We start from the raw sequence: 60,948 nt of genomic DNA, 5'->3' as shown, positions 1-60,948 counted from the left end.
CTCAGATTTGTGTAACAGATAAATATTTTGACCACATGATGGCGCCAAAGGAAACGACATGATTGGATTTAACTTTCATTCAAGGACAGTAAGAAAAGACCATCAGGCAACAAGAAGAAACAACTAATAAAAACACCTCAATAGTGTCAAGAGAGATTCTTATTAAATAAGAATTTAGATAAAAATGTGCAATTTGGGAGTCATTCATATATAATGGATTTTAACACAACCAGCTACAGCTTGAAAATAACCTTTAATTTCAACATCTCTCATATTGAATAAGCAAAATATCACATTTGGTTTGAATACCACGTTACTGTTGTAAATACAGTTTAATGGGACATTTTTCCTCAGTCTGCTGATTCTTTCTGGTAGTTCCATGATTTTCTTTGTACTCATGTATGGATGTAATCTACACATCCACCTCTTCCAACTCTGCAAACATCTATCATGTTTTCTTTAAAGTGAATGACTAACAATATATTACAGAACAAATTATACTACAGTTTTACCAGCTTTACACATTCTGGTTACTTCAGATTTTATAAGATCACATAACAAGTTGACTTTAGTCAGTGCTGCAGTAAAAAGGCAAAAACAGGCGTCACCACATAAAAATCCTGTTGCACTCATTGCACTTTACCCATGCAGTCACTAAATACAGCTTTGATCATGTCTTCTGCAAGTAAAATGATGATGCAAATCCTTTACTGAACATGGGGCGTGCCGCTGAACAGCTTGGCAACGTTCTGTACTGCTGGCAGTTTTAGCTGGTGAAGGTCAGTGAAGGCAACGTCGATGTCCTCAACCTTCTGTGCGTAAAAAGCCTGTTTGTGGCAAAACCAGGAAGCATCTTGCAGAATCAAATAATGTCTTTCCCTTTTCTCAACATCCTTTGGATTCCATCTAAGGTGCCATCTGTTGAGAAAGTAAACATAGAAAATTATTTACTACATATGCAATCACATGTTTATGTAAGACCTAAATGAAACTGGCAACACATTCCTACCTCAAAACGACTGTAAACTTTCCTCTCCTTCCTCATACTCTGAATCCTCTCCAATAGCTTCTCCTTCTCCTGAGTGGTTTTAGTTTGCCCCCGGTTGTATGACTTGTAGCCCAACTCCTTTTCGTTTTTAGTCTTTTTGTCAGCCTTGTCTTCTTTCTCGTCGTCTGTGACGGGGGACTCTTTTGTTGCTTCGTTCCTGCTTTGGGATTGGGCAGAAATCTGCTCCAGGAGCAGCTTAGTGTCATCTCGGAGATTGCTGCTTGTGATCACATTCACTGTTGAAGAGTGGTAGCGAGACTGACTCGATTTGGGCTGTTTGGATGTCACCTCTGTTGTTTCGGAGCAGTTACTCTGCTTTGATTGGTCTTTTGTTTTCTCCCTGCTTGCAGGATCCTCAGTGGATAGTTTCTGGCTCTTATCTTTGTCCTCTAGATTGTTGGACTTTTTCTCATCTGTCTCCCCAAACTCAGCCTCTTTATTACTTCTCTCCTGAGGTGCAGCTGGTTCTGGTGTTTGGCTTGGAGGAGTCAATACTTCAGATAATTTACATGGCAAATTAGCTGGGGCTGCTTTGGTAGATTCAGTTGGCTGAACAAGAGATTCCTCTGATTTTGGTTGAGTATCATTGGATATTGAGTTTGAATCTGAGAAGTTTTCCTCTGTACTGGTTACTGATACCTTAGCTTCAGGGTCCAAGCCTGACTGGACTGATTCAGACGTTGAGGAAGAAGATAATGTTTCAGGAGCTGAAGGTGCGATCAAGTCTATTAGCTTGAGTTTGGAGGACAGAGGAGTTTGTATTGCCACTTCTGGAGCAAGTTCACTTTTTTCCAACAGTGAGGCTTTAGGAGACTCTGTGTTTTCAAGTGATCCTGTTTCCTTAGGTACATCTTCAGGTTGGGTGTCAACTGGATGTGTGACAGATGAAATTGTCTTTTCCAAATCTGGTTCAGAGACTGACCCTTCAGGACCAGATTCACTAGGCAAAGTGGAATCAGGTGTAGATGGACAAACAGCAGGAGATGTGCTTTGAGCTTCACCATCTTCAGGTGATTTAAGGGTCTTACACTCTTTTGTAACTGACTCCTCTTGCCCAAATTCAGTAACATTTTCCTCTAAACCTTCAACTAAAGGTGCAGCAGCAAAAGATTCTTTCCTGTTTGTCTCTGTGGAGGCATTTAAATTGCCTGGCTCCAGATCAGCAGTCGTTTTGTCTGGAGAAACAACAGGCTCTGTATTTGAGGCATCAGATACTGAGGTGTTCTCAGATGAAGCGGATTGGGAAACAGCATTTAGATGAGTTTGATCAGAGGTTTGTAAATTTTCATCGGAGGGCTCTTGCTGTGAGGAGCCACCAGGTTCCTGAGCTTTAATTCCATCAATATTTGATGATGTTGTGCGACTAACATTCGTAGAGCTGTACTCTTTTAGGGCAGAATCAGAAAATGAGGTCTCTTCTGTCGTGGCAGGGTGGTGATGCAAACCTGAGTCAAGTGGAGGAGAATCAGAGGTAGAGATTTGCACTGAGCCTATTTCTGATGTAGTTTCTGCTTCCGAGGGTAGAGGGAGAGAGTGAATACTGGTTTCTAACTGAACTGATTCAGTGTTTTGGGGAGTAGAAGATGATGAATCTTTCCCTAAACTAGAAACTATTGAAATATATTCTAAAGTAGGAGGTTCTCCTTTGTCAGCGCCTTCACCAGTGGATGAAACGGCAGTGTGAGAAACAGTTGCTTGCTTGGGTGAGTTCTTTTGGACAGAAAGTTCTGATGCAGTTGGGTTTTCTGATGACTTGCTCTGACTTGCTTTAGTTTCTTCAGCAGAATGCCTTTCTGAGTCTGTTTTTACCGATTCAGCAGAAACTTCTTGTACTTGTTCTGCAGACGTACGGAGGGTACTGGGGTCATTTTTGACAAGACTATCCTGCTTCCTGGTATTTTCATCGTGCTTCAAAGAGGGTGACGTCTCTGTGGACAATGTAGTGCTATTTTCTGATGAGCCCTTTGGTACAGAAGGTTCCATGCTTTCTGGTGTTCCTTTAGGAGGATCCTCCTCCTTCTGGGATGCTGACGTATTCTGGAGATCTGCCTGTGGTTTTACTGGAGCCTCCTCTTCTCCCTTTTTAGCTTGTGAAGCTTTTCGTTTTGCTGCCAGCTCTTTAAAGTACATGAGCCTATTATCAGGATCGCTCATGTCTATGTATGAAGATGTGGATAAAAGATCAGGCAGTTTTACCGGTTGATCGGTTTCAGGCAATTCAACTGATGTTGGCTTAGATTGAGGAATCAGTGCTGACAAACTGTCTTTAACAAAAGGATTTGGCAGAGTTGGGTCTGTTTCTGTAGAAACAGAAAGGCCAGCGATTGACTGGCTGTCCAACTCAGTTTTCTTAGGCTGGACCTGTAGTTCAGTGGAAGGTTTTGGGACTATAGAGTCTTTGCTGCTGATATTTTCACTAGGTTTTTCTATTGAATCTTTAGCAACTGAAGTTTCATGAGTTCTTTTTGGAAGAGACTCTTCCTTTTGGCAAATTAACATGTTTTTGAGCTCTGATTGCGGTTTTAACTCTGCCTTTTCTTTTTCCTTTTGAGCTTCTGCAGCTTTACGTTTTGCTGCCAGTTCTTTAAAAAACATGAGCCTCTTATCTGGATCGTTCATATCTACATCAGTGAGCAGAGGTTCAGTCGGTTGTACCGGTCGGTCAGTTTCGGGTGCCTTTAGTTCAGGGAGCTTGACTTGAGGCATCGATAGTGAAATATTATCTTGCTCTACATTTGTCGTTTTTATGGCCTCCTTTGCCTCCAGGGCATCCGTGAGGTCTTGAGAATTTTTCCCCCTTGATGCGTCTTTATCCTCCTCCTTTTTGCTTACATTATCTGGTTTCAGTGTTTCCAAAGAGGATTTTATGTAACGACTCCACTCAAAAGGTTCTCTTGCTGTAGATCTCCTTTGTCCCAAAACCTGTGAAACAAGGGGGAGTTTGGCCGGTTCGGTTTTCATTTTGTCACCTCCCTCATCGTTTTGGTCTGCAATAGCAGTTTCTTGAGAGGTCTGTTGCTCCAGGGAGCTGAAAATCAGGGAAGACCTTAATCTGGAGGTTCTTAGCCCCCCTGGATTGTATTTCCTCTTGAAAGAGTCATCCCTTTGAAGCCCTGTGCGTTTTGGTTGTTTTTGGTCCTCCTCAGTTTTTCTCTCTTCGGCTGTGTAGGTTTCAGAGGATGCTGGTGTGGTTTTGGTTTCTATCACCACTGGAGCAGGGTCATCCAGAACTTTCTTCGATTTCTCTTGTGTGATTGCTTTGACAAACCCCGGCATTTGGCTGACTCGAGGTACAGTGGTAACCTTAAACTCTTTGACATTTGGTATTTTAGAAGCGGGTAGATCTGGTAGCTGGGCCATTTGTTGGATGGGATTCAGAGGTTCCTGAAAAGTGTCTGTCAACTGAGTTGACACCATTGGAAGGCCTTCTTCCTCTGGATTATCATATGTACTAAGGTATGAGTCAATCCTCCAATTTCTCAGCTTCTGTTTCACAGTGGGATCCTTGCGGTTCAAGGCAAGATCGTGGAAAAAAGGCTTCTGATCGGCAGAGTTGGAAGGCGTTGGGGAGGTTTGACAGGCATATGGCTGCCCTACCCCCAGTCTTTTGGGTTGAGGGGAAGTAAATGAAAAATCCACTGGTGGTTGAAGTTTATCTGTGCCTTGATCAACATCTAGATTTCTGGTGGATGATAAATAGTTAAGAACAGGATCAAATTCTGGTGGTATTTCTTGTTGTAAAGCTGGAACAGAGTATTGTTCAGGCAGATAGCCTTGGTTCCAGAACTTATCATAGCTGCTGTAGTCTTCTTCTGGTCCTGGTCCAGGAAAAGGCTGCTGGCCCCTATGAAAAGGTTTTCCCCTTGGTTCAGAGTCTGGCATTCCCGGTTGTGGCATTAATGGGAATGAGTATCTGCCAGGAACATCTTCAGAATAAGAGTGACGCTTTAAGACAGGATTATCTGTCATCAAATGCCGTGAAGAACCCTGATCAAAACCGGGGTCCAAACGCTGTTGTGAACCAAACCTATTATACATATCTGCAGGGCCGCGGAGGGACCCCTGCCTCTTTAGAGCCATAATCCTCAAATTCCCGTCGAGTTGATCATCATATGGATGTCCTCCCCAGTCATCAGAAGGAATGTCCAGGAATCTTTTAGGCTTTCTGTACAGTGAAGTGCTTTCATCTGGAAATTGTCTCTTTTGTAAATCTTTTAAATCCTCCATCTGAGCAAGCACATTGTCAACATTTAGCGGCTGCGACTGAGCGAAGAGAATCCGGAACTCCTCGTCGAAGGTGGTGACCAGCTGTCCAAGGAAGAGGTGAGCCATGCAGCGGTGCAGCTTCTCAAAAGACCACATGAAGCTGGAGGAAGACAACAACCAGATGGGGTTATCGTCTCAGAGACAAACTTAAAAACAAGAGCACATCAATCTTTTGTTGTTGAAGCTTAACCTTCCAACATACAATTTGAGGACATAAATTCAGAGGAGAAAATCCCACATTAAGGGGTTATTTTTAAGAAAATTGTGAAAACCTCTAATAATTGCTAATTAACAAATAATAATTTAGTCCTTTTTGTTGTTTTCTGCTCAATTTATTCTTGTTTACTGCTTGTACTCAGCTAGTTTTTCTTGCTCTTCCTCAGTGTTTTCCTCTTTGTTATTGTTTATTTCCTGTTTACTTCTGCCTTTCTCTCCCTCAGCCTGCTGGCCTGGACTCCTCTCACAGCTGAACCCTGTTTCTAATCAGACGCCTGCTTTTATTGGACTCATATACAAACTTACGTAGAAACTGAATATTTGGTTTTTCCATTTCCTGTAAGAAATAATAATAAAACCTTCCAGAAATGAAAGCTTGAAATGAATCACCCTGTACAATCTATCAAAAGTTGGTTTCACTTTTTAAATTCAATAATATTCCTTATTTTGATGCATTCATTTGTTTTTGAAGTCATGTTACCTACAACTTCATAGTGAATAACAGATTGCTTTTAGTTTTAATTTGAAACTCAGTAACAAACAAAGCTTTTGTTTGCAAGTCTCCATAGGAACCATTAGATACTAAATAAAACCCACGGACAGGAAGCTATTTGAGATTTTAATAAACAACCTATGAAAAAGAACCACAGATGGGACCCCACTGTGGGAGGTGGAGTGATGCTGAGGGCCTGGCATCATTACATTGAAGCGTTTAACTGCTAGAGCAGAGAAACAAATATAGAAACTTTCAAGACACAAGAAACTTTCTGTGCATGACAAGACTTTATGCTGCTGCAACAAAAGATTCATTTTAAGGCTTTTTTACACATCTGTACTGGGATCTTTATCAATAACATGCTGGATTTAAAGGAGCCCACCTGTAATTCCCACTCAGCACAGCTCTGCAGTCGGTGAGCAGGAAGCGATCCATCATCTGGCCTTTGAAGGATTTCCCTGAGCGGCACTGATATGTTATTCCAGATACTGTCCTCATGCGTATGAACTGCAGAACACATCAGATCCAGTCATATCATTAATAACCAGCAGGTCATGCATGTGATAATGTTTTGAGCTGCTAGCTAAGTTAGGAGGCAGAGCTGTGTTAGCACTGTTCCCTCTAACAATGCTAACATATGCTGTTAACCTGATTTAAATCAGTTACATAAGAAAAAGGAAAAATACTGACAAACCAGTTTATTTCTACAGTTAATTCAGCTGAAAGTTAATGGATTATAGTGCAAAGACAAGCTTGATAAGGTTCCTTTATTTGGATTGTGAAACTGACAACAGCTATGCTAACCACAATACTTCTGTTTTCCACGCCATTATTTTGGAAACGGCACTAGGCAACAGAGCCGGTGGTATGATAAATACATGATTGTAAGAGAAATTTCCACAAAAAAGACCAAAAAGCAATGTGCTTGTGTGTGTGTCAGTGTGTGTGGAGCTCCACTCCCTGTGTGCAGCAGGCACAGCAAAGGACGTCTTTTAAAAAGCTGAATCATAACCTTCTGAGCTGTTTTAAGTCATGCATCATTGCTTTTATTTGCAACAAAATGTTTCAGTAAAATGCATAAGAAGCTGTACTCACTGGGAATGCCTGCAGATTGACTCTGCAGTTGGACACCATGTTAACAAAGAGATCAGCGTTCTGCTCATCCAGCAGGATGTAGACAGCAACTCTCCTCCCAGCAGCGTTGAGAATATCCGCAAATATGTCAACATCAGTAAACATGTCCATCACTATCGCGATGACCTGAGCAGAGAGAAGCCGAGAATGAGATAATAGTTCAAAATCCAGCACAGGTGGGACGCATTGAAAGGAAGGGGAAGAAGGTTTGAGAGAGGCCAACCTGCTGTGCGTTCTTGATCAGCCGCCGGGCCTGCTCCTTGATGCTCGGCATGTCCGGCTCTGGGGGGTTAACCAGGGTCGTGACCTCTGTGGGCTCAATGAAGTGATGCACCTGAGGCCAGCCGAGGTCCAGACCCGGGACGTCCAGGTCGGAGTGAATGGGCCAGTAGGTGTCCGAGGAGCCTTCTCCCTCGCTGTCCAGGAACTGCTGCTCAGAGAGGATGCTCTGCTTCGGAGGCTGAACGATGCTCTGGATGTACTGAATCTCAGTTGGGGACAGGAAGTCCACCACATCCACCTTTTGGAGGCACTGATAGTATCCTTCCAAGCTTTCCTCCACCAGGGAGTCGACAGCCAGGCGGTATTCCTCCCGGTAGTGGGGAGGGAGGTAATTGGGGTCCAGGGGGTTATCCCCAGCAGAGGAACACTGAGAGCGGCGCGCCATGCTGCACTTCCAGGAATACAAATTAAAATAAATAACTCATTCACTGCAGTTTGGCTGATTTACATCACATACTGTCTTATATTTAAAAATGTCTAATATGGGCCAAAAATAATAAGATAGGCTTTGATTTGTCATTTAGTTCATTAAAAACATATGAAAAACCACCACATGATGATTGTAACAGAAAAAAAATGAACCATTGTTGTTACTCTAAATAGTCCGATAATAGTAACAATAAAATGGAAATACAAATGAGGTTATAAGTTACTATCAACATAAAGAAATTATTAGCAGCACCAAATAATACAAATAACTAATGATTATGTATTAAATAGTAATTACTTATTTAAATAAGTATACAATTACAACATCATGATTATCATGATAATAAGCAAATATAAAGGTAAAAAGTAATTATTTAACATTTAACAACAATAGTGAAATATGATTACATAATTATATGTCATAGTATTAGGAAATAATATCTTGTTACAATAATATCTACATTAATATTGCTTCTCTAAATAATTGTAATCATAACGATAATAATAATGGTAGTGCTACTGCCAATACTAATAATAATCATCATAATACATTATAATAACAATAAGATAAAAATGGCATCTTACTAATACATTAATAATGAAAAACAAAATCAATCAATAGGGAAAATAGTAATAACATTTTCAGCTCCATCTTAAACTGATCAAATCTGAAGGTTAAGAAGTAAATGGTTAAAAATGAGTCTAAATAAGTAAATAAATGAGTGTAAATAAATGAGTGTAGATAAATGAGAGTAAATAAGTGTTGTGTGGAATGTGAGTGGAAAGCACACAGCCTGGTTCAGGGTGCGGCTCCTCCCTCCGGACTAAAGTCTCCATTTCTGAGTGAAACACTTTCCACTCGACATCAAGAAGAAAATCACTAACTAATAGAGTAAAGGGCTGATTTTGGAGAAAAGTGACTCTTTCTTCTAAAAGTGGTTTTTGAAGCTAAATAAATAAAGAATTGAAACAGGAACAGAACCGCCATATTTACACATTAATAACGATGCATAGCGGTTTTATGCAACAGTATCCAGTACCATAAACTCACCTCTGCTTTATTTCCTCGTCAGGCTTTGCGGAGGTTAAACTTTCCTCCTCCCCGTTCAGCGAGTTTTTCTCCACGGCTGCGTGGCGCTTTGCTCCATGTTTCCAGCTGAGACTTTGAAAGGAAGGAAACTTTTCTCTTACATGGCTCTTCTGCTCTCTGCTCTGCTCTCTGCTCTGCTGTCTGCTCTGCTCTCTGCTCTGCTCCTCACCAGCTCAACCAGTTTGCCGTCATGCTCCAGGCATGTTGGGCTGAATCTCTGAGACGCGCAGGGGAAACTTGCAGTAGACAGAAGCAGAAGCCCCGCCCCTTCAGGGCTTCATGTGTTTTTGGTTTTCAGACGCCTGGACTCTGATCATCTCTTATCTGACCCCTGAAGTGCTGCCATAACCTCCTCCGTATCTGTGTTTGGGTAAATCTATTCTCTGAAATGCTCATCTGTTCCCATCTTCAACAAAAACTCTCAAAACTTCCCTACAGCTGAGTAATAATAATAAATCTCATATATTGGCTTTGTTGGCCTCAGTGGTTGTTTAATTACTAGAGCTATGAGTTATTAAGCATTGAATAAGTGGGTTGGGTTCATGGTTGTTGACTTAATTGCTCATTTGTTTGATGCGGTTTCAACTTTACTCAGACATTCAGCTTTGGAAATGAAATCAACTCATTTAACTCAGACAAAAAGAAGGAAACAATAAGCGATGGGATGCGATACAGTCACACTCTGCAGGCATTATAAGAGCTGAATGGTGGCTTGAATCAGATCTGAATCATAACAGGACTTGTTCTTCAGCTGTATGGGGTTCCAAATATGTCAAAAATCTTGTTTTTGCCATGGTGTGTTTGGAATACACAGCTACAACACCTCTGACTTGTGGAGTTCCTCAAGGGTTTATTCTGGGACCACTTTGTTTTCACTGCTTTGCAAATATAATAGCTGCTTTGTTGATGATATTCAGTTTTGTGTGTTTATGTGATGCAGTCGAAGATTGTTTAGTTATTACACACTCAGACCTTTAGACATACCTGACATGTTTCAACGTTGTACTTCCATCTTTGTTAGGTGTCAAATATATTCACATTCCAGTAAAAGTAAGAACAAGTGATTCATTAGAACCTCTATAGTCCTCTGCATATGTGCAGATTCAGCAAATTTATGTCATTTTGTGTAGAATGAAACTCCAAGTTATTTGCTGCTCTTTATTGTTGTGACTATCTAAAGTATTTAAAACAAAATGCAACCTGAGAAGCTGAAAAGTCCAAGCCACAAACATCACTTGACAATGAGATTTGTGGATGTTTGCAAAGCAGTCATTAATTTTCCTGGTCGCTGATTGGCTGAACCCCCAACAGCAGAGCGATGAGGAAGACCATTGACGTTAGAGCCACCATGGTTACCGCTCTGTTATATATTATATGATATTTTTCTCTTTAATGATAGACAATCAAATTAATATTTTATGCTCTAACGAAATCAGGCCTCTGAAGTCAGAGTGCTGACACTGAACAAATCATAAACCCATAAATTCAACTAAAACCACAAACCCCAATCTCTAAATCCAATATGACTGCTGGATAAAACATAGTGAGTAGAGTCTCTTCGTGACGATACATTCAGAAGTTGAAACAACGAACTTGACAGGCTGAAAATGTTCACACAAACAGAGAAGATCATTTTTCTTCTTCTCCTCTGCCTGCATTTTCTCCGTGTATCGACCTGCAAGCTGCAGTTGCCTCAGGGAGTTGCAAGGAATAATGACAAATACAGTGAGTGGAAGTATTCGTCTTTATGTAAAATATTTTGTAAGACAGGCATCAATCAGCCTCTCTGCACAGGGTGGTGCAGCGCAGTGGTGCAGCGCGGAGGAACATCCGGTGGGACCAGATGACGACTGTAAAGTTGGACCCGTGAAATGCAGAAGTCGTTTTGGTCAGTTTCCCATTGGTTCATCATGTGAAACACTGATTGCAAAATGAATCAGTCTGAGGCAGTGAGAAACCAATTAAACAGAGCTCATTTGAACGGCTATATTGTGTTTTTTCAGTTTGTGTTTCATTTTTAGAGGCTGTAACAAACCAAATCATCATCCGATTAAACAAAACAGCATTTGAATGGAGTTAACAATGAAACCTGCTTCTTTTTTTTTTATCTCAGTCCATTAGCAGTAGCTTCACAGCTATTATCTGTGTTTCATCAAGACAGCTGTCTCCTGCAGATTAGATATTAACAGGTTATAACCTCTCAGCAGATTTCCAAATATGCGGACTACCTCTTTAAGGCTTCCTGCTACCTGAAGCTCATAAATCAAAGTTCAGTTCTCTTCCTGGTAATACCCCAGCATATTTTTCATGTATATTATGGAGCAAAGTTGAATAGCACCATAATTAGCTTTGCTGTGTCACTTTAAATTTTAATGCCAGCTTTCATGAATCTGAAAACATGAAGTTGGCTAAAAAGGTTCATAAGATTCAGTCTAGAAAGCGATCAGAGCCTTTTGTGAAGCTTCGAGATCCGTTATCCATAAATGGAGAAAACATGGAATAGTGGAGAACCTTTCCAGGAGCCAAAATTACTTCAACGTCTCATTCAGCAGGTCTGTGTTGCCTCAGATAAGGTCAGAGTTCATGAAAACAATAGCGAAGAGAAACTGGAGAGAGACCCACATTTACCAAAACAGATCCTGATGAAACCAAAGATGAGAATTAAGCAGAAGTTTTTGGAAGGTGCCATATTTGGCATAAAACAAACATCATACCCAGTCAAACATGGTGGTGGCAGCATGGTGGCCTGGGCTGCTGTGCTGCTTCAGGACTTTATTTCAAAGGCCATTTGTTACATAAAGTAACAAACTGGTTACCTGGTTACTGGTCACTCCAAGACCAGTCAGCTCATCCAGATCACCGTTTGATTCAATGGCAGCTGGAAAGTTTACAGGATTAAATAAAGTAAAGATTTTTATGCAACATTGCAAATTGTTTTTGCAATTTTCCTGCCCAAACGAGTAATATAATTACTTTTAATCGAGCTCAGACGGACAGCTTTCAAGAGAAGAATCTCTTATAGTTTATTTTAGAGTTTTAAAAGAGTTTGAGACTTGAGCTGCACAGTTGTGCAAGTCCTGCAGAGTAGGATCTGCTACACAATAAGCAATGAAAGCTGTTTATTAAAACCACTGGGGTAACAAAGGAAGATCCTTGTCGGTTAACCTCAAACTGCTTCACTGGCTGTCATGAGGTTGTCAACAAACAATGGGAGCTGTTATAAAGGATCAGGACTGCAGTGATCTGACCCTGCAGCTGAGCAACAGAACCAGGCAAACTTCACCTGTCAGCGATGATTCAAATCCTCTCTCCTCCATATCCTTTACCAGACTGCCTCTGCTGCTTCACTTTCTGTTTTGGTGATTACATATCTGAGAAACTGGATTCAGATTTTTATTTCAAACAGTAGCGCTCGCTCTTCTCTTAGTCCTAAAATAGCTGTGTCAGAAAAATGCTGGGCCGGAGCCAAAGGAAGTGAGGCAATGTAGCAACTCAAGTGAAGACTCGAAGACAATTCCTCATTGTTTCCCTTAAGGCGCCACCCAAGGCACACAGATCAGGAGTGAGAATATAAACACCTGAATTCACATTCAGCCGACTCATGAAGAGTTGCTGCTCTGCATACCAGAAGGTAGCATTCACCTCTGCGGTTTCGTAACCCGTGGAGCTCAGTGAAACATTTGAGGACTGACTCTGAGTGACAAAACTGATTGGGAAACACTATCAACCCTCCACACTGCAGCTGATATGATTTAGGACACAAAGAAAGGAGTCAAAATGAGCTGAACCCTGTGAGTTCAGCTCTAAAAACACTGAACTCACTTGATCAAGTGCTTAGTTTTCATTCCCAGCTTATGCTGGAACAAAGTGGACTAACCGCATGATTAACTCTTGACGTCTTAAACAGTGGGGCAGATGTCAGGGCTGTGAACCTGAAAGGCTTTGGCTTTAATGTTATCCAGTTTTGCGTGTGTCAAGCATCATGAACAAAGATGTTTCCACTGAAAAATGGACTAAAGCCAGTTGAAAGAACACGGCTGATGACTGATGCAACATGAAACGTTCTGGATGGTGCTGGAAAGAAATACTGCAACGTACCTGAAAACGCGACCTGGAAGGCTAAACTTCATAGTTAGTGGGTTGGGTCTGACTTGCAATAACATGTATTATTTAATAGAGCAGCTTACTGGGCATGCTCAGACCTAATACGGTTTGTCTGGCATGTTAGTAGCTTAAATTATGGCAAACTGGTCCAGACTCAACAACTATGTAATGGATTACTGTCAGGTTCTGTCCAGGACATTCAATGGTTACCCTGCAGTCTCAACATGATTCTGTTCCATGTTGCAATGTCATTTTGAGCTCACAGTGTTGTGTAAAAGTTTTAAACCAGCAGTAATTTCTTTATCCTTTGCAGCCATGCAAGCAGACTGCAATCTTCTAAAGCAGCAGCAGAACAAGACTCTGGGCATTGTTAGTTTGCTCAGCTCTTCCATGCCACATGTAGGATGATGCCTGGACTGGTTGTCCCTTCCCAGGAGTGTTAGCCAGTCACCAAGCATCACATTGCCCAGCCTGCCTTGGAAAGCTCCTGCCAAGTTGTTGGACTGATCATCAAACCTTTAATTCAGTTGGGGGATCAGTGGGACTTTGGTTTTGACCTTTGACCACTGGTCATGGGATTCTTTCTGATGTCCTTTTCTGGGGAATTTGCAAGAGTATTAAGGGATTGTTTAGAGTTTTCTAGTCGTTTAAAACCCCAAATCAAGAGTGGTTAAACTTCCCCATAACTTTCTGCCTTTCCGTCTTCATTTCTTCGCTAATGTTCTCCAGCCAAACTCAAAGGCCTAAAGAAAACATCTGCATTCCTACTGAGATTATATTCACAGGTATAACAATAACATGGGGTGAATACAAATGCATGCTACACCTTTCAGACTAAAAGGTGGTGGTACTTATGTAACAGAATTGGAAAAAGTTCAGTGGGGTCCAACCTTTGGTATGTGCTTTTGAACGAAGTTGGGTAAAAAAATTAAAATGTGCATAAAGCCGTCAAAGTCAGTCGTTAGTAATTGACTTCTGAACAGAACTGATTTCAAATCTTCATCAGAATAAACGATTATTGCCGTTAAGTCCTCAAATTGTAAATTTTGCGTTGATTTAATGTGTTAACAAGTAAAAACAAATTTAACCTTGAAAAATTGGAGAGGAATATGAATTTTGCTAAATATGAGCCACATTGTGAGCTGACTCGTTTAATTCTGAATCTTTCCTGTTTGATAGTGGACCAACTCACCACTTCCTTGCTGCTTTTTTAAATCCTGGAAACTTAGTGTGTATCTGTTGTTTATAGCACTGTTGTCATGTTGATAAGGAGAAGGAAGACAGACACAGGATGAGGAAGAGGATGGGAAACAAAGAGAAGGATAATAGAGGCAGGATGAGATCATGAATGTCTGGAGAAAAGCTTGATCAATGAATTTAGCAGAATGAATGAACAAATGACCAAACATGAATTCAATGTTAAAGAAAACCTCATTAGAAACAGTCTGGAGACTCTGTTGTGTTTGTTGTTTGAAGAGGCCTTGATAGATTCCACAGACGGCTGAATTTTCACAACATGTTGAGTCTCAGAGATGATCCCAACGATTCCTCAGCAGCCAGAAGAGACGGACGGCGTCCAGCAGGGACCATCAGTCTTCTGGTGGTGACAGGACATAAACACTCAGGTGAGACAGAAACCTGAGCAGAATAAACGGTGTGGTGTTAAAGCTCTGTCTGCACGTCAGACTTCAATCCAGCTAAAGATGAGCAAAGAGCAAAAACTCAGCTTAAAGTTCAGTAAAACACCTTCAGCGGGAAAAAATAGTGTCACAAAAATTATCATGGAAATTACTGCATCTGCACTGATAATACTTTTGCTAACTTAGTCGTAGAAGCAGTAGCAACCTGTTTCATTTTTACTTTTAAGTGTTTAAATGAAGGCGCTCCAAACAGATTGGCTATAAACTTTGATTTATTGTTGTTTCCTCTAAATTTTATTAAAAGTTGGATTTTTCTCATTTTCCAGTGTGAGGTTCTGCTAATGCAACAAAACATATTTTGCCAGGGTTGCCAATGAAGTTGCACAATTTAGCAGAAGTTGTGCATCCAATTTGTCTGTCAGGGCCTGCAGCGACAGGGTGGACGGCTTTGTTTTCATGCACAGAGCGAATCTTTGTGTGTGTCATCAAACTCACATTAACTTGTGCTTCTCTGTGCCGGTGTTCGTACGTGGCAGCTCAGCTGCAGGAGTGGCAGCTGCGATTTGTCAAAGACTCCAAACTACTCCAAAAGTACAAGAAGATGTGAAGCAGTTGAAGGAAAACAAAGTCAGACAGACGAGCCGTTCTGGCCCTACCCTGATACGTGTTTGTTGAAGCATTCCTTACAACCAGCTTTCAGCTCTTCTCCAAGAATGAACTGAAACAGATTTGATAGACACTGGCTGACCACAGTTATGCCATAATCACAACCCTGAAGTCAAAAAGCTGTAAATCAGAGAGCAGCAACTCTGCTTTACATTTCTGTTTCCTGGTGACTTGTGGCTCCTTTGTGCTGCATCCTGTGGTCCATCCTGCAGCTGAGCGGCATGTGGGAATATCCTGAGACATGCATCACAGAGCGGACATCATATCCTGCCAGAGTATCCCAGAAGCAAAGATAATAAAGCAAACTTCTTCAAGTTAAAGGTAAAAGTGTTACAATTAAATTAAAGGGGCTATATTATGTCTTTTCCAGTCATTTTATAGCACAATAAAGTAACTGAGTTAATGTCAGCTGTTAAAATAATAGAATATACATTAAATATAACTTAAACTTTAATTTGTAGTTTATTGCCTTAAAATTGGGCATCTGTCTCTTTAAAACTCCTTGTGTTTCTGAAACTCTGCCTTCAGGAACTCATGACTCTATTAACCCTTTAAAATGTTTCACCATGTTGCTCTGAGAAGTTTCTCCTATGATGAGCTCAGCAGATGTGCAGTTCTATCAGGTGTTTGCTAAATGTTGCTGGATTGTCTGAAGGAGGAGATTGGGGGAGGAACTGAGCCTCGAAGGCGGAGCTAAGTCCAGCCAGCTGTTTTTCACAGCTGAATAGCTGCCATGGAGATCAAAGGATGTCACTCCAGGTCTGTTTTTGATGACAGGATGTCGTCACAGCATGACGTAAAGCTAAAAAAAGTTGATTTAACATAAGACGGCCCCTTTAAAGAGAGCAGAAATGATTAGAATCGGTTCTGGATCGAAGAGAAATGTTGAGCAGAGGTGAAGCTGTGCAGCCAACCTGATCGCTGATTGTGACAGTTTCATGTCTGCCTTTGTTCCTGGGTGGTAAGCCAGCTTCCTCTCATACCTTTAGTAACATTTCAGGTTGAGCCTCTTTCTCTTATGGCCGCTGTCTGTGGTTGGCTGCTGCACAGACCTGCTGGCAAAGCTTCACACGGCAGGTGCTGGATGAGGGATCAGTGGCAGGTCTGGGCTCAGGGTCCAATGCTTCTGGTCAAACTGTGGCGTTTACATAAAAACACTCCACAGAGAGCAGAGAGGTTTCCTTTGCTCCTCTTTGCTGTGGAGCAAAGGAAACACTCACTGTGGCTGTGAAATATATCTGGACATGGTCACATGGGAAAAGCATAATCATGTGTTTTAAACGTGATTTAATCTAAAATCACAGTTAAAAAATGTATTGCAAAATATGTTTCAAATGTACTTAGTTGATATGGAAAGTCATATTCAGTAAATTAAAATGTATGTCCTCATGAGTCTTGTTTGTCACTACCTTTTGAAAATAACAACCTTTCACCAAGTATTTAGCATTTTTTAATATAACTCACATTTCTGTTTGTACTTTTTCTGTTTATTAATGTTAAATGTCATATTTTTATGAGCTGTAAATGAAAAAAAGCTTCATAATTAAAAAAAATAAAAGCTTCAAACATCAGTCTGTGTAATGAATGTAGAAAATGGGTTTCATTCTGTGATAAACTTCCTGAATTAAATTTTATTCAACAATATTGTAATTTTATGAATGTAGAAACAGCCGTTTCACGTATTAAATATTACTCCCACACGTTAAATATGATGAACAGCACTTTACATGTGGAAAGGTTTTCCACATGTTTCACATGTTCTATCTTGTGTTAATAACATGTGAAACACATTTGTCTGTAAATTATGACACAATATCATTTCTACAGTTCTACAAAACCTAAACATTACTCTTTAGGTTTTGTTGGACTGTTTTGATTGTTGTTTTTATTTATTCAATTAATTATTTATGTTAGTTTGTTTCTGTTATTTTTTTCCTCATGCCTGAAATAAATTAACGGGCAAAATATAAACGCAGGTAACAGATTGTGAGTTTGATTCCAACATCTGTCAAATACAGAAAATACCAACTTGAAAAAAAATATCATTGTTTGGCGTCCCTTCTGGGTCGGGGCCCAGACCCACTTTTAGGTGCCACTGGGTTTATAAATGTGTGAATATTTAGATAAATAACTGGAATTGCTAATGAGTTTTGAGCAGCTGCTCGGTTTAAATCCACTTAATCCTGTGGGTTTAACATGGGAATGTTTTTACACGTTATACCTTCAAAATATTCAAAAACTATATGCAAAACAACGTTCTTAAATATTTCACATGGTAAATATGACATTTATTTAAGGCAAATGAATGGCAGAGAACAGCATCCGGTTCTGAGGGAGGAGATGAATCTGCTCTTTGTGGTCACAGCGCCTCTCCCAGGACTCTTACTCCCAGATGACATCATTGGTTTTAACTTTGGTCAATTTCTCTAAGCAACAAACAAAACAAATGAATGTTACATAATTATAACATGGAAAATATGAAGCATAAACCAGCCTGTTTAAGCCTGACTGTCCACTTACCACCTATCTGTTATATAATAAACAAATTAATACATTTTAATCACAGTATCTGTATGTCACAAATACGTAAAGATTTAAATCAGTTACTTAAAATTTAAGCTTCAAATTTCGGTACTTATTTAAATATGACATAATTCCCATGATGCACTCTACCATGAAATACCATAATCTGCCACTGGATCCAAATACATTTTTAGTTAACCTTTAATTTACGTTAGATATGTAATAAATTATTCATGGCTCTCTTTTTGTGTCAAATTTAATTATATTTGCATTAATAATGACACATTTAGTAATAATTTGGACATTTAGATGCCACACCAGTTGGTCTTTGCTGCTTGAATTCAAATCAAAGCTGAAAAAGAGTCAAAAACAGCGTTCACTTCAAAAACATAAATCTAATAAATGATCTATTTTAAAAAAACTCTAATTACGCAAATGGAATATTCCAGAAACCAGAGATTTCAAATGGAAACTCAGAGAGGAAATAAAGACACGCCTGTGATCTGGACAGCTGAGCACACAGTGGAGGATTAGAGTCTAAAGGAGCCCAGACAGATTAAACACTGACTGGATAGATTGCCTCATTTTATTGCCTCAGGTGTTTTTTTCTTCCTATTTTTGGACAACATTCATGTTGGCATAAATGTATGTGTTTTTTTGTGCATTTAAGCTGAAGGAGAATGAACTTTAAAGATCTGCAGTGGTCATCATCCATGCCACATTAATCTTGATGTCATTTTACAGGTTTTTAAAATATTAACTGTTTTAGTCCAACAGTTTTAATCTGATTTGCCTTTACATTGTAAGCCCTCCACACCTCTGTTGGTTTCTAAAGCTGAAGCTAAAACTAACAGTATGACTCAAGTATTACATCACTAACCTTTGGAGCAACATGAGGGCAGGTAAAAACTTTCATGTTTAATTTTAATTTTATTTAATAATAATAATAACAATAATAATAAACAATTTTTACTTGAATGTCTGTGACTTTGTCTTTATTTTATACCTGTTTGTCAATTTTATCAAAGTTTTAGCTTTGTTTGGTTCTCCCGCATTTTCTTCCTTTGCTCTTGGGATATTTAATATAATTTGTCTGTTTTTTCAAAAATATTTTAATATCCCCATGTATGAAGTTCAGTTTTATCTTATTTTTATTTGTATGATCATTTTAAAAATTATGTCTAAAAATGTCCTTCTTATAATTATTTTATTTTTTGTTGGTGGTGTCTTCTTACTCAGTTTTGAGTTCCATATTTTATATGTCATTCATTCAAATTATTATTATTTAGTTTTTTTTTCTTTTTAAAAGATGATTTGACTTACTTTTCTTTCTTTTTTTTTTAAAGAAACATTTGTTTCATTACACGTTTTAGTCGCTGTGGCGCAAGTGAGTAGTTTCCCAAAACATTTACCAATGAAGAAGATTTTTGCTAGGACCCGCGCTTGATCAAAGATCGTTTATTTTTGGGAAGTGTCCTACTTCATCGCAAGAACTGTGTAGACTTACCAAACCAGCACGCCAAAGTAAGTAAAAAAGGACACCAAGTCAGCTGTCAAGAATTGACTTTTGAGGTTGAGAAAAAACTGAAAAGTTTTTTGCATTTTAATATATTTTAAAAAGCCATAAGCTTGACATTCGCCGTCCTTTTATCTTTAGAGTTAGAGTGAGACGTCGTATTGTTTTTATTTTTCACTGTTTCAGTGTGAGAGCTCTCTCGTGTGGAAGTCGCACAATGTAGTATTTTTATTATAATTTGTTGCAGTTTAGTCTCCCCGGTCAGATATTTGGGTATTTGCAGTGGTTGAGCTTCTGCTAGCGGTTTTCTAGAAACAAACATGGCGGGCGTGATTCGGAGGCTCGATGAAACTGTTGTCAACAGGATCGCAGCGGGAGAAGTTATCCAGCGTCCTGCCAACGCCGTCAAAGAAATGATCGAAAACTGGTATTTTAATATATTAGTGATATTTATGTAGGGGGTAATAAACAACCAGAGCAGAAATGCTCACGAACCGTTACTGTTTACATATTCTACACGTGCTGCTGTTCTGTAAATGAGTGCAACTCATCATGATTGACGTTTATGTCTTGGAATGTTCCAGTTTGGACGCCAAGGCCACCAACATCCAGGTGACGGTGAAGGACGGAGGCCTGAAGCTGCTTCAGATCCAGGACAATGGCACCGGGATCAGGGTGAGTAACGGCGTCCTGCCTGCTGCAGCAGAGGCGACCCTGGCATGAACGCTGCCCAGGGGGAACACACCCTCTGGGCCCCCCGCCATCTATTCCTTCCAAAGATATTTATATCTCTTGCACATTTCACAAGTTCATATAAATGATTATTAACCAAACGCTCATTTCTGACCACAGAAAGAAGATATGGAGATTGTTTGTGAGCGGTTCACCACCAGCAAACTGCAGACCTTTGAGGACCTTTCAGCGATTGCGACCTACGGGTTCAGAGGAGAGGTGACGACTCCTGTGGCCCCCAGCTCAGGAGCCACGTCAGTGCTCCAGCTGAATGTTTTGTCTCTTCTCATTCCTGCAGGCTCTTGCCAGTATCAGCCATGTGGCTCATGTTACCATAACAACCAAGACGGCTGATGCAAAGTGTGCTTACAGGTATTTCCACTTTACAAACACAAACTGCACCAGGTGTTAGAGGTAGGAAATGGAGGGATGTGCTTTTCTTAAATTACTGCCTTCTTTTTTAATCACCTGTCTTTCCTGCCTCTGTTTATCATCTTTCCTTTCTTCTGTCCTTCTTTCTCTCTGTTACACCTTGTTAGCATCTCACTCCATTTTTTCAAAGTCTCTCCTCTTTTCATTCTGTGTCCTACTTTTGTCCTGACACGTCTTTTATTCCCTCATTGTGTCCTTTCTTTACTTTTTGTCTTAAGTTCCCTTCACTTCCTTCCCTGCAGTTCCCACACTGAAAAATATCTGTTACAAATTCCATAGCTGACATTTTTATTTATATTTTAGTTTGTTAGAACAAACAAAAGGTACTGAAAACTGGTACTTAAGGTCTTTAAAGTCAAATGTAAAAGCACACCACACTTTTGAGAGTTTCTTTTCTGAAAATTGAAAGTCACATTGCTGCTTTAGTTCTGTTTTAATGATGTTGTTGTTCAGAGCGAGCTACAGCGATGGCAAACTGAAGGGCCCTCCGAAGCCCTGCGCCGGGAACCAGGGGACCCAGATCCTGGTGAGTTCCTGCCTGCAGCACGTCAGCTGACTGAAAATGAAGCGTTTGGATTCTGATGAATCGTTCCTGTTGTCCCCGCAGGTGGAGGACCTTTTCTATAACGTGTCCACCAGGAGGAAGGCCCTGAAGAGCCCGGCAGATGAATACTCCAGGATCGTGGACGTGGTCAGCAGGTCTGGACTCAAACTTCAACCATTTCTGCTTCTTATGACCAAGTGTCTCATATCTGGTCCTGCTTTGTCTCGTTAAAGGTATGCTATTCACAATTCAGGAAAAAGCTTCTCAGTCAAAAAGGTGAAACTTATTTTCTTTTTTTTTGTTTTTAAATAAAATCAGCTGCAGGTTTAAATAGTAAATTTGTCTTTTGGCAGCAAGGAGAGACGGTGGCGGACGTGAGGACGCTTCCTAACGCGTCCGTTGTGGACAACATCCGCAGCGTCTTTGGGAACCCGGTCAGCAGGTAAATCTGGACCCCGTTGGACTCGGTTGTCCCGAGTCTCCTGTGTGTCCCTGGTGTGTCCTCTCCCTCCGTGTCCACAGGGAGCTGATCGAAGTGGGCTGCCAGGACCAGAAGCTGGCCTTCACCCTGAAGGGCTTCATCTCCAACGCCAACTACTCCATGAAGCGATGCATCCTGGTTCTGTTCATCAACCGTACGTTGTCGTAGTAACGCGCCGCGTCCGCTCGGCGCCATTTTCACCGCAGGTCGTCCTCTGTCTCTTTCAGACCGGCTGGTGGAGTCCAGCGCTCTGAAGAAAGCCGTGGAAACGGTTTACGCCGCTTACCTCCCGAAAAACTCCCACCCCTTCCTCTACCTCAGGTTGGACACCACTAAATCCTAAATCGGCATGGTGATGTCTGTGTGTGCAGTAGCTGCTTCCTGATCAAATCCAGGTGTTAATATCATCATCCTAATGTGATATGTAGAGTGTAACAGCAGCAGCTCATCACAGAGGTCACAAAAGTCTTTGATCAAAAGGTTAAAGGTCACAGACAAATGAAAGCTTAGAGAGAGAGGAAGCCAGAAATATCTTACATGTTTTAGTTCCCCGACCCGCAGTATCATGGGTCCTCCACCGAACCAAGCTGTAGTTATAAGTTTTTTCTCACATTCATTTTGGATCAGTCTGTAGAAACTATAGATGAAATAAAACCTTTTCTGGCTTTCCTCCCAAACAAACAGTTAGCTTTCAGATAGCATCTAATATTTGTTATGGGAACTCTGCGTCTCCAGGACGCTGCGGTTTTCAGTTTTTATTGTTTCCTCCCACCTGCTCCCTGTGAGTGAAGGTTAACCCGGGTTCTGGTCCAGCTGTGGTCACAGATCCAGATGTTTGAAGTTCTGATTGTAAACATGGACAAGTTTAGGCTAGCAGTGGTTTTCTGTCTCACCTTTGAATCGTGTGTCACATCATGTTTGTCCCCCATAAGAAACAAGATTATGGGTTGACTACTAAAGATGAAAATTAAAGGAAAATATAAATGAGATGCTGAAGGAGCATTTATTTGATAGGAAATGTTCTTTTTGCTGTTTTCACATTTTGCCCAGATTTAAACATGGAGGATGCTGTAACTTCCTGTGACGTTTTCCCCTCAGCCTGGAAATCGCTCCGCAGAACGTCGACGTGAACGTTCATCCCACCAAACATGAAGTGCACTTCCTGCATGAGGACAGCGTGATGGAGAGCGTTCAGAAGCACATCGAGAGCAAACTGCTTGGCTCCAACTCGTCCCGGACGTACTTCACTCAGGTGTGACCCGACTCCGACTGCCGTCCGCCTCTCAGCTCCTCCTCATGTTGTTTCAACTTCTTCTTCTTCTGTGGTTTCCAGACGTTGCTGCCGGGGCTGTCCGTGTCCGGCGGTTCTGAAGTAAAACCCTCTGGATCCTCCGAGTCCGCCGAGCGCGTCTACGCCCACCAGATGGTCCGGACCGACTGCCACGCACAGAAACTGGACGCCTTCCTGCAGCCGAAAGAGAAGCCGACCCCTGACCCAGAGACGGCTGGTCCCAGCGGGTCACCGGCGGCAACCAGGACCTCTGAGCTGGACAGTCTGGAGCTGGATGATGCGGACCTGCTGGAGGCTGCGCTGGAAGAACCAGCAGGGAAAGAGGAACGCAGCGGCGCTGCTGAGGAGGCTCAGAGGTAGAGCAAAGATTTCTGTCTAGAAAGGATCTAAAAAAAGTTCGGATTTTAGCTTCTCTATTTTTTTTAATTCCAATATGTAAAAAGAAGCTTTTATGTTTTACTCCAATGTTAATTTTTGAATTGTTTTAGTGATATAAATTTTTCTGTGCAACCAATAATATCACAGATTTTTTTGCAGCTTCTCTAGAAATATTACCAAGAAATTTTCCAATATTTGCACATTTACTCAACATGAACCCCAGACATCAAGTAAAGACTGAGGCAGCATAGTAGAAGACGTAAGAAATCCTGCCACCTGCAGGTGGGAGGTAGCATCACTTCCACCCAATACTTTTGATTTTTTTTTCAGAAAATTGGCAATAAAGTCAGAATTATGCATCAGAACTGAAACATACAGATTATATGGGTTTAGTGTGAAGCAGAGAAGCAACATCAGCAGTGGTGTTGCGTTTTACTGATGTGAAAAGGTAGAAAAATGTACTAAAATATCAGTAAATATGTTTTTTTGGTTCAGATTTTTATATCAGTGCATCCTGAAAAATAAATTCCTGTAACTTTTCCAAGTTGATTTCAGTTTATATTCAAAGTAACTGAAAAACTTTCTGTCGATCCCCCGACGGCAGTTCCTGCTTCCAAGGTTGCAATTTTCCTTTTCTGTTTTTTTTTTTGGAAAAGGGGAAAAACCCCTCCTGGCAGAGTTTTGATTTAGTCATAGTGTGAATGACAGCAGCTCGGGGAAAAGCAAGTCGGATCAGGACTGGTGTTGATGAACGACTGGAGCAAGTCTGAACAGCGACCTGCAGAAAGCAGAGGACAGAGTTTAATGTCTCATGAAGGACGTCTATGTCCTGCAGGCGGCCCGCTGGGCTCTTCTGCCGTTATTTATGACATCCTGACTGACCTCGAGGTCTAATGCAGCATTTTCATCTCAAATCGTGGAACTCTTTCGCCTCCTAGTGGCTGAAACTTTTCTGTTTTCACAGGAAGCGACCGAGACAGGAGGAGGATGAAGAGGAGGACGATGAGGGGCTGACGGCTGCTGCCACGCCCAAGAGAAGGGTGATCAAACTGACCAGCATCAAGGACCTGAGAGCAGAGATCACAGAGAACGCACACAGAGGTAGCTCAGCGTAGCTCAGCTTAGCGCAGCATAGCTTAGCCTCTCTGCCGTTTCCACCAGGCCTGCACCGACAGAGCCGTCCCCCAGGGCAGAACTGTCCTTACACAACTCCAGCCTCCGTCACATCCAGCTTTCAGGTCACAAATAGAAACCCCAAACATCCTGTTGCCATGCCAGCGTGACCTCACCAAACAAAAAGCTGCTGTGGTAGAAATAGATGAGGTTTTCACGTTTCTATGACGTAAAGCTCTTTGTGCCGAACAGTCTGTCTGGTCCTGATCCGGGTTCTGTGTGTTTTTCTGTGTGTTTTCTGCAGGTCTGCAGGAGATGCTGCAGAAACATTCGTTCGTTGGCTGCGTGGATCCGCAGTGGAGTCTGATCCAGCATCACACGAAGCTCTACCTGCTCAACACAACCACACTCAGGTCAGGACGGCAGGAAGGACCGCACTGCGCACAACACACTCAGTCACCTTACAACCACAAACTCAGGATTCCATGTTGTCCAGCCCCGTTTACTCTGATGCCTCTAAATACGATCCAATTTCCCTCTGATGTCACCTAGTTAGTCTAGCTGTGTTTATTTGTCATGAAGAGTGAGAGTGGAGATGAGATTTCAGTTTTGTCTCAGGTCATTGCATGTAGAAAGTTTTCACATTTTATAAATCCAAACTGTATTAAATTCATTTCTTTCCTCAGAACGATAGACATGAAGTTATGACTCTGCCAGATATGTTTTATATTTGTCTGGAATGTTTGGTTGTTAATTTACGAGCAAACAAATGGTTAAAACTACTGAAAATTAAAACAGAATTGAAAATTTGAAGTCAAAACTAAATTAAAACCTTGTGCTGAACACACAGGCTCGATGGTGAAACATGGTGGTGGTAGCATCATGATGTGGGGAAGCTTTTCAACAGTGTCAACAACGCTAATAAAACTTGATTGTATAAAGGATGGAGGTGGCTACAGTACATTCATGAAAGAAAACCCTAATTTGATATTGATATTCAAATTAGGGCAGAGTGGTCTAGTCAAAGTTCAGGCTAAATTTAATTGAGAATTGGTGGAAGACCTGAAAATGTATATTTTTACAAAGAATAGCATCTTTAATTAATAAGAGTATGACGCTACATAGTGACGACTCAGTGAGTCAAAAAATAAAAACATGCCGCACTTTTCAGATTTTACTTAAAGACAACTCCTTTGTTTGTGTTGCAGTCGGGAGCTTTTCTACCAGATTCTCGTCTTTGACTTTGGGAACTTTGGCGTCCTCAGACTGTCTGTAAGTCGAGTCTGAACCAGTCAGAACCTTTCCTGATGGATCAGAACCAATCAGAACCTTTACTGACGGCGATGTTCACCAGACGCCGGCGCCGCTGTACGACCTGGCCATGCTGGCGCTGGACTCTGCGGAGAGCGGCTGGACGGAGGAGGACGGGCCGAAGGAGGGCCTGGCTCAGTACATCGTGGACTTCCTGAAGAAGAAGGCCGAAATGCTGGAGGATTATTTCTCCATGGAGATCGATCAGGTCCGCCGGCCGAGGCCCGTCTGATTAAAACGCTTTTCTTCCAGAGGAGACGAGTGGCTAAACTGAAGCGATGTCTTCCAGGAGGGAAACGTGACGGGGCTGCCTCTGCTCCTGGATAAATACACGCCCATCATGGAAGGCCTGCCCTTGTTCATCCTGCGCCTCGCCACCGAGGTGAGGGCAGCGCCGTTCCTTCCTGGAAGCATTTCAGGAAAAGTTTCTGACGGTTTCTGCCTGCAGGTGAACTGGGACGACGAGAAGGAATGCTTCCGAGACTTCAGCAAGGAGTGCAGCGTCTTCTACTCCATCAGGAAGCAGTTCGTCCTGGAGGCCGAGCCTGGCGACGAGCCGGTGAGCAGGTCCAGCCTGAACATACGGAAGACAATTAGGGCCAACAACAACAAAATTAAAATATTGAAAATTTTTGATTTAAAACTTAGAATTCTGACTTTTATCTCAAAATTTTGAATTTCTCTCAAATTCTAAAATTTTTCTCAAAATTCTGACTTTTTTCAGAATTGTACTTTTAATTTTATAGTTTTGACTTTTTCTCAGGATTCTATGTCAAAATACAAACAAATAACCAAACATGCTTACATCAATTGTGTAAGTATATTAAAAATAATAGTTACCTGCACTTTATCCACACTGAAGGCCTGTCCCAAATTTACTTGGTAGATTTAAGTTTTAAGATTAGATTTGACTAAATGGTGCATAAACAATCCAAACAATTCTGTGACAAAGAAACCTGAGAACTCACAGTGTTTAATCTTGAATCGTGTTTCAGGAATTGGACGGGAATTCCTGGCGCTGGAATGTGGAACACGTTCTTTTCAAAGCTTTCCGAACTCTCTTCAGTCCCCCGAAAAGCTTCAGTGAGGACGGCACCGTGCTGCAGATCGCCAACCTGCCCGACCTCTACAAGGTGTTTGAGCGCTGCTGAAGCCCCAGATGATGCTGTTTTATACCTCAATTTCTTCTTCTGTAAATACATTTATACCAAACTAAACGCAGGAAGACTCATCTGCTTGGAGGAGTTAAAGGAAGCCTGTCAAGTATGGATTAATCGATTTATGATTATGTCGTAAGTCTTAATGGTTTACTAGATTAAAGTGTTCCTACTTTTTAATGTAGTTTGGCTGCCTTCCAGCAGAGGGCGCTGCTGGTCAGATTTACTCAGACTAATCAGACTGTGTTGATTAAACTTTATAAAATACTTTTTACGGTTCAAATGACCTCTTCGCCATGACAACAACCTGACTTTCCTCTTGTTTTGCTGCAACTTCCAAAGCCATGAAGGAAATGTTTCTAATGCAGGAAGAAATTTTAGGAGTTCGTCTATAAAATCTGATTTTAGTATTTAAAATTAACTAGCTTTATACTATACAAACCTAACGGTGTAGTAGAGGATTCATTTTTCTCTAAAATCTGAAAGAGGTAAATTTTGTTACCTTTCACAATAAAACATTTTATGAGGTACACATTTAGAAAATTACTTTATTTGTAGCAGTGGAATTAGAAAAGGCTGCAGATGAATAAAACTAATAAAATCCAAATAAAGGATGTTGCACACAGCTCTGTAAATCATACATTTATTCTCCAGAAATCTTTAAATATTTGAAAAAAATTCAAAGAAACTGCAGCAGACAGTTGTTTTTATATACTTTCACACCATGACTGCACCCCCATTGTTTTATTATTTTAAATACATCATACCGTACCTGTTCAAACAATTACTCTATTCACTGAGCGGTGCAGGCCCCTCCCCGTGTCTCCTAAAGTGAAAAAGGCACTTCACTGCGTGAAGGGAAGCTGGGAAGCTGCAGGCCTGGAGCAGCAAGTAGATTTAAGTTTAAAAGCATCATTAGACCCGTTCATGCAACCTGCCAGAAAGTAGAGCCAAGCACCCGGCCAGAGGGGGAAACGTGACCAGAGGTTCTTCTCAGCTGCATCTCCCAGTTCTACCAGTTTGATTTCCCAGTCGTTCCTCCAGAAGAGCCGGGCCAAATCCCAACTTTACCAAAAACAACAACAAAAAAAGTTCAGATTTGTTTCCCTCTGCTACAAGATTGGAAGTGTTTTGGTTAGCTACTCGTCTCCAGGCGTTGCAGCTGAGAGCAGAGTGAGCTTCAGGCGCAGTGCGGCAGTGGGAGGTCAGAGGTCATGGCGCCGGCCTCACTGCTGGGACAGCAGGGCGTTCCGGTTGGCCTTCATCTTCTCCAGGCGTTTCACCAGGTGGCTGTTGGTCATTTCCATCTCCTCGATCTTATCCAGAGCCGTGCGCAGCTATGAGGAAGAGGAGGAGGAAGAGTACAGGTTACGCATTCAGTCGCGACACGTCAGAAAAACGCAGAGTAATCAGATTACTTCTCTCTGGAGTTTCCGTTTCTCGGCCTTGAGCTCGTCTTCTACTTTCTCCGAGTTATCGGCTGCTGCCTTGTACCTGGAAACCTGGCCTTCAAGCCGGCTGATCTGAACACACACACACACACACACACACACACACACACACACACACACACACACACACACACACACACACACACACACACACACGAGCGCTTACTTTATGTTTACTGCTACATTTTTATAAATTTATTCTTTATTCTGTTTTTCTTTACCACATATTTCTATGTAAGATGCAGACTGGCTTCAGATATAATCTACGTGAACTGATGAAATGATGATCTATTCACAGTAATTATTATTTTTAATGTCTCTGCCACTAAAAATAAACATGAATTGATTAAAGTTAAAGTCTTTCCAACAAGTCAAAGGTATTTGACAACTTAAATGAATCACAATAAAACATTCATTAACTGAGAAAAACTGCATTTTATGAGACTTCAGTTTTGATCTGAGAAACTGATGATGACAAAAACAGTAAAAGTGTTTAATTCCTTATCGTTAGCAATGAATTTAATTTTTAAATTGGATTTAGCATAAAGCTAATAGATGTAGCGCTAACTTTCTGTAGCATTACGAGAGATGTTGCCATAGTTACACAGCGACACACTGCCATAAGACAGCGATCTGATTTGGCTGATAACTTACATTTTGTTCCATTGTACCCATTTCTTGTTCGGCCTTTGAAAGCTTGAACTTGTATTCACTAATCTGCCTGTTGGCGTCTCCTGTAAGAGGATGCAGAGCAGAGCAATGAGGCGGGACATGCAGAGCCTTATCTTATGGCTCATGTTGTGGTTATGGAAGGAAGTGAGCTCACTCTGCATCTCGATGAAGTGCAGATCTGTACCGTTCTCCATGTTCTCCCCGTCTGGGAACGCTCCGTCCACCTTGGAGTGTTTCTGCTTCTCCTCCTCCAGCTGGTTCTTCAGTTTCCTGATCTGAGCTAGAAGCTCGTCCTTCTCGTCCGCCAGCTTCCGTAGCCTGACATCTGCGGGACGGGGGGGACATTACACCAACCGACGGTCAGCGGCTTCACAAAGCGATGCTACGGGTGACAAGTGGCGTGACTCACCCAGTGGGCCCTCGCCTGCAGAGTCTAGCACCTGAGCGGCCTCCTGGGATACCAGGGTGATTCCTGAGGGAAGAGGTTCGTGGTTGACGTCTCCGTTGGGCGTCCCGTCTGGGATTATCACCAGGCCGTGTTTCTGAAACAGATTATTAAAAATAAACACTGTGATGAGGAAACAGATGCAGATGAATAACATTTATGCAAACTTAAATTTATTTAAATTCAAATATTTTTCAATGTCAGATTAAGCTACAACAATTAGACAGCTTTGCATGTTTTTACCAGGAGAATAAAGATCAAACTGAAACCAGAAGTTGAACAAAATGGCAACAAATAAAACAAAATCAGCACATTTGGAGGAATAAGAAACCAGAAAGTGAAGAGCTGGAAACAGACGGGATGGAGGCAGAGGTTTGGTTTGACCTTCCACCTGCCTGCTGGCCGTATGAACCTACCTCTGCGCCTCTGGACTTCCCCTTGATGTCGGCGAGCTCATCTCTGAGCTCGTCCCTCTCATTCCTAATGCAATCAAAGTATTCTTTCTGCCTCTCTAAGGCCTGGCCACACGACAGAAGACAAGAGAGGAGACGAGAAGAAAGTTGGACAGATGTTCTGGACAGACATGCAGCACAGCACCACATGCAGAGGGATGGAGACAGACAGGAGCAAAATCACATGCAGACAAGCCGCCATTTTGGCAAATATATAGTATTTATTCAGGATTTTAGTATGAAAAACCAAAACAAGTGCTGTATAACTCAAGTGTTCAATCCATCCTCTGATCAGGGAGAAAACATGGACAAACTGGAGACATATCAAGACATGGACGTCCATCTAAAGCAGCCAAGAGGCCAAGGTGACTCTGGAGGAGCTGCAGGGATTCATAAAGTCCATGGAGAAAACCATGACAAGCCAAGCAGGAGCAAAAACACAGGAGTATTTTCTGCTCCTAAATTCAAATCATCATAAGTGGGTGAAGCACCAGAATGAAAAACAGGAGCATAAATTACAAAGCAGCAATAAATATCACTTTCATTACAAATAGCCTAGTCAAAGCCAAACAAAAAATTCACAGTTTTTTCACATTTTAATGTGTAAAAAAATTTAAACATGCAGTGCTTCCTTCCAGTTCACAACTCTGCACTAATTAGTGTCGTTCTCTCCTGAAAGGCCTTATTAAATGAAGCTTATGGTTGCATTGTGTCAAAATGAGAGAAATCCTAAGCAGAGTGCATCCTTACAGCAATGCATGTAAAGCGAAAGGGTTCGGATTAAAAGGAAGTGTGGCGCTTCATGATGTAACGGCTGTAGTAATGCACAGGTGGAACATGCCTGTCATGCTGAAGGATCTAAGATCATAGTGATGTCACCGCAAGCCTCCAGTCAGTCAGCAGATTTAACCGCCGTTATGACATGCAAAAAAACCCCAGACTGTGCATGTGAGCAGGTCCGAGGGTTTCTGTCATGCTGTCTGTCACAGCAGCCCTCCTACCGCCATCTTTTTGTCCTTCCAGTTTATGGTTTCCTGCAGGTCAAACACCTCTCTGGTGAGGCCATCTAACTTAGTCTGCATTCGCTGGCTCTCCTGGAGCGGCATTCAGCAACGACGGGATAACAGCAGGGAGAACAGGAGACGTTCAGTAGAGCAGAGGTGAAATGAAAACACTGAGGCCTAGTCCATACACAGCACATGTCTGGGAAACCTAACATATATTGATGTATTTTGTTTATCCACACAAAAAAATCTGTTTAATTAATGATTATTTATGAAAACACTGACCAAAGTGGAGATTTGAGAAAACTCTGTATGTATAGGTAGGAAAACAGCTTTAGAGGGACAAATAACGCACCAATATATCCACATATGTGCTTTGAGATAATTCCCAATCAGTGCTGTTTAGCAAATCAGAATATCTCAATATTCTAATAGTTTGTACAGTTTTCCCATAGTAAAATTAAGAACATTTGAAAGGAAAATATCCTAACTTTTCCTGCACTACATGTTGGAGATACAAACAATATAAATGAACTGAAAAATAATAATTTAATACTCCTATTATGACTCATTTTGCGGTAGTATTCTACAATCTACAGCAGGGACAGATGAACTAAAAGCTAAAAAAAAATGTTCTGAAATGTCTTTCCAACACATCCTGACTGATCTGACAACAAAAACACCAACAAAAATCCCACAATTTCAATTATATTCAGTTACATATATATACAGTATATTATCATGGTTTTTTAGAAACAATCTGATTGGCCGACAGGTTTTAGTTTCGTACCACACTGCTCCCTGCGGGTGTGGCATGTTTACATCAAAGCTCAGGGGCGGATTCATGTGGATGAAAATGTTTCTGAAACCGTTCCCATGTCTTTTAAGTGATGTGGCGTTGACATTAGTTTTTGTAGAGATCCGGCTACGTGTGCATAAGGCCGCAGAGACACAGAGGCAGAAACAGGAGAAAGGAGGAATCAAATGGAGCAGAAATGGGGAAGAGGGCCAGTTCCAGAGATCCCTGATCAGACATTTCTTTGCAGCATACCTCTATGAGTTCGTCTCTCTGGCGGATTCCCTCCTTCAGCTCCTCTTGTTTGTGCTGTAGGACTGAACATGTGTGCTTCTGTCTTTCTAGTTCCTGAAACAACAAGCAACACTTTAACTCTGGAGGTCTTTAGGAAAACAAGGTTAAAGCTGGACGTTCCAACTGACCTTTGACTTGTCGTCCAGCTCCCTCCTCATCTCGGCCATCTGCTCCTCCATCTCCTCCACGACGTCCTTCAGCGTGTCCACCTGGTAGATCAGGTTACCTTTGTCGTTGTCCAGCTGTGCGTTCGACACCATGGCTTTCTTGTACTTCTCCTCCACCTCTGTGAGCGACTCCTGATTTAAGTTAGGAAGCAGGTTAAAGAGTAAAACGCAGGAAGTTCCTGTTAGCACGCAACAGGTGTTACCTGTTGCGTGCTAACATGCAACAGGTATACAAGTAGCATAAGAAACATGTTTTTGACCTAAAGTAGATAAACAGTTCACACAGGGCGAGATGATTTATAGAACAGATTCTGTGTGTTTAATGGTCGATTTGCCCCTTTACCATTTTTACCTCCATTTTCTAAGCCCTTGTGTCCATTTCACACACATTCGATTGATATTTCCTACCTGGAAGTATTTTGATGAATAATGAAAAATCAAAAATCTCGTTTCTAAGATCTAAGTGTAAATTTTCTGAAGATTTGACGTGAAAACTGAATTTTCATAGATTCTGGTTGGACCAGCTTGAAATACAGGCGATCAAGACGAATCTAAGAAAAGCAGCTCCTGATAAACTGATGCTGTGAATCACGGTGGCAGCATTTTGCTGTGATGGGGAGGTGGAAGAAGCCCAAAACACGGCAATAATGAGCAAAAACCTGTTGGAGGCTGCAGAAGCAGAAAAATTAATCTAAACTGAACATTGTTTATAGTCACGATTAATCTGATTAATGGTTTCAGCTCTAGATGAATCCCTGCTCCTGCAAACATGAATCAAGTCAATGTAATGAGGAGGCCTTTGCAGAACTTGATGAAATGACAAGACGGTAATTCAGCATTTTGATTCAGTTGTGGTGGATTTCTGTTGCTTTGGATGCAGCAGCTACATATAGACCTCAGAAAATACTTTAAAATCAACATCTGGAAAAGCAGATGTAATCAGATCTGGTCCCTACCAGAATAAAGTTTTGTTAAACCAACATAAACAGAGGTGGAAAATGAGAAAAGGGGCAAACGACCAGCAGCTGTGCTTGTATTTTCTAAACAAGTCATTTGTGAGCCATATGTGAAGAACGGTCCAGTGAAGTCACAGAGTTAGAGCATTGCATCACTTTCAGAAGTGAAACAAGGCGGTGTGGTGAAAACCGAACCTGAAAGAGAGAAGAGGAAGTTTTCCAGGAAACGGGACAGTTAAAGTATCAAACTGCCAGGAACAATCAGGAACCAGGCTGTTAGTAAACTCTTATCACTAGATAGAAAGTGTTTCATCTTGCTGAACCATGCCAACACCAGCCAGGGATGCAAGACTCCCATCAGACTGCAGATGGAGCTAGTTAAAGCCACAGTGTCATATCAAAACAGGAAGTGATGCAAGACCATGCAGTAGAGGTTCAACACAGCACAGACTGAGAGGTAGGAGAGGTTAGTGATGCCAGAGGAGAGGGAGAAGACATGCTTTGAGCTCCAGCCCCTCTACCTTCAGCTCTTTAAGCCCCTGCATGTACCGCCCCTCTACATCCTGAATCTGGTCCTTTAGCTCATAGATATCCTGCAGAGCACACGGAGGAACGGTTGGGGTGAAAAGCAAACAGAAAGCATCCATTGAGCCGTTCAGACAGTCCAGCTGATATAAACATCAAAAGCCAGATTGAAAGGGACAGCTTCGCAGACGTCAAGTCGTCCCATGCTCACAAGGGGAATTGCTTCCAAGAAACGAGTTGTAGGCAGGAGGAACATACATGAAGTGTTTCAGAGATCTGAAGAGATGAGTGGAAACATATGTGGTCATGTTGAGAAGGGGAGGCGGTAAGCGTCTTACCCGCAGTTCACTCAGACTCGTGTCAGGGTCGTAGATGCTACCGGTGTCTGTGCTGCCTCGCCGTGATGACGTCCCGCCCAGCGAGGCCAGGGAGGCTGCTGATAGGCCGGGCGTGGCGCAGCGGGAGGATGGCTGGGGATGCCACAGAAAATTAAGTTTTATTAAAATATTAAACAAAAACAGTGAAAAACATCCTAAACATAAAAAAGCTGCTGATAATATATTGATAATGGCATAAAAATGAAAGTTCGTCCTCTCAAAACCAAAAACTTTAATTTTGTAACTTAACACTGGAAATGGAAGATGTTTTAAATATCCAAAATATGACACAATGACCAAAAACATTGTGGTATGATAAGTGGCACTTTAAATCAACGGATGGAAAAAGGAAAAAAGTCAATATAAAGTAGTATTTCCACTGAAAAATACTGTGATAACAGCAGCAGGTGGAAGCTGATTGACTCAAAAGACTGATGGCTAAAACTGAACTAAAAGTTGTTTTCAAAAGGTCTGCAAGTTCACTTTATTTTATTATACAATTTTTAAAATATTAAGACACTTTATATTCACTGTAACTTTGTTTAAATCCTCCTGAGGGGGGCGCTGTCATCTGGTCCTACAGTTTTGAAACCTGACAGACAAGCTGATGATCTCCACCGACTGCGTGAACATCAGACAATGGTTTGTTGACAGCTCAGAAGTCAAGATAACCGATGTGTCATGCATTGTGGGAAATCTGTGTTTTGTTTCTGACTTGATATTTAAGTAGCAAGAAGATTCCCAAAGCAGAAGTTTGTCAGATGCTACAGTTTACGGCAGACTTAGTGTGTGATGATGGTAAATTTTGGAACTGAACTTACTTACCCGACTGTAATCTGGATACTGCTTGTCACATTTTTCATCCAGCTGTAGGAGAGAGAAGTCAGATTGTTAATCGAGTTGGAGACCACAAGTGCAGTCATGCTTGGGGTCGTCGGGTCACCTGTGAATCAGAAGTTAGTTCAAACAGAACCAACAGTCTGGTAAAAGTGATGCATGTTCACAAACAAAACAGGCTAAATGTTTGTTAAAAACATCTGAGTGCATGCTTCTGCACACCGATGCAGTCCACACAACCTCTTTCACCTTGAACATTATCAATTCATATTTTCAGTCAAGTCTTTTAACACCAGATGTTATAATTTACAACCAGGACTCAGGTTTATTCAGTGCTGCACTGCATTTCCAGGCGCACACATGCGATCTTTGTTTAGACACTTACAGCGTCCAGATCTGGAATGCTCAACTCGTCGAGGTCAGACACGATGCTGCCCCTTCGGTTGGAGCGGCTGAAGTAATCAGCAGCCGACTCGCTAATATCCGAGAAGTCAGACGACTACTCACACAGAGGAAGAGAAGAGTGGCAGAAAACGTACGAGATAAGAGAACTGACAGGAAACGACGGTAAACTCAGGATTTAAAAACAAGCTGAATGAAAGAAAATCGAAAACCTGAAAATATTCAAACTAGAGACGCACCAATCAGATTCTGATTTAAGGCTTTTTAAAACCATGTTTAATCATATTTAAATACTCCCACAGGGTCCTAAAAGCCTTGAAAATGTTCAAGGCTTTTAGGACCTTTTAGAGGTTCAACACAGCACAGACTGAGAGGTAGGACCCTGTGGGAGATCTTTTAGGACCCTGTGGGAGATCTTTTAGGACCCTGTGGGAGATCTGTTGCCTAATACTACTAACACAGCTCATTGAAAAGTTAGCTGAGCTAATTTTAAAGCACTAATTATAAACATTAATTCTGCTAATGCTAAAGCACTACAATGAATAGAAATAAATTAGAGGTTTAGGATTTATCTAGAAAAAATTATTTAGGGGGAAGGAAAGTGAACCAAACATTGTCAAGGTTAGAAAAAAATACAGAAGCACTAAATAAAAAATTTGCTCTGCTATTAACGGACGTGTGCTAACCATAGGCTAATACCAATTTCATATGTCAATTTTTTTTTTTTTATCCTGACAACAATATAACATAATAAAAAATAATGTACTTCTGGTTTGTTTGAACTAGAGGTTTTGAATTCCAAGATTTTTCCCATTTAGGCATCAAAGCATCCATTGTCTTCACCAGATATCAGGCCATTCCAAGCAAAAGAACCCAAAGCTTTATCGAACTTCTTTCTGTTCAAAAATGTTTCTCCTTGTTGCTAGTCGACCAAAGACATTTGCAGTTTTAGTTTTCTTACATTTCATGAATTTAGAAAGAATGAAAATAATCAAATTCTTTCAGTATTTGATGTTCTGATGAGATAAATCTTCTGCCAGTTTATTGGTGCATCTCTAATCGAAACCGCAGTGAAAGTTGAGGATCAGAGGCGGTTCGGTGGAGTCCGGCTGCAGCAGCTCACCGTGCTGTCCCTCCGGCCTCGGCTGTAGCGCTCCTGGGAAACGCTGCTGACAGTGTCATCATCTGAGGAGGAGTGCTATGAATACCCACACACAACACACACGGATGGTAAGAAACCAAAATAAAAGTAGGTCTGTTGCATGCCCAAGTAGTCACACAATCTCTATTATCAGAAATGTTCTGCAATAAACTGCAGTATGAGTATGGATCCTAGTCCCTGACAGGAAAGGCGTGAGCTCATTAGCGGTGTGTTGGTGTGGTCATGCAGGGTAGCGGTGGGTTTAGTGTGCTCACCGCAGGGCTGCTGCGTGTGGAGCTGGCCCCAGAGGAGCACCAGCTGAGTTCAGAGGGCTGGGAACGAAGCGAGGAATGAGACGTGAGCGGCTGTGGGACGACGATGGCAAAAAACCAAAAACCTCCTTCCACAAACATTGAGAGGACTTACAGCTCTTGAACCGTAGCCCGAGCCGTAAAGACCAGCGTCATCGTAAATAGAGGCCTGAGGGAAACACGTGGGAGACAACACAGGACTCAAGAACAAAGCAGGAGGGAATGTTGATGGTTGACGCAACACTCAACTGGGTGGAGTAAAATTACTCTCTGTAGGCCATGCAGCACAGAAACCCGTTCACACCCGGGCTCAGGTATTCACACAGCTTCCTCGTCATTTCAGCACATTACAACCACCAACCATGCAAGGGTTTAAAACATGTCTTCCAAATAAAAGTCTGAAAAGTGAGACTTGGATCATTATCCAGTCTCGTTAAGTCTGTACTTTAAAGAACCAAAGTCATAGCTTTAAGTCCTTCAGGGCAGGAGTTCCTCAAATATTCAGCCTCTGGTCCCCAAAATACTGGAGGACCCTGCTGGCAACTTCATAAAATAACCTGGAATTATTTCCTTCCATCTATTGAAAAAAAACATATAGAGTCAAGTTATATGCATTTTTAAATTATTTTCTTTTAGAGAAACAATTAAAAGGTATATTATACATTATTTAATGCCACATTTATTTATTTCATGATGCATTTATTAATTTACATAATCTTGGTTGATTCTGAAAACGGTTTTACGACCTGCCAAGTGGTGTCTTGTGACCCCCTTTGGGTTCCCAACCCACACTTTGGGAAACCCTGCTTTCAGATTAGAATTTTACAGACATAAACTTTGTTACTCAATTTTCCTTCCCAATCAGCTCAAACTGAGGAAGACTGTACAGATAAAATCTGTGAAGAAGTCTTGGACTTTGACTAGGCCATTCTAACACATTAACATGGTTTGATGTCATTCTGGCTGCATCTTCAATTTCCTTTCATCCATTTTCCCAAAAACTAGCAAGCTTCCCCATCCCTGCTGAAGAAGAGCACAACCTCAGCATGATGCTGTCACTACCATGCTTCACTGCAGAGACTGGATAGAATTATACTGAGATCTGCAATTAAACCCTGAACTTCTCAGAAAGTTTCAAACTAACGAACAGATCTCTGAACACTCCCGAGACATAAATCCAGTCATCCAATATCTCAAGGACACACCGACATAAACTGACCATGCTGTGGCTGCGAGACAGAGCCGAACCAACGGTGGAGGACGAGGAGGAGGAAGTAGAAGCCTGTGAGGGAGGGATGATGGGAAAGAAGTCAGAGCAGAGGAAGGAGGGATGCTGTGGTGGTGACAGATTAAAGCGGTGAAGTGGAAACAGGACGATGGTTCTGCTGAGCGAGTCACTTTTAGGCCGTTTAACTTCAGTGTTGAGAGACTGTCCCAGTCAAATGAGGACGGTCTCCAGGCATGAAGGACAAAATGTCCAGATTTCAAATGTTTCAGTGGATAAAGATTCAACTACAGACTAATTTCTACATTTTTCAGTTTAAATAAAATATAAATCTATAACAATCACCTAGTTGGATTTTATTATCGGCATGTTTTACAAACTGTGAAGTAACAACGACGAAGTTTTCCTCTCCAAAGTAGCAGCTACATAACGGTGTCAAGTCTCTTTGGACATCTGGACAAAACTAGCTTTATTTTGAAAAACTGAGGAAAATAGAGGAAAGAAAATATAACAATACTTGTTACAATAAATGATTTACTTTTAATGTTTTCTGGAAATATACATCAAAGTACTGGAGTGTCAATTCTTTGGACAAACCTGAATATGAGAGACTAAAGTTTCAACAAGTTGAATAAAAACTTGAGTTTTAATGGAGAAGATCAAATTTTAGCACCTGATAAAATTTGGATTTTCATTTTAAATAACAGACTAAAACCTGGAAACTCAAACATTTTCCAAACTCAGTTTCCTTTTTGGCAATAAATCCTATTTTTCCAAACTTTCAGAAAATGTCAGAGCCTTGAAACAATATTCATAACTGCAACTACATAGTGAAATGCAGCCTGTTTGGAGCCTGTTTGTAACCTGTTTGCAGCCCGTTTGCAGCCTGTTTGTAGCCTGTTTGCAGCCTGTTTGTAAACCAGTTTTTGCAGATTTTTTTAGTGGGACAAATTGCTTAGGAAAATTTGCCTTTTGCAGATATTTGTAGAGTAGATTTAATGTATTCAAAAGAAACTGCATCTTGGTTAGTTGAAATACTTTGGTGCAATGCTACTTGACATGCTATTGGCTGATGTTTTAAAGGCAGCCAATCCAGGAGCTCCATCTGTCTTTCTTGGCGCTGAATGGATATAAGGAAGACGGTAGATGTTAGCACCTGCTGTAGCACTAAGACGTTTTCCACAGTGTCCATTAATGCAAACTGAGGAGCATTTGTGATTTAAACTAACAAAATAAGTCAGTTACTTGTGTTTTAAAGGAGGTCTCGTGCAAATTCTAGCCATTTGTTGCCGGCTGTGGCCCTACTGTGATGGCCAAGTTAGGTAGGTAAGCATCTAATGCCTTAATGGATGTACAGCTAGATCATGGCCCACTTTAGCTGAATGACATAGAGATGGAGACCAACCCGGGGCTGATAGGTGGAGGTGGAGGACAGGGCTGGTGGTTTGGTCTTCGTAAGGCTGCTGTAGTTCCTCTGATCGTGGTACAGTCCAGTCTAAGAGTGCAACAACACAACATGACCTCAAAGATGCTAACCTCCAGGGTCAGACTACGCCAATCATTAGATCTGATTAGTCATGTCTACAAAAGGCAAATAGAAAATCACTGTAAGGTTCTACGAATCTGGACCGCCATCGCTTAGAGCTGCAGCTGTGATAAACTAACCAGCAGCCCTTTCTTGGAGGAGGAAGCCTTTTTTTGGCCGCGTAGGTCATTGTACACAGAACTCTGTTGAGCCACAGGAAAAGCAGAAAGAAGGAACAAAAGCAGGACAGTGAGAAAACAGAGGAACATTTATAAACCATAAAAATGAGAGAAAGAAATGTTGGATGAAGTGTAACGGACATACAGTGGAGCGGGAACTCTTCAGCAGGGAGCTGGAGGAAAGGCCGTCAGACTGAAGAGAGAGAAGGTCTGAGAAGATGGTCGGTCAAATTCAACACACACAAACACACACTTGCATGCAGCTTTAACACACACACGACACCAAAGGGACAAAGGCCACTGCAAGCTGTTGTTGGTTTCAAAACCACAATTAAGAGTCGTTTTAATGAAGTGTGGGAGTGAACCAGGTTTTCTCTGTCTGTAATGATCATAGAATGATGCAGCTTTCCCCCTCCCCCACCTGTTACTGCAGTCATAATGTGGAAACTAAAGGAGCAGCACCTACATCTCACAGGTTATAAAACAGAAGCAGCATCTCTCAAGACGATCAAAATGAAAACAACTGAAATGTTTTATGTAAAATAACTGGAAGAATAATTGTGTTTTATTGCAGAGCTGCAACTTTAATGCAATAATTTTAATTAATTAATTAAATGGAATTTAAAGCATTAAAAATATTGACACAATTAATCACATTTCATACAGTAATGTCTGGAGCCAGTACCTTTGTATTCTTGCTCGTAAATCTGATGCACAAGCAGTCAGCAACTACAATGGACAACATGCCGCTTCTTTTGGCCCACAGGAGGTTAACTTTTGCTTCAAAAAATGACTTGATGGGATGCTAGAAAAGGCTATTCTTATGTTAAAGTTGTGCTCAAAGTGATCAGACCTAAAATAACATCTCAAAGCTAAACATGTTGCAGCAGCGCAGACGTCCCCAACGCAAATGGCAGCGCCACATTTTTAAAGAAGTTCCAGCAGTTCCTGAAACTCTGGAAAACTGAAAGGCGAGAATAACACTCTGCACCAATCTGATGATTTAAGAACTTGACTAACAGATTACTAATGATCTCTTTGGGAAGCAAGTTGAAAGATTTCAAAAACAAATGACTGAATGTTTAAATGTAATTTGATGAGAATGGCTTCAGCAACCAAATAGCATTCTGCCGTCAAAGACTCGGGTTCGTAGGTTCCCTTCTGTATACGAGCCTGTCTGAACTTGAATTTTTCCGAATGGGAATGGTGTGCGACTTTAACCGGTAAACAAACTTTCAATGTCAGATGAATCTACAGCAGCTGGAGGAGCCATTCTGTTGAGCGCCTTTCACTATCTGGAAGGTGAAGACGCTGCTGCCAAAATGTGAAGTTGCATTTGAAATGGACCTATAATGCTTCTAGGGACGGTATGAATGGGACCCTTTGTTATGCTAGAAGTGATTTGATTACCCCAGAAATATGCATTACAGGCTGGATTGGAGCATTTTTGGAGAAGATTTATTCCACATGCAGGTTTTCCAAACTCCAGTAGTTTAAACAAACTATATTTGTTTTCAGAGATCTTTCTGCTCATGTAAACACGTCTGAAGGGAAAGTATAGCAACAACAACCTGAAAGCATCCGCACTACATCCAGTTAAGGAGTTATTTTGATTTGCCTTGGAAATCAGAGTTTATCACAGCATGCTCTAGTCAGGTCAAACCAGTAGATTAGCTGTTGGACCAAATACTAGCAGCAACAAAAGCCAGTAATGATGTTTACTCTCCATACAGTAAAAAATATTATAGCATCTATGTGTGGGTGATGTGGACTTAGAATTTTAACAGAAATATTTTGTGGTATTATTGTGATAACAATAAAGATTATGATAAAAAAAAAAAAACTGCATGGCACAGTATTCATAGCGCCATAAACACAAATATTCCCAATTAGAGAATGGAGCATAGTTTTTCTGCTAAGAGCATCCAGGTGGATAGAGGAGACATTTTTTTTCCACTTTAACCCCAATCAGAGCAACACGCTCTCTTAATTAATAAATGCACTGTTGTTACTGTTTCATATGCTCTTAAGGGTTTTTGGCAAGAATGTGATGCCATAGAATGTACTTTCATTCGTACTTTCAAAAGTACTGAGAAAATTTACAAGTACAACTTTGTTTCTTTACAGTTGGGAATCTAACTGGGTCCTGATCTTGGATTTACGATTAGCAACTCTGAACTTTTTATTACTTTTGTGCACAAGTTACCAAGACCTTCTCTATGTTTTCCCCATTTGTGCCTTATGACATAAAACTTTGTGAGATTTATTTTTTCTATGTAAAGTTCTGGAAACAGATGCAGAAAATGGTTCCAACAAACTGAAGGCCACCAAAAAAAGGCACTGAAGAATAATTGTTCTATATGAAAATCTATAGGGCAAAATATATCTGACTCATTTGAATAACTGAATGCTCCAACACCTTCTAGGACTTTGGACTCTGCTGGTAATTAGGTCACATTCATGCAGCTGTACTAAAGTGTTGCAGTGACACACCAGGCCGTCCTTCCTACGGGAACTGGATCGACTCTTGATAGAGCCCAGGTCATGTATGGATGAAAATGTCGACTTTGAATATAAAATAAATGTGAGCATACATTAGAAAAGCATAATATGAATGTGTTTTACACAAAAAAAACAAATTTCACACATCAGTGTTCATTTGTACACACCCTATAGCTGCGGACTGACAAAAGATCGTCGTCCTGCCCCGGTCGATGTGGAAACACAGAATGGACAAACAGAAAGGGAGAGAGAACAGAGGGTGATGAAGGAGGACAGGAAGTAAATGGAGATAAAGGGGAAATGTGTGGAGGAGGATACAGACCCGGTGATGATGGTTGCTGGATCTACTACTACTAGAGGCTCTGGCCTTTTCTGTTTCAGCCTGGAGTCGGGAAAGAAGGTCAGCAAAGATAACATTTAGTGGATAGAAAGTGTCGAGTTGATTCAGCTGTTAAAGCTTGGAGCACATGGAGCAGATATGTGATAATATCATGCTGGAGCATCAAACCATTCGTTTATGAATAAAAAAGCTCAAGTTTAAAGAACTAAAGTTAGAAGTTCAAACCAATTCGATTCCTGCAGAATCGACCGTCCTATATAAAGCCAGATGCTGAAGCCTGCACTCCAAACAGACTCAGTCACAATGTCTCCAAAGCAAATACATATTTCCACTGTGAGGTACAGAGTAGTCTGGGAGTCAAGTGCAGCTGAAATGGGACTCTGTCCCACACAACCGTGTTAGTGGCAAAGAAAGCAGCAGCACTCGGTTGCTCTCCTACCATCCACTGGTGGATCTGACCCCATTTTCTGCTGCTGCTGCTGGAGGAGTGGTAAGAAAGCTGAACACAGGGAGGAGATGCCAGGAAAAACAGTCATACCTCACTGAAAACCGCTGAAAAAGAAAATCTGGCTGACATTTATAGAACTTTTGGTTTCATTTGTGGACATGCAGCACTTTTACTTATTTATTTATTTTTAAACTTGTGGGACGTGGAAGCCAAACCTCCACAAAAGTGAAAAAGCCTCCCCGTTTTGTATCAAATACCTCTTTCTGCTGCCGTTCCAGTTCCCTCATCCGGATGTCCCTGGCCTCTGCGCGGGCTGCCCTCTTCGCCGCCAGCCTCGCCTCCGCCTGGGGAACACAACAAGAACACACCTGTCAGCCCTCAGGGTGAACCTGGAGGTCACGATCCACAGGCACAAGCAGCAAACAAAGAGAGGGACGAGCGGCACACAGATAAACAGGAGAACAGTAATGGAGGAGTATTTTTAGGTATTCAAAACATTGACTTCCTGTTGGAGAAGAGAGGGGTTGGAAAATGCGGAAGAGGTTTCACTGAATCAACCTGAGGAAGAAGACATAAAACTAAAACAGTTTTAGAGAAATGTTACCATAGTGATCTTATCAGAGTGATTATCACCCTGAGGATTTTATATCCTGCATGATGGGAAGATCTGTCCCTTATCTGGACTCGTAGTCCAGAATCCATCCAGAATACAGGAAGTTCTCTCGCTTCTCCCACTCGTCATAAATTACGCTCTACATAGTATATATTTCATATTTTAGGAGAAAAAAGAAGCACTTTTTTGTCATGATTTGTCATCATTCTCACAAGGACTAGAGGCAATGTCACACTGTGTCTTTGAAAGAGAGCAGCCAATGTTATACAGCTCTGCAGTTTAACAGGATTTTATTCATTTTCTAAAGAAAAATGTTGACATGTTGAGCATTTTATAATTACTGAATAGAAAATTTGAATATTTTTTATATGACGATTCTCTCCAGATCTAACTGTTATTTGCAGAACAGGTTTGGTCCAAGCTGTCTTGGTCTTCCTTCCTTCCAGGACTTCTACAGATTAACTGTTTACTTTTAAGGTGATCAATATTAGAATTTATGAAGGAAAGGTTTTTTTTTTCATTTTATTTATTTGTATTCAGTTTGATCTACTTTTCACCTCAGTCTGCTGCTGATCTCAAGAAAATACTATTTTGTTTTGTTTTATGCCATTCACTACTCAGTGAAGTGTCAATAAACTGATCGGATCAGAATGGATGCACAGGTTTTTCTGATGGTAAAAGATAAAAATAGATTTCAGGCATTTCAAATCAAAACATTTAAGAGTTTCAAGGCTTTTCTGACGTTTCCTAATGGTGCAACTCGGCACCAAATTTAGACTTTTGGGGAAACGTCGGGATACATCATGCATTCTCTGCTCCCTCTGCTGAACTTTTCCAGCTGTGAGGTAGTCGTGGGTGACTCTCATCCATAACAACATGTGTGAAACATCAACTTTGGGGGGGGCTAATTTAAAGCCCTCACGGGGAAGAAGCTAGCAGTTTATAAACATAACTTTTTTCTAATCTGCCTATAAACAAAATCTAACTTATCCTGCCCTTATGTACACAGCTAAGACCAATAAAGACTCTATGAGGCAGGAGCAGAGAAGTTATACTTATAAAATCTGCCCCACAGCAGGTCATTTTACAGAATACCTCAGCAGAAGGTTATAATTTAAAACAACCCCTGGATAGGCTGGAGGAGGAGCCACTTAGTCATACAGGTTTCTGTGTAGCCAACTCCTTTATTACCTAATAACCGCTGAAACAATTTAAACATGTCACCAACAAAGAATGGCACAAAGGTTCATGCAGCCTGGACCTTTATCTTCAACTAAAAGACAGTCCATAAATACTAGAGATAATGTGTACAGTATCTCACAGCAGACAAACACTGTCAGCATTCCAGCCTCTTATCTGCACTGCCAGCACAAGAGGCCTAAAAGTAGAGCTGTTTCTGTTCCACCCAGCCTGCAGCAAACGCAGCAAAAACATCACGATTTTCATTTGATCAAAATAAGCTATGGCTTCAGAGGACCCGAAGGGGCAGGTTATGGTTGAAGTTGATGAAACTACTGAAAAAATAAAATAAAATCAATAGGTTTTCTGGAACGCTGCAGAATTGGTGACCAGAGAGGAGCTTCCAAAGTTCAACTTTACAACCTGGGAATGTCATTTGTTTGTCAAACATGTTTTTGTACCACAGATATAAATGTGAGATTTCCAGCATTAAAGGAGGCAAAAATAAACAATTTTTCTGTTTGCGTAGCCATGATTTCTGCTATTATTAAATTTTAACCAAACCATGAGCTCGTTTCTCACATTAGTCCAGATTGTCTGTGCAGATGTGAAAACACTCAACCAAACGCAGGTGAGGACCAAACAACCAGACAGAGGTGGTCTCAATTTGGTATGAATACAGACCAGCCTTGATCCAACAAACTACATGAAATACACGTCAGTTTTTATGGTAAAAGTGAATCCTTCAGTGTTGGCAACGCTACGACTTAACAAGATCTTTGTCAAAGTAAGTTTGTTTTCGCGTCCATGTTTTGTCCTGCTCCATTATTTCTTGGAGGAGGAATGATTAAAATCTTCATATACAACATGAAAGCAAACTGCAAAAAACAAAAAAACAAAAACAAACAAAAAAAACCCCCACAAAAATTAAAGTCAGATTTTGGTCCAACACATCAAGTAGACCAAATAACTTGACTTCTGGTGTAAATATACCTTTAAAAATGTTAACATTTTAATTAAAACTATGATATAAGGTCTACCTACCAAATAAAACATTCACAAGCCAGTTTCCAGTATCAAACTACAGTAAGATGAAATATTTATGTTAACTATTTACATCATTTATCTCTCCAAGTCACTTGAAATGCCGGTCCCTTTTCTTATGTCAAAATAAATATCTGAAATATGCTGGAAAGAATAAAAGAAAGGTCACCATGACTGTTTAACTACATTGATAGATGCTTTGGTATTAAATCTAAATAGATGCAAGTCAGCAATCAATATTGCTATTATGTCTTCCAACTAATATTTACTCACATTTGTTTCTCTAGACGTCTGACAATGAATAAAAATGACCACACAGCTAAAACTGCTTCTCTGCTTCAGTTAAACTACCCATAATGCTTTGCTGCATCAACATCACATCACCAAACAAATACCACATGACCCAGCCTCCCCCCTTTTGAATTAGTCTGAAAACCAATAATTTAGCAAGTGCTTATTTTAGATTTTGGCTCATTGCTGTATCAAAATAATCAGTGTTACTTTTTAACTATAATAGATAATTCTTATATTATTTTTGCAGTAGAATGAATATTTGTTGCTTCTCTGTTCTGAATCTAATCTCTTGCATCATGTGAAACATTTATTTTTCTTAATTTCTGAGAATTTTCTGAGAATCTCATAACTATTGAGATTTTATTTTTACACCACAAAATCTGAAGTAATGCAAAGATTAAAAAGTGCAACTGAGTGCAGGAGAAGGCCGCCTGGTGTCAGAGACAGCTAGCTGTGTGCTCTGCACCTGTTGATCTGTCTGACAAGACGACCTGCTCTCTGTCTCTGTCCTATCTATAGCTCGACCCGGCCCGGCCGCCCCGCGGCCACGCCGCGGCCCTGAGAGGGTAACCTGAGCAGGACGGCTCCAGCAGCACGGCACACCTCCAACACGCAGCTAATAACCGCCAGCAGCCTCTCCGGCGTGCCACTATCAGCTTTTCAATTAGCAACAAGCTCCGGATGACGAGTAACAATCCACGTTTTATTTTTCATATAATCTAAGCAAAGCAATAATTATTCTGTGTCTACAGTTTAGGAAGAGGTTAGAAAACTATAAACAACAAATGACTGCAGGGTAATACAGATGCATGCTAAAACATCCTGATTTCACTGTAAATACTGAGATTTATATATTTGCTTATCTAACTAAATCATAACTTTGTCTTACTTTTAATAATTAATGGTTGCAGATTTGCTAGAAATCCGTTTTATTTTCAGGTTTGTAACGGTCATGTTATTGCGCTGCAAAGCTCTGCTCTCCAAATCGAGTCTTTGAGTTTTTCTTCTGCTCAATTTGTAATCTCACTTTTAACAAATACTGCTTTAAAAAAATGATTGATAAAATAAGAACTTAGTTTTCATTCAGTTACGGATTTCATCTATTTTTGATGGGGTCGGGACTTTAACCCCGTTAATTATGATCCATTAATTACACAGATTTTAACGATACAATTTTTTAAATTCTATTTATCACATTTAAAAAAAATTAAAGCTTTCAGCTATGAATCAGGGTTCAATCATTTAGCAGTACTTGGGGTTTTTGAATTAAAAAGGTTGCTTATTTTGTTGATATACAGTTTGATTATAATGTGATTTATTAACAATACATCCTGGAATAAACTTGATAAATTGTAATTGAGTCTATTTTAAAGCATTTAAATAATATGCTTTGTTTTATGTTTGCTTTTCCAATTTTATTGAAATCATTCATGTAAAAATGTGGCACTTCTTTCCTTGAAAAGAAAGGCTGATTTTCTTGGGAATTAAATAAACCTGAGTTTATAATCTTCAGGCTGAAGACTAAACTCACTCTGGAGAAAAGGTGTTTCACTTTCCTTTGTGACAAAGGCCTTTTGATCTGCCTATAAAATCCACTGCTTTCACAGAGAGACACTCCCTCCAGCAACGAGGGAAGCCAATATCTGCTATCGCTGCCAACCAGCGCGCCCCTTAGATCCTAATCTCAGACAACAGGTAATCATTGTGGAGCTTCAGCCAAGGCTGGGTTTGTTAGCAAGCTGCTGGCATTCAAACCCTGACAGCCAATAAGTAACCCAAGGTGCCTCAGAATGCGGCCGGTGACGCTGCAGGCTCAAATTTACCGTCATCCCCAGCAGCAGCGGTGCATGCCAAGCCCAGACATGCAGCCTGCATGTTCAGCTAACAACCAGACTCAAACTACACTCTGTGGGGTTTGTTTCTGTTTAGTTTTCTAAGTGATGAGCATTTCTCTGTCCCCCTGAACTTGCTGCACGGTTGATCTAATCTTTGCTTTGCTGCACAAAGACATTCAGATTTAGGAGCGGACTGGGAGGGCCGGGTGACTCATGTTTCTATGATCGGCCTGCGCGACTATAAAGAGAGCAAACGGAGCTGAGCGCTGCCTGCAGCTTTTAAACATCCCAGACTGACTTTGCACAAAACAAGGCAAACACTCGAGATTTATCCTGAACTTAAAAGTTTTTTATGAATCCAGGAAGTCCGTGGGTTTACTCTGGTCTTTACAGAAAGCCTGACCGGGTTCTTTTCTTTAATGAGACAAAACGGCAGAACCTGACGATGGAAAAAGCCAAAGGAATGAAGGAGCTGCAGTGGAAATCATCCTGACGTGTCTTTACAGGCCAGGCAGCCCGTTCTCCTTCAGTTTGCGTTTTTTTACCAAACAAAAATACTTCTCAGTCAGCTTCAGACCAGCTGTCCAGAACCCGGCCCGCTCTGACCACAGCAAATATTAACCAGCAGAACCAGAGCGGCCACATGTAGACACAAAGCTTCAAATTGGCCAAACTGGCTCTTAAACCAGAGTGCCGGGTGGAAAGTTTTACAAAGCTCAACGCTGAAACGCCACATGTAAACAATGCTGACTCAGCACAGAGGGGACGGCGGTCAAGTCGCCTTTTCCAGCTTTTCAGCTCAAAATGGACGGACTGGTTCCGAAGCTTTCAAACCCATGCTGAAGTCATTTTATGTTTCATAAACTTTTAAAGCTGTTTAAAGTAGTTTTCAATATTCTGCTAAGTTTACTGTAACTACATATGGTTTTCAATATCAACAATTAAAGTCAGGGGTCAGAACCGGTCCAAACAAAAACCACAATCAAAATAAATAGAAATGAGTTGAAATGCAAACAATAAAAATAATACGCAGTTAAATGATTCAGAAGATTATATTCATAATTCATGAAAACACATTTTTTTTATCCTTTTTGGCATAAAAAAAAGTTTGAGCACGAAATGTCAGCTGAAGGTCCCCAGTGGAGATAATTTGGAGAAATCACAACTTGATTTTTTCTAAAAGTTTCTACTCAAATATTTTCTGTTTTTTTTTTTTGCAATATTCTAAAGAGTTTATCATAAAGGAATCATGAAAATCATTAATTTTTCCAAATTAATGTTTGACAAATGTTTTGACAAAATGTTTAATGGTTAATAACTTAATAAATTGTGTGTTCTGTTACTTTAAAGATTGTATCACTCTTTAGACTCTGATTTAATTCAACACCTTCAGTTTGAAAGGTTTCCCTTCAATGAGTCATAATAAAAGTTGCTGCTGTTCAAATCGATGCTTTTCCATTTTGAATGAAGCAGCGTAAAAGCTCCAGTTAAAACAGGAACATTTTAGTTGGATTAAATCACATTTGCATGGACTGATGGTGGAATAATTGACGTCAGGTGCATTAAAGGACTCTTCCTCCCAGGCGACCTTACCTCCCGAGCGATGCTGCTCAGAGCCTCGTCCTCTGCTGAGAACCGATCTTTTAAAGGAGCTCGTTTTCTACCGGTACCTTGTGTCCCCATGTTAGCGCAGCAGCTGAGATTTCACCAAAGTGTAAAGCTGGAAAGAAAAGGCAACGCTGAAAATACCTGGAAGAAAAACAGAGACAGAAGAAAAACACACTGTAATTAACCATAATATTAAAACCACTAAAGTCCTGATTAGATTCCTCTGAGGACTTTTGTCCTGTTGTGATAATCTCTGATGTTGCAGCTTAAAAACATTCTTTGATTTCAGAAGTGGCTCTCGAGACCCAAATGTGTTGATTTATGGCCGCCAGAAAGCCCCCGTGCCTCGCTTTGGGAACCACTGCTGCAATGCCATTTCTAGCCTGATCAGATTTTTAGAAATCTTAAATTTTTGTCAAATTCTGATTACTTCAATATAAATACACAAGAATAGCATTAAAAACAAATTCACCACCTCTTCCTGGCAAAAGCAGTGATTTCTATAGTTAGCTGAGGAAACATTAAGCCGTATATTTATGAAAGAGAAGCAGCTTTATCACAACTTTTACTGTTTCAAAACCAAAGAACAAAGACAGAGTTAATATCTTAAACATCTATTGTGGATGAGCAGCAGGGATAACTGCAACTTAAAAAGATTTGTGAAGCAAATGCATTATTATCAACAACCGTTTACTCAGAGGGTAAGTATATTAATTTGCTTCGATGTTGATGCAATGTTTTGTCAAAATTACAAAGTATGTCACAATATGATTGTAATTCTATTTAATTCTCAAATCTGTGATTTCATATATTATTTAAAGACTTAAGACTTAAAATTGACATTTTACATCATTGGATTGTCAATCATTTAGTCAACATACTAGTAAATACTGTGATTTATATCGACATGAAACAGAACAAAAGTGCTGAAAGCTCTATTATAGAGAAGTTTCCTTCTATTGTTATGAAACTGAAAAAAGTGCATAAAAGTTGCATTTTTGGTTTGCGTTTGCAAACCAAAAATGGAGGGAGGTCTTGTTTTTGATTATTTAATCAACAGAAACAAAGAACTAATCAGACTTTTCAGCATTTGACCAAGTGATTAAATTAAAGTCAATTATGATAAAATTAGCTGATAAAAACTGTCTATCTTTACTGTGCCTCTACAAACAAGTGTCATCATGTTGTTCTGTTCAGTATTACTTTTTGTTGTACATTTGGTGACATATTTTGAATGGTAACCTTTGTGTAACTGTTTCTGCATGATCACAAAAAAATGGATGGATTGTTACACAGGAGCAGATGACAAACATTCACCCAAAGGCTTTGAATTCAGGTCTAAATCTGTCTTTGTCGGAGGAGTCACCAGTTTCCTGGATGTTTAGGTAGGCGGCTAGGAGTCATGTAACAAACACATGAATGCCAGAATGTGGGTTTTCAGACCTGAACACCACAATAGAACAGGATGAGCTGCAGTGCTTGCCCTCAATGTGGGCGGTCATGATGTTATGGCTGTCTGGTCGATTTTATAGCTACATTTAACTGTATATGCAACAAACCATACAACCCTCACTGACGTATGGGTCCCATTAGGGTTTCTGATCGACGACTGCGGCTTACGTAAACCTCTTTTAATGAGACTTCAGCAGCTTCATGGAAACATTACATTCAAACAACTGGTAAATTATTCATTTGAGATGGCTAGTGCAGCAGATTGTTTACAGACAAACCTGCATTAAACAGACCTGTCTGGGCCCAGACCTGGGAGTTCTGCCCACACTGGTCAATACAGAGTCCAAATTTAAACATGGTGGAAGTGAGGCCACATCCCAATACTCATATTATTCATAATATCAGAGTAAGTGTTGAAAATATTGCAGGATTGTTGGGATTAAGTGTTTAGTTGATTGTCCTCAATTCATACTTTGCATAACAATAAGATATGCATCCTGTTGCTATGACTGCAATTACCAGCGGCCCAGAAATAATATTTAGAGGTTATTACTAAATATTTGGCAATGAATGGATTTAGAGTGTAATTTACTTATTCAAGTGATTTTATTTTTACCACATCTCAAAAATCTCTAGTGACTTTGGGACCCTAATTTACAAATGAAAAGCAAAATTTACTTTCATCTCTGCAACAGATCAGTCCATTTCTTCCTAACTGAGGCATGATGCTTCTGACACTATCTGTATTTCTACTGACAAAACTGAAATAATGAAAATAATTTACTTAATGGAAATGCGGCAAAGTAAATAAAAACTAACAAAACAATAAGTTTTTGCTTTATTCAGAGTGTTTTTCTGGTTCCGGAGTGGCTGTTCCATATTATTGATACATCCGTGCATAAAAACTGACTCCAGCTGCAGTCCACCTTATTGTGAATCTGCTCTCAACTCTTGAATGGGTTTGCTTCACAAATCTTTTTAAGTTGCAGTTATCCCTCCTGCTCAGCCACCTTTTCTACCACATGTTTTCCTTCCACTCAACCTTCCATTAACATGCTTGGTCAGAGCACTCTTTATTGGCAGCTTCTCTAGCAAAGCTGGAAAACAAATTAGTCGACTTAGGCATGATTCTGAAGGACATACTGTAATACTTTTGCATTATTGTCCTCAGAAATAAACAAAAGCAAACTGCATGTAATAAATCTATACAAAGTTTGTGTTTTTTTTGCATTGAAATGACCAAAATACATTAACTTTTCGATTGTATTCAAATTCACACCCGCCTGTAGTTACTTATCTTGCCATTTTAGAAGTTAATTATCTAATGCAGTCATCTGCACATCAACAATGACTGAGGTTGCCTCAGTCATTGAGGCAACTTCAATGACTGAGGCATCGAGGTTGCCTGTTGCAGACAAAATAACTCATGAGTCAATGGACCCAGAGTGAGCTATGCGCTCTCCGTTAAAATATTTCATGATCTAATTCCTTTGGATCGAAAACTCAAATCTACAAGTCGAAAACTTAGCGGACAACCAGAAAAAGAATGAATTTAAACCACTCCAATATATCATTTGTAACAGTTTCAAATGACTGTTAATGACATGGAAAGTGCTGAAATATACATTACTGAACGATAATCAGCCGGGTTCAATTGAAACACAACATTACTCTTTCTACACATACTCATCCTTGTAAATAATACTCAGTAATAATCTTAGCTTGGTTTACTCCTTGGTTAAAGAGATAACAATTAACGCCTGTTGGTCTTAACGTGCTGGGCTACAGCTCCGAAGAGCTAACTGGAACGGCTAACTAGCATTCCTCACCTCTGGAATTAACCATAAACTTTACAATTTAAACTCTTCCTGTGCGTATAAGAAACCCAACGCTTTTCTGGCCGAGAATCCCTCCGATAACCACGACAATCCACCATTAGAAACCAGCTAAAGCTAAAGCCCAGCTACAGAAATAAAAAGCTGGGTGGTTCACAAAGTTAGCAGCGAAGCTAACCTCGACTCTCCTGAGAGACAGGGCAAACTGGGACTCTCTTTTTTTTCAAGCCGAAAATGTACAAGTTTACCTTCGCGACAGCTTCAAGCAAAGCGGTTATTCTCCCAGGGTTTCTGTCCTCTATCTGCCGGTGTGTTTGGGCAGAGCCATTCGGGTTTACTTCACAGAATGGGAGTGTTTTTGTCCACTCTGACAGCTGTCATCAGTCCGCCTTTCTTTCCTCTGCTCTCCTTCAGTTTTCACTGGCGAGCTGAACAAGGTCCCGGATGTTCGGGGAAAATTAGGGTGGGATGCTGCCTTCAGGAGCAGCCGGGAAATTCCATTTCTTAAACCGGTTTTGGTGACATGCTTTTTCCTTTTATTTTCATTTTTATCATTATTGTTTTTTTATTTTTTTAAATATAATGATAAATAGATTTAGTATGTTTGGAAATTAATTATGTAAATGCTTTTTATTGCAATCGAAATACATATTTTACTTTCAAATAACAAGACAGCAAACAGAAACCTACAAGAAATTGAAAAGATAAAATTTCCCAACCAAAAAAAGGGATTAAAATAGACAGAGGAAAGATTATCCTGCCTTAAATTATTTTTAGATATTAAAATAGGACAAGATTTTGCAGTTGGCTTAAAAGTTGTGAAAGCTCTTAGATGTACCACCAAATTGATTACTCGCCATGTTTTATTACAAACCTTTCCATTGACATGTTAAAAACACAAACAACAAAACAAAACCGAATTAATGCAGAAATATATAATAAATAATTGTCAAATTCCTGACAGTGGTAAGAAGAGAAGATATAGACCAATTATGTAGCGTCTGCTGTTTCATATCCACTTTTTTTTTTTTTTTATTTATTTATTTTACAAAAAGCATTATTAACATCAAAGCTGCAACATCTTTTTTGTATATTTTGCAAAAAAAAAAATTCTTACAGGAATTCTGACTGACTATAGAGACAATAAACTCAATATAGAAAATAAATTAAATAAAACATTTGAAAAAAAATTAATAATAATAATAATAATAAATAAATCAATCAATCAATAATAATAATAATAATAATAATAATAATAATAATAATAATAATAATAATAATAATAATAATAATAATAATAATATGGAAAACCCAAAACATTTCTCTTATTGTGAAGTGGAAGGAAAGCTATGCAGCTGGTAGTAGATAAAAACTTGAACTCATGTTATAATAAGAAGTAACTTATTATAACTTTCACAGAGTAAATGTCAGCATACAATCTGATTTAATTTGGGAAAAGTATGCAATCTGAAATTTTAAAGCCAGGTGTAATTTTTTTTCTATTTTAAAAAAGTAAAATTAAAAAGTAAGTACAATTTATAACAAAATAAGGAATGCAGGGAGTAAAGAAGAAAAAAACAGAGCAGTAAAGTTGTTTACAACGAAGAAGTCTCACTTTGACATAAATTTTGTAGGTTTGTTTCTGTGTCTGGTGCACTGCTGGTTAAATAATTCTTGTATATTTAAAAATGTTACTCAAGTAAATGTTGTTATACCTCCCTAATTTGGCAAGCGATAACATGGTGCTATGCATATCCTGTCCACAAGAGGGCAGTGTTGGATAAAGACGCTCATTCTCTGAACAGATAGAGGCGCCTCAAGAAATGTTAACATGGTGAAAAAGTTCAATATATTCTTTCACTACTTTCAGAAAAATGAAGCTAAAATATTATATTGAATAACTACACGTGGAGGGAAATATTTTACTCCTGCATTTCTTGTAATTTTGTTGATATTGTCTCACAGAAAATAAAAACCCAAATGTAGCATCAACAAATATTGAAGTTATTCTGGCTTTTTGAGCTGTACCTGTTTATACAAACACTTTTTAAAAATTAAACCACGTTTTACAAATGATGAAATGACAGACCTGTAACTTAAAATTATCAGGTGGTAAAGATAATAACACTCATGTCATTTCACATTCTGTTTCTGTTATGCTGAATATACATAATCTCAGCTATACTGCTGAACTATGAAAACATGATCAAAGATGAGGGGTTTTTGTTGTGAGACCTCCAGTGCCTATATGGTAATTTTGCAATTAACCCCATTACACTGCACATGTGCAAACACTCGTCTTTGCAACCTCTTTTTCCTCATTGCAGAAAGCTAATGCTGATGACTGTTTTGTCTCTGATCGCTCTTCTCTGCTTCTGCTTGGCATTGTGCAGACGGGATTTACAGGAGCCTTAACCTTAAGACATTGTCAGCCCCTCTGTCTCCATGCCATCACCTCCCATTACTTTTTTATGCAGTCATCACTCCAAACATGCCAATTAAGCATAATTTACTGCCAAAAATGATGCAGAGATCATATCTAAACAAAAGGGAAAACCAAGAAAATCCAATCCATCATCCTGATGATCAAAATTAAACTGCATCTAAGCTAAACACAGTTACAGAATGAGCCACTGTGCGACTTTGGGCTGGGATTTTAGTAAACACTGATTGTGCATGTAGTTAGACAAGCTTGAGGTGGAGGCAGTGGAGAAAAACAAAGGGCCTGCAGGCGGCCAGACAGTGCTCAAGAGTGTTTGCCTAGTTTTATGGCCCTTTTAACTCCCAAACACTCGGCTTGTTTTCTTAGGGACAGACAGTCGTGTACTCAGCTGCATCAGATCTAAACGTCACCCCGCCTGTCTCTAGTCATTTCTGTCCCGGTGTCCTCGCCAGTGTGCATGCAAGAGGAGGGATTTATGTAATTTTACATGGCAGGCACTACTAGTTCGGTGAGCAGTACTTAGTAGTGCGTCCCGCTGTGCCAACAGGACTGGATGAATTGTTAACTGGTCTGTCTTTAAGCTTGACCGTCCTCTGAAAGGGGTAGAAAGCCACAGAGACTCAACTGGTAATTACCCCATAGAGGGCAATGCTTCTCCCTCTTTCCATCTCCTCTGGAGCCTTTTGAAGATGCTCCATAGGGAGCTGGTGGTAATCAGGACACATGACTCATTGATTACATCTCTTCTCTTCCAGGAACACAGCTCACAGAGGGGACGCAGCAGGGGGAGGGGGTCTCCTGTGTAGACAGGCCAGAGTTACAGATGCTGGATGGACACAAAGACCCAGGCCTCAAAAACATTTCGGATCCCATAAACAGTCACATGTGCATTGTTCCTCTCCGTAAGTGGCTATTCGTTGGTGTTAGGAGTCAAGAGGAGCATGCATATGTTTAGGGGGGTCATGGGTGTGCAGGTTTCTCCCTCGTTAGAGCGGCCATTAGGAGTCAGAGTGCACCTGGTGCAGAGCTCCATGAATACAGAAGCATATATTACTGACCCTCACCAAATCTACTGCAACTTCAAAATACATCAGTTCAATGTAAGATGATTTTTATGGTATGTTTGTATGTTTCTACATGCCACTTGGAAAAACCCAAAAAATATTTACAACAAATACACAACAATAAAAATTAAGCTTCAGAATGAAATATGCTAATATGCAAATTTACATCTAACAGAAACAGAAATAAACTCAAAACATAATCTTTGACCTTTTCTGTAAAACTGCAGTAAACAATTAATTTATTCAGATTTAAAGGAAACAACAATTTCTTCAAATTCCAGGTTGCCAGGACAATGTTTCCAGAGATGAAGAGCACAGAAGCTAAACGATGCCAACTAATCGTTAGCGTGATTAATTGAGTTAATTTTGATTAATCGATTATTGATTAATAATTGATTTAGTAATTGCTTAATCATTAACTGGAGTAAGCGAATTCTGAAAAAGGCAGTTTCCTGAAAACAATATATTCAGAGCAGATATTAACCCAAACTGTACCCAAACTTGCATTTAACAGTTTCTACTGAGATGTTTGAGTAAGACGTTAAAAGTATTTTTTTTAGCTCCAGATTTGTCCCTTGCTATAAATGAACATTCACAAAAGAAATTTTGTGTTATTGCATTAAAAGGCAATAAAATGTACATTTTCCTACTTAAGAAATGAAATTTCTGCTGCGTGAATCATGAAAAAAAATCTAATTTATCAATTAATTCTCAAATTAATTGATGAAATAACTGTTAGTTGCAGGCCATTGGTGCCTGGAGGGGGAAGTATTGTAAATATTCTAATGTCCTGCACTGAATCCCCACAAAATCCATTTCAATAATCCAAATGCTAAACCAGAAGAAACAACACGACACAGAGCAACAACAACCAGTTCTCTTTAAATTTGAGCAAACAGACTTACACCTAGTTAAACCCACATGGCTGTACATAAACATGATTCCTAAAACAAAACTTCCCAGAAGAGTCCAGGTGTGTCACCATAATGACATTGTTTTAAAACTGCAGTTATTGGTGGCTTTGTTTTATTAAAAGAACTGTATGGCTAAAACATTTGTTTGACATGCAGTTTAATATCTGATGACTCTGAACATTTACTACTGAGAAAAAACACTGCATGAATGATCACAGGCCGTGCCTTCAGTTTAGATTCTGGTCAAACAACAAATAATATATAATTGCTTTATCTGCTACAAGCTAAAAGGCAAACTGCTTCCGTCACTGTTTTCAATTCAAATATTGAACTTAATTCAACAAAAAGTTTATGAAACAACCAAATAAAATAGTGATTTAGAATTGATCTGATGAAAAAAAGAACAATATTGAGGAAGTTAAGCGTGTTCTTCACTAATCTGCTAAACTAAAATATATCTCTGTGCCAACCACAGTTTAATAAACCTTTGACAGAATACATTACATTACACATAGATTGATTTTATCTATTAATAAAATTACTTGTAATAGTAATTGGTTGCTTTGGATTTTATTTAGGGGTAAAAAGTAAAAGAACAAAAAAACATTCCACTTATGTTTGTTCATATAAAATGTGAAACCCATGCAGTGCTTTTCTTTCACTTCACAATTATTCATTAGTTTGTGTTGATCTGTCACATAAAATCTCAATAAAATACACTGAGGTTTGTATTTATGATGTGATGAATTATAAAAAGCAAACATTTTGGATGGGAACATTTGCTGAATAGATTCCATTCAGAACAGAGATCATGATGTGGTTGAACTTTTCTCTGTTTAGTAGAAAGCTGCGGTCTTAGAGGACACTTCATTTGGCTTTTACAGAGACTTCTCAGGGTAATGGAGTGGCCAAAGTAAGTAGACCATAAACCACCATAAAGACATCTTTTGATGTTCCTGGATTTGCACTCTGGACACCTGTGGGGTTGAAGTGGACGAACAGAGATCATTGGGTCATCACATGTCAACATGGTGAATTAAAGCTTGAGGTAACACTCAGGCCACTGAAGCCTTACTCTGACTTTGTTAAAAAGGAAAAGTTTCATGTTATTTTTAAAATTTCTTGCAGGGGTACCTGCAGCTCTACATGCAGCTCTAAATGCAAAAACAAAATATTAATCACGCAGCTGTCATGGGTGATGTATGCTACTCGGCTGCTGTTTGTACTGAATTGTCCTTTGGCAGTCATGCATCATGGTTGTCTTGGTCTTTCTCAGGTCTGTGACTCATCCACTTTCTGTCCCTTTACAAGGAGCATTAGCAATGTTGGGTGTGTTGCTCAGGCCTGTTCAGACGGCAAAAAATAAGAGGCAGGGGAGCGTGGAGCTGCAGACAAGCTCCATACACTCACACACACGCACATCTTTGTTGATAGCCATGCCAGAACAATGATAACAGGAAAAGAGCCTGGAGCAGAGAAAGTTAAAATGCCGGTGAAGCAATTCTGTCCACTTACTTAGGATTTGAAGAAAGGGCTCACAGTGTCTTTATCCTATCAGGGGTTGTGACCTTTTGTGCTGCAGAACATACAGTTAGGGCCAGAAATATTTGGACAGTAACACAATATTTGTGAGTTGGGCTCTGCATGCCACCGCATTGGATTTGAAATGAAACCGCTACAACAGAATTCAAGTGCAGATTGTAACGTTTAATTTAAAGGGTTGAACAAAAATATCTGATAGAAAATGTAGGAATTGTACACATTTGTTTACAAACACTCCACATTTTAGGAGCTCAAAAGTAATTGGACATATAAACATAACCCAAACAAAAAAGTTTTTTCTCAATATTTTGTTGTGAATCCTTTGGAGGCAATCACTGCCTTAAGTCTGGAACCCATGGACATCACCAAACGCTGGGTTTCCTCCTTCTTAATGCTTTCCCAGGCCTTTACAACCGCAGCCTTCAGGTCTTGCTTGTTAGTGGGTCTTTCCGTCTGAAGTCTGGATTTGAGCAAGTGAAATGCATGCTCAATTGGGTTAAGATCTGGTGATTAACTTGGCCATTGCAGAATATTCCACCTTTTTGCTCTCATGAACTCCTGGGTAGCTTTGGCTGTATGCTTGGGGTCATTATACATCTGTACTGTGAAGCGCCGTCCGATCAACTTTGCAGCATTTGGCTGAATCTGGGCTGACAGTATATCCCGGTACACTTCAGAATTCATCCGGCTACTCTTGTCTGCTGTTATGTCATCAATAAACACAAGTCACCCAGTGCCATTGAAAGCCATGCATGCCCATGCCATCACGTTGCCTCCACCATGTTTTACAGAGGATGTGGTGTGCCTTGGATCATGTGCCGTTCCCTTTCTTCTCCAAACTTTTTTCTTCCCATCATTCTGGTACAGGTTGATCTTTGTCTCATCTGTCCATAGAATACTTTTCCAGAACTGGGCTGGCTTCTTGAGGTGTTTTTGGGCAAATTTAACTCTGGCCTGTCTATTTTTGGAATTGATGAATGGTTTGCATCTAGATGTGAACCCTTTGTATTTGCTTTCATGGAGTCTTCTCTTTACTGTTGACTTAGAGACAGATACATCTACTTCTCTGACAGTGTTCTGGACCTCAGTTGATGTTGTGAACGGGTTCTTCTTCACCAAAGAAAGTATGCGGCGATCATCCTCCACTGTTGTCTTCCGTGGACGCCCAGGCCTTTTTGAGTTCCCAAGCTCACCAGTCAATTCCTTTTTCCTCAGAATGTACCAGACTGTTGATTTTGCTACTCCAAGCATGTCTGCTATCTCTGTGATGGATTTTTTCTTTTTTTTCAGCCTCAGGATGTTCTGCTTCACCTCAATTGAGAGCTCCTTTGACCGCATGTTGTCTGGTCACAGCAACAGCTTCCAAATGCAAAACCACACCTGGAAACAAGCCCAGACCTTTTAACTACTTACTTGATTACAGGTTAAGGAGGGAAAGGCCTTTTGAGTTACTTGCAGCCTTTGGAGTCCATTGTCCAATTACTTTTGGTCCCTTGAAAATAAGGAGGCTCTGCATTACAGAGCTATGATTCCTAAATCCTTTCTCCGATTTGGATGTGGAAACTCTAATATTGCAGCTGGGAGTGTGCACTTTCAGCCCATATTATATATAAATTGTATTTCTGAACATATTTTTGTCAACAGCTAAAATAACAAAACCTGTGTCACTGTCCAAATATTTCTGGCCCTAACTGTATGTCAGCATGCTTCTCCTGGTTGTTAGTCTCCACTCCCGTTGTTTTCTGTTGACTGATAACATTTGAAGCATTTAAAGTCAGCATTTCTGTGCAAAAAGCGAATCATAAATAAGGCAGCTGACATGCTGAAAGCTGTGGACACCTTGTGGATTTTCTTTCCTGCAGGATTTCAAACATGCAAGAGGTGCCAAACGTTCAAGGGGGTCCATATAATTCTTTATTTGCTTGTGTTTAGCATCTTCTTGCCTCCTGGCCTGTAAAAGGAGAACGAGTGGACTAATCAGAGTCTTTTGAAGGGTGGGCTGGGCTTGTTTGTCAAGTGGCATTTGGTGAAAGGGTGTTAGAGGAAAAGTTTCTCACACCATGAGTTAGAGCCTTAACATCAGGACTCATTCAGACGTGTTGTGTTTGTCTGGAAAGAGGAACTCGTTTTGCCACTCTCTGCTTTGTGCTGGGATAAAAAATTTGATCTGTACCCAGACGCTATTGTTAAGCTTTTCAGTTCTGTTTCTGAATCAGTTGTAAACATT

At 40.2% G+C, this 60,948-nt stretch overlaps 3 protein-coding genes across 14 annotated transcripts; 1 reads left to right on the top strand and 2 right to left on the bottom strand.

The window, feature by feature from the left end:
* Positions 1 to 234: 234 nt before the first annotated feature.
* On the bottom strand, positions 235 to 9,212 carry fam83ha (family with sequence similarity 83 member Ha). Of its 2 annotated transcripts, none has more exons than XM_055021753.1 (6): positions 8,923 to 9,212; positions 7,384 to 7,833; positions 7,122 to 7,286; positions 6,409 to 6,533; positions 1,010 to 5,414; positions 235 to 918 (listed from the first exon to the last, which is right to left on the bottom strand). In XM_055021753.1, the coding sequence occupies exons 2-6, from the start codon at positions 7,825 to 7,827 to the stop codon at positions 907 to 909; spliced, it is 5,151 nt and encodes a 1,716-aa protein (XP_054877728.1). In that variant the 5' UTR covers positions 7,828 to 7,833; positions 8,923 to 9,212; the 3' UTR covers positions 235 to 906. The 2 variants fall into 2 exon arrangements, with proteins under 2 accessions (XP_054877728.1, XP_054877727.1); XM_055021752.1 differs by having other exon boundaries at positions 7,384 to 7,828.
* Positions 9,213 to 19,324: 10,112 nt separating this feature from the next.
* Positions 19,325 to 27,119, top strand: mlh1 (mutL homolog 1, colon cancer, nonpolyposis type 2 (E. coli)). 2 transcript variants are annotated; one of them, XM_055021767.1, is made up of 19 exons: positions 19,325 to 19,418; positions 19,995 to 20,085; positions 20,263 to 20,361; positions 20,441 to 20,514; positions 21,028 to 21,100; positions 21,182 to 21,273; positions 21,352 to 21,394; positions 21,472 to 21,560; positions 21,641 to 21,753; positions 21,827 to 21,920; positions 22,698 to 22,851; positions 22,933 to 23,246; positions 24,233 to 24,369; positions 24,686 to 24,794; positions 25,590 to 25,653; positions 25,736 to 25,900; positions 25,982 to 26,074; positions 26,141 to 26,251; positions 26,688 to 27,119. In XM_055021767.1, the coding sequence occupies exons 3-19, from the start codon at positions 20,272 to 20,274 to the stop codon at positions 26,841 to 26,843; spliced, it is 1,971 nt and encodes a 656-aa protein (XP_054877742.1). In that variant the 5' UTR covers positions 19,325 to 19,418; positions 19,995 to 20,085; positions 20,263 to 20,271; the 3' UTR covers positions 26,844 to 27,119. The 2 variants fall into 2 exon arrangements, with proteins under 2 accessions (XP_054877742.1, XP_054877741.1); XM_055021766.1 differs by lacking the exon at positions 19,325 to 19,418 and adding an exon at positions 19,574 to 19,837.
* A 258-nt stretch (positions 27,120 to 27,377) lies between these two features.
* Positions 27,378 to 53,194, bottom strand: lrrfip2 (leucine rich repeat (in FLII) interacting protein 2). Of its 10 annotated transcripts, XM_055021755.1 has the most exons (27): positions 53,007 to 53,194; positions 49,457 to 49,612; positions 43,156 to 43,242; positions 42,890 to 42,949; positions 42,433 to 42,492; positions 42,278 to 42,310; positions 42,102 to 42,173; positions 39,754 to 39,801; positions 39,570 to 39,632; positions 39,310 to 39,399; positions 37,899 to 37,961; positions 36,795 to 36,848; positions 36,644 to 36,700; positions 36,351 to 36,425; positions 35,211 to 35,324; positions 34,814 to 34,855; positions 33,950 to 34,081; positions 33,608 to 33,679; positions 32,092 to 32,262; positions 31,925 to 32,017; positions 30,871 to 30,963; positions 29,834 to 29,935; positions 29,382 to 29,514; positions 29,127 to 29,297; positions 28,955 to 29,034; positions 28,268 to 28,372; positions 27,378 to 28,186 (listed from the first exon to the last, which is right to left on the bottom strand). In XM_055021755.1, exons 2-27 carry the CDS (start codon positions 49,544 to 49,546, stop codon positions 28,076 to 28,078), a joined length of 2,271 nt encoding a protein of 756 aa, XP_054877730.1. In that variant the 5' UTR covers positions 49,547 to 49,612; positions 53,007 to 53,194; the 3' UTR covers positions 27,378 to 28,075. The 10 variants fall into 10 exon arrangements, with proteins under 10 accessions (XP_054877730.1, XP_054877732.1, XP_054877731.1 ...); XM_055021757.1 differs by lacking the exon at positions 33,608 to 33,679; XM_055021756.1 differs by lacking the exon at positions 37,899 to 37,961.
* Between the last annotated feature and the right edge of the window lie 7,754 nt (positions 53,195 to 60,948).

This window comes from Poeciliopsis prolifica, unplaced genomic scaffold (assembly GCF_027474105.1).
Source record: "Poeciliopsis prolifica strain line A6 unplaced genomic scaffold, Auburn_PproV2 SCAFFOLD078, whole genome shotgun sequence".
Classification (NCBI taxonomy): domain Eukaryota; kingdom Metazoa; phylum Chordata; class Actinopteri; order Cyprinodontiformes; family Poeciliidae; genus Poeciliopsis; species Poeciliopsis prolifica.
The sequence above is the reverse complement of the archived record's forward strand: the minus strand, read 5'-3'. Positions and strand labels throughout refer to the sequence as shown.

Bases quoted from the DNA above. Each gene is read 5' to 3' on its own strand.
- fam83ha (XM_055021753.1), bottom strand. From the start codon at position 7,827: ATGGCGCGCCGCTCTCAGTGTTCCTCTGCTGGGGATAACCCCCTGGAC. The intron at 6,534-7,121 runs GTGAGTACAGCT...TGTGTTCTGCAG, and splicing joins TCAATCTGCAGGCATTCCCA to TTCATACGCATGAGGACAGT. The intron at 5,415-6,408 runs GTGGGCTCCTTT...GTCTTCCTCCAG, and splicing joins GTGCTGAGTGGGAATTACAG to CTTCATGTGGTCTTTTGAGA.
- mlh1 (XM_055021766.1), top strand. From the start codon at position 19,731: ATGGCGGGCGTGATTCGGAGGCTCGATGAAACTGTTGTCAACAGGATC. The intron at 26,075-26,140 runs GTGAGGGCAGCG...TTCTGCCTGCAG, and splicing joins TCCTGCGCCTCGCCACCGAG to GTGAACTGGGACGACGAGAA. The intron at 26,252-26,687 runs GTGAGCAGGTCC...ATCGTGTTTCAG, and splicing joins CCGAGCCTGGCGACGAGCCG to GAATTGGACGGGAATTCCTG.
- lrrfip2 (XM_055021755.1), bottom strand. From the start codon at position 49,546: ATGGGGACACAAGGTACCGGTAGAAAACGAGCTCCTTTAAAAGATCGG. The intron at 37,962-39,309 runs GTTGGTCTCCAT...CCTCCCTCACAG, and splicing joins CCTCCACCTATCAGCCCCGG to GCTTCTACTTCCTCCTCCTC. The intron at 30,964-31,924 runs GTATGCTGCAAA...ATGCCGCTCCAG, and splicing joins AGAGAGACGAACTCATAGAG to GAGAGCCAGCGAATGCAGAC.